The sequence below is a fragment of the Vigna angularis genome, chromosome 3 (assembly GCF_016808095.1).
Source record: "Vigna angularis cultivar LongXiaoDou No.4 chromosome 3, ASM1680809v1, whole genome shotgun sequence".
In the NCBI taxonomy this organism is placed as follows: Eukaryota; Viridiplantae; Streptophyta; class Magnoliopsida; order Fabales; family Fabaceae; genus Vigna; species Vigna angularis.
The window spans coordinates 33,442,143-33,514,231 of NC_068972.1; the positions used below are offsets into that span (position 1 = coordinate 33,442,143).

General features: G+C 35.4%; 5 protein-coding genes across 5 annotated transcripts; 3 read left to right on the top strand and 2 right to left on the bottom strand.

The window, feature by feature from the left end:
* Positions 1 to 9,966: 9,966 nt before the first annotated feature.
* On the top strand, positions 9,967 to 10,926 carry LOC128195870 (uncharacterized). Its single transcript, XM_052874569.1, has one exon. It carries the CDS (start codon positions 9,967 to 9,969, stop codon positions 10,924 to 10,926), a length of 960 nt encoding a protein of 319 aa, XP_052730529.1.
* A 6,991-nt stretch (positions 10,927 to 17,917) lies between these two features.
* LOC108325112 (60S acidic ribosomal protein P2-1) lies at positions 17,918 to 19,549 on the top strand. The gene is made up of 4 exons (XM_017558124.2): positions 17,918 to 18,069; positions 18,140 to 18,231; positions 18,585 to 18,814; positions 19,302 to 19,549. Exons 2-4 carry the CDS (start codon positions 18,144 to 18,146, stop codon positions 19,326 to 19,328), a joined length of 345 nt encoding a protein of 114 aa, XP_017413613.1. The 5' UTR covers positions 17,918 to 18,069; positions 18,140 to 18,143; the 3' UTR covers positions 19,329 to 19,549.
* A 10,338-nt stretch (positions 19,550 to 29,887) lies between these two features.
* LOC108326347 (cyanogenic beta-glucosidase) lies at positions 29,888 to 33,677 on the bottom strand. The gene is made up of 13 exons (XM_017559804.2): positions 33,420 to 33,677; positions 33,120 to 33,189; positions 32,823 to 32,881; positions 32,654 to 32,729; positions 32,432 to 32,509; positions 32,246 to 32,333; positions 31,899 to 32,154; positions 31,664 to 31,779; positions 30,984 to 31,201; positions 30,737 to 30,768; positions 30,536 to 30,638; positions 30,291 to 30,399; positions 29,888 to 30,152 (listed from the first exon to the last, which is right to left on the bottom strand). The coding sequence occupies exons 1-13, from the start codon at positions 33,606 to 33,608 to the stop codon at positions 29,966 to 29,968; spliced, it is 1,581 nt and encodes a 526-aa protein (XP_017415293.1). The 5' UTR covers positions 33,609 to 33,677; the 3' UTR covers positions 29,888 to 29,965.
* Positions 33,678 to 46,010: 12,333 nt separating this feature from the next.
* Positions 46,011 to 49,664, top strand: LOC108326346 (putative disease resistance RPP13-like protein 1). The gene has a single exon (XM_017559803.2). It carries the CDS (start codon positions 46,077 to 46,079, stop codon positions 49,518 to 49,520), a length of 3,444 nt encoding a protein of 1,147 aa, XP_017415292.1. The 5' UTR covers positions 46,011 to 46,076; the 3' UTR covers positions 49,521 to 49,664.
* A 465-nt stretch (positions 49,665 to 50,129) lies between these two features.
* Positions 50,130 to 51,299, bottom strand: LOC108326348 (non-cyanogenic beta-glucosidase). The gene is made up of 4 exons (XM_052875200.1): positions 51,101 to 51,299; positions 50,800 to 50,869; positions 50,503 to 50,561; positions 50,130 to 50,176 (listed from the first exon to the last, which is right to left on the bottom strand). The coding sequence occupies exons 1-4, from the start codon at positions 51,287 to 51,289 to the stop codon at positions 50,159 to 50,161; spliced, it is 336 nt and encodes a 111-aa protein (XP_052731160.1). The 5' UTR covers positions 51,290 to 51,299; the 3' UTR covers positions 50,130 to 50,158.
* Positions 51,300 to 72,089: the final 20,790 nt, after the last annotated feature.

Consider the following 72,089-nt stretch of genomic DNA (forward strand, 5'->3'; position numbering starts at 1 on the left):
AATGCTAGAAATATAGATTGCTGTTTAACCAAGAGAAGGGTGAATGGCAGTTTTTAAAACTCTTTCAATTAACAAATTCAAAGAAAAAAAATTCCTAGATTCACTTGAATGGGATATGGGAATCTTGAAACATGAATAAATAGATGTAAAGAAAATATCAAAAGAGAGGATTACACAAAGATTTTTATACTGCTTTGAATTAACCTAACTCTTCATCCAATTACAATCCACTCAACGTTAGAGAGACTTCTTTCACTATCTTGCTATGTTTAAATTACAAGCACATTTCACATGCAACACATGTGATCACACTAAAGATAATGAACCTTTCTTTCTCTTAAGAAACTTTTAAGATAAAAACTATAAGATGCAAAAGTTTGTAACACAAGGCTTTCAAAAACATATTACAATATAATGAAAGAAATACCCCCTAAAGTGATGAATCATATCAATGTAGAGCAATGAATTGATATGCAAAACATTTTACCATACAATTTTTCATATTTATCTTCTACCTAGAAAGTGTTTTGAAAAAGGATAATTTATTATTGAAAAGATTCTTGAATGTTAGAAAGAGAGAGCATTTTCTTTAAAAAGAATGATATTGTCCAATATTTCTCTTATAAGCTTATTTATAAATAAATCAAAGTCATTCTATCAATTGACACATACCATATAACAACCTATAAGCTTCTCACCTCACAAAAAAGGATGCCTCATCATTACAACCTCTTCATCGTCGTGCTTCTTAAGGCTTGAGGACTATATACCTATAAGGCTACATAGCCAAAAAAAATGCAAATTTTCTTTACAAAATAAGACAAGAATCGAGTACTGACGTCGTGATTGGCAAGCCAAGGATAAAAGATCAACTACTAATACTTAACACCACAATTCTTTTTGCAAGTCTTCAACATGTATCGTGTTAAAGCCTAAGGAACTAATGTACTCTGTATGACCAATTTACTTTCAGACTCGGCAAAAGCTGTCTTTGACTGAGTACATGTCGGCCTACTAAGTTAACATGTATCTGATGCCTACCTATTTGACTAGAATGACATTGCGCTAATTGTATTATCCACAATCAACTATGATAATTCGAGATTAACAAGTAATAGGGCCATGTGACTTAGCCTAAACCCAATTAGATAATAATCTATGAACAATAGTATAAATAGCACATTCTACGAGATACTTTAATTACGTTTATTAATCACCAGATATATTGTTAACTAACAAATTTTGATGTCAGAATTTTTTTAAAATATTTGAAGTGTTCGAAATACTTTTGAAATGTTTTAAAGATATATTTAACATATTATAACATGTCTTTAAAATTTTGGATTCCTAATAATGATCTTATAAGCGTTTCATTGCTTTCAATTGCTCACAACATGAGTCAAAGCTTTACACAGTTGACACGTAAAATTTTACCTGCCACTTTTCTTCGTTTTTATTATTGTTACCAAGAAGATCCTTTTATCTAAACAAATATATAAACCCTAACCATGTTACACTTTTATCTACATAGTTATCTGTAACTTTTTTTAATTAATGGTAAGCAGTTTTCCTTTAATTTTGTTTAATTGCAATTTTATTAATTTAAACTATTATTTCAAAATATTTTTACTGAATCTTGCATGGGAATTTGAACATTTAATTAAGTTTAAAATTTTTCATAAATTTGGATATGAATACTTAATTTCTATTAATTTTTTTATTGAGTGGTTATAACTTTTTCAATTGACTTTGTCAATTAATTTTTCTATTAACTAAATTAGATATTTGTTATCTTATATATGTATCTGTAACATCCCAAAATATATAGTATAAACTATATTAAAGAGAAGCCATATGCATGATAAAATAATATAGTTATCCATCTAAAGCATAAAGTGATATCTTTACAGTCATCCAAAAACAAGTATAATTTTGAACTTTATACATACATGCTATAGGAGACTCAAAACTATACACAAAGTCCCTACTAACTAAGCCAACTACTCAGTAGCATCACCTCTATCCAATGCTTGCTCCAGAGAGACCTCTTCTTCCGTTGCTCACATCTAAAGGATGATCATTGCAGAAGAAGAACATCAGAACATACAAAATACAAGAACACAACATGGTAAGCTATTTTAAACAAAGATTAATCATACATCAATTTATTTAACTTCATACAATCATACTATTCAGTCACATTACATAAACTCTTCACATATAACACCACACTGACTTTGACTATCCGGACTTAGAATGACTGCCGAGCTATAGCGGGTCGTGCACTCGTGGTGGCTTCTACTGCTTTGCAAAGCCGTTTCCAATGGGTTTCACCCTACCACACTCACGAGGTTAGTCCGTTATCACTCACCTTGGCCCATACTGGAAGCACCCAAGACTAGGACCTCCTGCTACTCCTCACGACATGGATCAATCCTCTCTACTTGAGAATGAAAGACCATTGGAGTTTCAGGATAACCCCCAAGACTAAGCTCCTGCATCCATTCTAAACTTTCTTGAATCTCAACTAGAGATTTAACTTTGAATCACAACATAGGACACCACCATGTCTCCTCTCCTTGAGGATCATGGAGTTACGTCCATTAATCATACTTGAACTTTACCCTTTTAAATACAATATACATCAATAACCACTGATATTACATGATACAACTTCAACTTACTTCATACCACTCAATGTTTCATTTAAAACAACTTAAGATCACAAGAGAAATTGAAATAGAATTGAACCACTCGCACAACGCACACCTTCGCATAGCGAAACCATAAGCTTCTCGCACAACGACCTAACTCGCCTTGCGAAAATACTTAGACAGAGACCAACTCCTCATAACCACTCGCATAGCGACTAAACTCGTTATGCGAATAAACTGTCAAATGTATCAAACCCCAACCCCTCACATAGCGTCCCAACTTGCTATGTGAGAACCTCAGATAGAGACTTAGACTTCCTGAACACTCGTAGAGCGAGACCCACTCGCTGCTCGAATAAAAAGAATAATGGTTCCAAACCCCAACCAGTCGCATAACGATTTGATTCACTATGCAGATGGACAAACAGAGTGCAACCGTCTCAATCCACTCGCACAGTGCACCCATCGCTATGCGAATGCCTTGGCAGAAAGCACCTCGCCAAGGTGACTCGCTATGCGAATCCATTCGCATAGCGAGTCTGCATAATCTGCAAAATTATGCAACTCAACCACTCCTTACCAATTCCACTCAACTCTCCCAACTTCTAACACTTCTAATTCGTTATATATGCTTAATTAGACTTGACTAATTGATTCTAGACCTTCCTAACATCAATCTAAAGTGTTTATGCATCAAATCCTACTCTAAAACCTCAATTTCATCAACTTAGAGACCCAAATCCTAATTTACCAATTTGAACCTGATTTTAACCAATTTGATGACTCAAACAAGTCACAAATGACCTGTCTAAACTACCCCAACAGCCTCTAACAGCACTTGACCTCTAATACTCAAATTCACTACCTCACTTCCTCCTAGTTAACTTAAAACAAGCACAATTTACTTCACTTCATAACTCATCACTACCACAACAGATTACTCACATCAACTACCTCCAACATACACAATTACAACATTTAGAATTCATCCAAAATAGTTCATCAACAACACATTACAGTTTCATACATTCCAAATTCTAGTACATACTATTCAATTTACTCAGGATACAAACAGTGTCACAAAACAACATACTAATTCAGAATTTATCATACACACATATCATATAACCAATTGAGATAAAGTTTCTAGCTCCCCTTACCTCAAAAACAGATAATTCAGCTCACAGATACACCAACCGTACCTTGCACTGCAAGGGAACTCAACAGAAACCTACAACTCACCAATTGGTGATAGAGAACAACACTTAGAACCTAAATTGAGCTAGAAAATGGAAGGAAGAACTGTTAACCACATGCAAGACAGAATCGTTGCATGCTCACAATCTAGTGAAGAACGGATAACAGTGGAAACCACTTACCAACTGAAGAACACAAAATTGATCGATCAATATCGAAGTCCTCAACGCCAGGATCGCCTAGGCACCTCCTGATCGTCGAACAGAAAACTCAGCAGAGAAAGATTGTAGAGAGAAGTCAGAGAACTCTGAGGAATAGAGTTCTAGAGAGATAAAGTGTTCTTAAAATAATGAGAAGTGTTTATAAAATTCTATTTATATTAACAGATTATTTTAAAGTAAAATAATCTGTCTCATTATTTTAACACACCTATATGCTCTATAACACTCTATTTTCCAGGTCTTGCTCTATAACACTCTATTTTCCAGGTCTTTATAGTATCTATATGTTTAATATTTTAATTAATATAAAATAATAGTGATTTTTATTGTTTTTATAGAAAATGTCATTAATCAAAATACCATTTTGATATTAACAATAAAACTTCATATTATATTATGTAAGGACAAATAAGAAAAATAACAATCATATACCTTATATAAAACAAATATTAATTGACGAAAAAGTTTGAAAAAATATAAAAGCTTTAATACTCAACATAAAATAAATAATAAAAATTGAATTAAAAATACTTGTTACTTAAAACTTAATTAAGCTAAATTTAAAATAAAGTTAATATTTTACCTATTAAAAAGAAAAGCCGTTTTTGAAAATTTTTTAAATGTAACTTTTAGACAATTCACTTTCTATAATTGTTTTAGAGATTTCTTTTTTTAATTGTCACGCAAATTACGATTTGAAATTGTCTATCCTTTTATTAATTCTTCTATATTTTATAGACCTAAAATTGTAAGGATAAAGTTATTCTATTATGCAACATCTCTAAGTCAACGTAATATCCTTAGACATAATAAGACTTGGAAATATATATGAAAATTGAGATTTTTAATATCATATTCATATCACAAAAGTAATGTCACTATTTTCACTACTTCGAAAAGTATCTTCGGAGAGTGTTTTGAAAGAAACTTTTGGTATAAACTCAGAGAATATATATATATATATATATATATATATATATATATATATATATATATATATATATATATATATATATATATATATATATATATATAGGTATATAGATATAGATATATAGATATATATCATCATTGTTTGAAAAACTTTTTGTGGAAAAAATCTCATTAAAGTTTTTTGAAACTATGCTACAAATTACTTTCCATTTTCGTATCTTGTATTTGTTTTTCACAGACTTAAAATTAATAAGGATAACTCATTATCTTTGCGACATCTCTAACCCAATTCGATATAAAATCATTAAAAGAATAAAACGAAGAAATATTAACTAAAATTAAAATTTGATACTCATAACAATAAGAAAAATTAATTTATAAGTTATGAACCCTTTTTTAATTTGTAATATACACTATATATTCAAAAAAATTATTTATTGCCTCATCTTTTGAAATATTCACCACATAAAATATCTTACTAACATTGTCTTTCATGTTCATCTACACAAAAAACCTATTACAAAAGCATATAATAAAACTTAAAGCGGTAGAAAGTTATCTTTTACATATAATTCTAAAAATTACTTTCTGAAAAGTTTCAAAAGTAATTATTGGGACAATTTTGAAAAGTAATTTTTAGGAAAACTCCAAAAAAAAAACCTTTCGGACACAAATGAGGAAGTAATTTCTAGAATTAATGGGAATTTTACTTATTAAAATTATTTCGAAATTTAATTTTTGGAACTTTTCCAAAATATATTTTCTGGAATATAAAAAAGTGATATATATATATATATATATAGATATAGATATTTCAATTCTCTGTTTAAAATTTTTATATAAATAAATGTAATAACCTTTAAAAAAAAAAAAACTTAAAAACAGTTTCTGAAGACATTTTCAGAAACTTACATTTCATTTTCTCTCCTTTAAACATCTCTCTAACATTGTCCTCTCCAAAACCCATTCTTCTCTCTAGATTTCCCCTCCATTGAGTCACTGGATTCCCATTCCGCAGACGTCTAGGCGATCTTTGCATCAAGGGCTCCAATTTTCACCGATTGCATTTGCGATTTCGTAGGGTAAGTAACTTTTCCCTTTTTGAACTGTGATCATGTAGCAAATTTTGTTGCATGTAGTTCACTTGTGATTTTTCCCCCAAAATCTTAACCCTAAGCTTATTTTAGAGACTAATTTCTATCACCATTTGGTGAAATATAGGTGCTGTCAATTTTTCTAGAGTGCCTTTGGATTTCCTCTTGAGTTTAGCTGCTGGAAATTCAAGGTAAGGGGAGCTGAGTTTTTCTTTTTATTTATGCCTTGTGAAATCCTTGTATGCATGAGATGGGTTTTCTAGAAATTGTGAAAGAATGCCTATGTTTAATTATTTCTTTCTTTCACATTATTTTAATTATTGTTTCTGCACAAGAAAACCTTGATGTTTGGATGTTGTATTGCACCTAAATCATTTTTGATTGCTGTCAAAAGGCATGTTGTTAGCTGTTATAAATTCTGCAAATTTCTTGCTATGTTAAATTAAAATTCTGCAGAAAAAAAAAATGCTACTGTTTTTAAAAATTCTGCACCAGAAAATGTTGTTGTTTCTGTCATAAAAAAAATGCTATTGTTTTAAAATTTTTGCACCAGAAAATGTTGCTGTTTCTGTCATAAAAAAAATGCTGCTGTTTTAAAATTTTTGCACCAGAAAATGTTGTTGAATCTTACTAAAAAGCAATTAGTTTAAGCTTGAATATTCTGATTGCAGCAGTCTTGGTACTGTATTTTCACTTTTGAAGATGTTGTTTCTCTTTAAAAATAAATGTTGGTTGAACCTGGATGTAATAAGTAATGTGTGGTTTTCATATAATTTATTTGCCTATAGAAGATGTATTGACTAAGAGATTTATTTCGGAATTTTTGATAGTTGCATAAGCATGAATATGGTTTCTTACTTTTAGAAAAGGCAGAGATAGAGATAAAGTTAAGTGGTATAGAATTTAGAGTAAAATAGTGAGGATGTAGTTAGATGCTACAGGAAATTTTCACTAGGTACGGAAATAAGAAGCTAGTGGTAGACAACCTTACATTTTTTGTTTATAAATGATTGGAAATGAGATCTCTGTAGCATTCTCGTAAGTATAAATTGGTGGTTTTAAAGAATTGGATAAGTTATAAAAAGAAGAGTATGGGAGGGTCGTGAGGGTATTTGTTTTTAATAATAATTTGTTAAATATCAAATTTAGTTACTTTAATACGTTAGTCTTCTTTGTTGGAAATTGTTTACGTAAACTTAAATCATAAAAGTTTAATTAACATATTTTATTTAAGCCATGATGGTTTAAGAAAATATATTTTTGGTGTATTAGAAATTACATTCCAGAGGCCTTTTAATTTTATTGACGTATGACTTTAAATATTTTAGTGTGAGCATGTAGATAGTTTCACTTTTTGTTAATTTTATTAACTTTAAATATTGAAAGGAAGAAGCTATTAGACATATGATTGTACTAGGGTCATCCTTGCTGATTAATGATAGAAGTATAAATGGTTGTAATGTAGTCTTAGGCATTCATAGAGAAATGATGAACTACTATTTATTTTGGGATTGTAGAACTATATTACTTGGTGGCAACTTTAGCTTGTATACTTTGGTTTGATTTTGGTTCAAAGGAATTATGAAATGATCAAAAGTCTTGATTGGTGTGAAACTTTGAGAGGAATTATTGATTCAAGAGGTATATCCTATGATTTAAAGTGGTCGGATTGAATAGGAAAGTAAGATCTCTAGGTGAGATCATTTAGTGTATTGAATGAATGTAAGAGGCTTTCATATGGGGGTTATCCCTAACACTCTAACGATCTCTCATTCTCACTTAGAGAGGATTGACGCGTGTGGTGAGAGTAGTGGGAGGTCTTAGGGTAGACGCTATCACTAGAGGTCTATTCCGCGGTAACGGACTAGCCTTGTGTGTGGTCGGGTGAAACCCCTCGGCAATGGCTTTGCAAAGCAGTAGGGGCCACCACAAGTGCACAACCCGCCTCAGCTCTACATTCATTCCAAGTCCGGACGTGTCTAGAGTCTTTGTTAGCAAAATGATGAAGATGAAGTTTTGATGATGTCCAAATCAAGTCAAGACCAATCAAGAATCAAGATGTTATGAAGACTTGTATTGATATGGAAAGCTTTTGTAATACTCTTAGAAATATGTATAGGACTTAGATTAGAAAAAGAAAGTGTTTTGTAAAATTACTGTAGCAAAATACTGTAGCACAATACTGTAGCAAAATACTGTAGCGCATTACTGTAGCAAAATACTGTAGCGCATTACTGTAGCAGTGCTAATCGATTAGCAGAGGCTGCTAATCGATTATTCCAGAGAAAAATGGAAAAATACAGCAGTGCAGTGCTAATCGATTAGCAAGGGGTGTTAATCGATTAGCGCTAATCGATTAGCAGAGGGTGTTAATCGATTAGCAAGGTGACCGTTTGAAAAACTAGCCGTTTTCGAGCCGTTCGACTATCCGTTATTTTGTCTTTTAGTGACTAATCGATTAGCAACTTAAGATAATTGATTAACACAGTAAGAAAGGCTGAAAACGAAAAATGGAAGAGCTTTTGGATGAGTCTATAAATAGACTCTCATTTCCTCTCAACAACAACTTGAGAAACTCTTCCCTTGTGCTCAAATACTCAGAAACTCTTGAGAATTGTGTGCTCTTGCTCAGCTAAGGAAACTCTATCTGTAGAGTTGGTGAAATACTGCTACGGTGATAGAGGAATAGCTGGTTCATCCTTGGTGTGTCTAAGGAGGTGTCTGGAAGAGGAAGTTCATCCTTCGTGAAGTATTCGGAGGAGGTGTTCATCCTTCGTGAAGTATTCGGAGGAAGTGTTTCATCCTTTGTGAAGATTCAAAGGAGGTGTTGTTTCATCTATTGTGGTATCAAGAGAGGTGGTTTCTAAACTCTTACAAATTGTATCTTTGTGATTGTAGTTTGTAATTGTTTTATGTTAGTGAAACTGTTTATCTTGTTTTGAGATAAGCGACTGGACGTAGGATTGGTAAGATCCGAACCAGGATAAAATCATCTGTGCAAATTTCTCTCAACCTTACTCTCTTTATTTGTCAATATTAATTGCTAAGTAAGTTTAATTGAGTAGAAATTAAAAGGCACACGTTTGAATTAAAAACCCTCTTGGTTTGTTATTCCACGCTAACCATTCCGCTGCAGCCGCTCTGACAGTCTTAACATGATAGGATGCTTGTCTTGATGAGTTTTATGAAATAAATGCTTATGTTTATGATGACTAAGGTGTTTATGTGTGTATGGATATTCTGGGAAATGCTAGATTGATTGAAAATGAATTGTATGATTGTTTGAGACCTAGCTCACCCTTGCATTTGTATGTGTTGCATGTGTTTGCTTTCCCCCTTGCGATGATCATCCAATCCTTTGGATGTGAGCAGTAGGTGATGATGTACCTTTAGAGCAAGCTTTGGAAGTTGAGGAAGACCCAACCCCTAGTGCTTAGGATTTCTACTAGCTCTTAATTTAAATAGCTCTTTATTTTGAAAGACTTCTAGCCTTCATTTTATCATGATCTGTATTTTGGAAACACTCTTTAGGTCCCATTGAACCTTTATTCAATCATGTATTTTGGAGAATTATGAACTTGTACTTAAGTTTTAAAACTTCCCAACCAGACTTGGATAACTGTACTCCTTAATCCTATCTATTGTGTACTCTTAACTACTTTCTATTATTATAATCGATGCATTCTACATATATACATTGCTATATATTTTGGGATGTCAAATTTATGGTATCAGAGCAGTTTTTATCCTTAGAGAACCTGTAGGTTATGTACATCCCTTACTTGTGCTTGTGTGCCTTAAATGTACGGAAGCCTTCTAAATTCTTGAGTAAGACTAATTGTTTTACTCTCTGATCTTAAACAGGATATGGCGCCTAGACCTCCTCCTCCTCCACCTCCCCAACCCGATCAGACTGAGATGATGCAGATGATGGAGTCACTCATGAACTCCATGCAACAACAAAATCATGCACTAGTCCAACAAAATACCATGGCACTCCAAAACTTAGAAGCCGCTAGAGTGGCCTCGGAAAATGCTAGGGTATCAGCTGAGACCACCCAAAGACAGTTCTTGGAGGTGATGACTAGTGGCAGGATTCCCACCGGTCCTTCTTCTTCTTCGACTGCTCCAACTCAAGAATGGAGTTTGGAAAATTTCTTGCAGCATCATCCCGCTAAGTTTGATGGCAAATGCTCCCCAGATGAAGCCGATCAGTGGCTTCGTGATATGGAGAGAGTCTACAATGCCAAGAGGTGCCCTGATGAAAACAGGTTGTCCTATACTGAGTATCTATTGACTGGAGAGGCAAGCCACTGGTGGAGCAGTGCACGAATGATCTTGGAGGGAACTAGAACCCCTATCACATGGGACCTATTCAAGAAGAAGTTCTATAGGGAATACTTCCCTGACACTCTTAGATATGCTAAAGAAGTGGAGTTTTTGGAGATAGTGCAGGGAAACATGTCAGTATCTGAGTATACTGACCGCTTCAAACATCTTCTTAGATTTAACACCATGACAGTGGATGAAGAGTGGCAGTGTCACAAGTTTGAAAACGGGTTGCGTGGTGACATCAAGCTCTTGGTGAAAGGTCACCGTCTGAGGGAGTTTCCAGCTCTTGTAGAGATGGCTAGGGATATGGAGAAGACAAAGAGAGAAGCTGAGGGATACCCGAGCCGTCAGGCCCAGCCATTGAGGGTTGGGGACCAACCATGTCTAGAGGCGGGTCTAGTTCTAGGAAGGTATCATACTTCAGATCTTCTTCTTCTCGTAGTTCTGGAGGATCTTCTCACCCTTCCGTTCAGCCGAGCCAGTCCTCATCTTTGAGTTGCGTGAGATGCTATGGATGTGGCAGTTCGCACTACTTATCTTCATGTCCCCAGAGGACTAATTTTCGGAGGTGCAACCGATGACACAAGGAGGGCCACTATGAGCGTGATTGCCCTATGGGTAGGAGAGCTACTTCCCAGCCGCAGCATGCAGGAAGATCTCAGCACGGAGGTGGCATCAGACCTCAGGCCACTGGACGTGTTTATGCACTGACGGGGACAGAAGCAGCTAGCTTAGGTGATTTGATTTTCGGTACATGTGTATTGGGTGGTAGACCTTGCATGGTTTTGTTTGACTCTGGAGCGACACACTCATTTATGTCTGAGACTTGTGCTAGAGAGTTGGGGTTACCAGTGAGAGAGCTACAATATGACTTGATTGTATCTACTCCTACTTCTGGGATAGTGAAGACATCTACAGTCTATGTTAGATGTTCAGTAGTGGTTGAGAGACGTCAGTACAAGGTAAACTTGATATGTTTGCCTTTGTAGGGTTTGGATGTCATCCTAGGGATGGATTGGCTGTCTGTCAATCGTATTCTCATTGATTGTGGAGAGAAGAAGCTAGTATTTCCGAATGAGGAGGATTACACACCTCTAACTCTTGGTGTGTTGAGACAAGACCTAATAGAAGGTGCATGTTGTTTCCTGATACTATCACACATGGAAGTAAAGCAAGGAGATTCTGACGTAGACCTCTCGGTAGTCAGTGAATTTTTAGATGTGTTTCCTGAGGAGATTCCTGGCTTACCTCCTCCAAGAGAGGTAGAGTTTTCTATAGACCTTGTATCTGGAGCAAGGCCTATCTCTATAGCCCCATATCGCATGACGCCAACCGAATTGGCCGAATTGAAAAAGCAGATTGAAGAGTTGTTGGAGAAACAGTTCATCCGACCCAGTGTTTCTCCTTGGGGTGCGCCTGTATTACTTGTAAAGAAGAAGGATGACAGTTCAAGATTGTGTGTGGATTACAAGCAACTTAACAAATTAACCATCAAGAATAAGTACCCTTTGCCTAGAATTGATGATTTGATGGACCAGCTATATGGGGCAGTTGTGTTTTCCAAGATTGATCTACGGTCCGGCTATCACCAAATATTAGTTAAGGCTGATGATGTTCAGAAGACAGCTTTTAGATCCAGATATGGCCATTACGAGTATGTGGTCATGCCCTTTGGTGTGACTAACGCCCCTGCCATATTCATGGATTACATGAATAGGATTTTCCGACCTTTCTTAGATAAATTCGTTGTCGTCTTCATAGATGACATTCTAATTTATTCTAAGAGTGAAGAAGAACACGCCGACCATCTTAGAACGGTGTTGAGGATATTGAGAGAAAGAAAGTTGTATGCCAAGCTCTCAAAATGTGAGTTCTGGATGAGAGAAGTGCAGTTCCTTGGTCATATTATATCGACTGATGGGATTTCTGTAGATCCGGCCAAGGTTCAAGCTGTGTTACAATGGGAAAGACCAAAGTCAGTCATTGAGGTCAGAAGCTTCGTTGGGTTAGCAGGCTACTATCGTCGCTTCATTGAAGATTTCTCTAAGATTGTAGCCCCTTTGACGCAACTGACGAGAAAATACACTTCATTTTCTTGGACCAATCGTTGTGAGACTAGCTTTCAAGAGTTGAAGCAAAGATTGACTAGTGCTCCAGTATTGGCCATTCTTGACACATGTAAATCTTTTGAGGTTTTCTGTGATGCTTCCTATCAGGGACTAGGATGTGTCATGATGCAAGAAAGAAGAGTTGTTGCATATGCCTCAAGACAACTAAAGATTCATGAGAGAAACTACCCTACACATGATCTGGAATTAGCTGCAGTGGTGTTTGCTCTCAAGATATGGAGACATTATTTGTATGGAGCTCAATTTCAGGTGTTCAGTGATCACAAGAGCCTGAAGTATCTATTTGATCAAAAGGAGCTTAATATGAGACAAAGAAGGTGGATGTAGTTCTTGAAAGACTATGACTTTGATCTTCTCTACCATCCAGGGAAGGCCAATGTGGTTGCTGATGCTTTGAGCAGGAAGACCGTGCATATCTCAGCTTTGATGGTGAGAGAACTAGAGTTAGTAGAGAGCTTCAGTGATTTGAAGTTGAATGTGGAGTTTGAACCTGATGGTATAAGATGCTGCAAATTGGTGATATCTAATGGGCTCTTTTAGCGAATCAGAGCAGGGCAACTCTTAGACCCCGAGCTTCAGAAGTCAAGGGCTTTGATAGGCACTGAGCAAGGAAAAGACTTTAACACGGGTACAGACGGTCTTCTACGGTTCAGAGGCAGAACTTGTGTGCCAAATGATGGAGAATTAAAAAGATTGATTTTAGAAGAAGGTCATCGCAGTCGTTTTAGCATGCATCCCAGCATGACTAAAATGTACCAAGACCTCAAGAAGTCATTTTGGTGGTCAGGAATGAAAGGAGACGTGACCAGATTTGTCTCATCTTGCCTTACATGTCAATGTCAGAAGGCAAAGATTGAACACCAGAGACCCGGTGGTATGTTGCAGCAACTTGAGGTTCCCGAGTGGAAATGAGACAGTTTTGCTATGGATTTTGTCACTCATCTACCGCATACTGTCAGAAATCATGATGCCATCTGGGTAATAGTTGATAGATTGACCAAGAGTACTCACTTCTTGGCAATTAGTTTGAAGATGTCGATGCAAAAGCTAGCTTAGTTGTACATCAAGGAGATAGTCAGATTACATGGCGTGCCTTCCAGTATTATATCAGACAGAGACACACGCTTCACCTCTAGCTTTTGGCAAACTTTACAAAGTGAGATGGGCAGTAGACTTCAGATGAGCTCCGCTTACCATCCTCAAACTGATGGGCAGTCAGAGCGGACTATACAATCATTAGAGGATATGCTTAGGACGTGTGTGTTGGATCATCTGGGAGTTTGGGATGAAGTGTTGCCATTGGTGGAGTTTACATATAATAACAGTTATCAAGCCAGCATTGGTATGGCACCATTCGAAGCTCTTTATGGGAGGCGCTACAAGACACCTTTATGCTGGTTCCAGGATGGAGAGTTTGTATTGACTGGGCCAGAGATAGTGCAGCAAACGACTGAGAAGGTGAGAGTGATTTAAGAGAGGATAAGAGCCTCACAGAGTAGGCAGAAATCATATGCTGATAGGAGACGCAGGCCTTTGGAGTTTGAGGTCGGTGACCATGTGTTTCTTCGTGTGACGCCTACTACTGAAGTAGGAAAGGCTATTCGAGCTAAGAAGCTTTCTCCCAGATACCTCGGACCCTACTAGATTTCTAGACGCATCAGACCAGTAGCATATGAGATAGCTATGCCTCCTCAGCTAGCTAATCTCCACCCAGTTTTTCATGTTTCTCAGCTTCGAAAGTATGTTCCCGACCCTTCTCATGTGCTGGAAGCTGACACTGTACAAGTCAAGGAAGATCTCTCTATAGAGGTGCAGCCAGTCAAAGTAGATGCAAGGCTAGCCAAACGACCAGACGGGAAAGCTACTAGGCTGATCAAAGTCATATGGGACAACAGAACCGACGATTCTACCTGGGAGAAAGAGGAAGAGATGAATAAGTCATATCCCCACTTGTTTTCTGGTAAGTCTTAATTTTCGAGGACGAAAATTTTTGTTGTTGGGGAGAATGTAATAACCTTTAAAAAAAATAAAAAAATAAAACTTAAAAACAATTTCTGAAGACATTTTCAGAAACTTACATTTCATTTTCTCTCCTTCAAACATCTCTCTAACATTGTCCTCTCCAAAACGCATTCTTCTCTCTAGATTTCCCCTCCATTGAGTCACTGGATTCCCATTCCGCAGATGTCTAGGCGATCTTTGCATCAAGGGCTCCAATTTTCACCGATTGCATTTGCGATTTCGTAGGGTAAGTAACTTTCCCCTTTTTGAACTGTGATCATGTAGCAAATTTTGCTGCATGTAGTTCACTTGTGATTTTTCCCCAAAATCTTAACCCTAAGCTTATTTTAGAGACTAATTTCTATCACCATTTGGTGAAATATAGGTGCTGTCAATTTTTCTAGAGTGCCTTTGGATTTCCTCTTGAGTTTAGCTGCTGGATATTTAAGGTAAGGGGAGCTGAGTTTTTCTTTTTATTTATGCCTTGTGAAATCCTTGTATGCATGAGATGGGTTTTCTAGAAATTGTGAAAGAATGCCTATGTTTAATTATTTCTTTCTTTCACATTATTTTAATTATTGTTTCTGCACAAGAAAACCTTGCTGTTTGGATGTTGTATTGCACCTAAATAATTTCTGATTGCTGTCAAAAAGGCATGTTGTTAGCTGTTATAAATTCTGCAAATTTCTTGCTGTGTTAAATTAAAATTCTGCAGAAAAAAAAATGCTGCTGTTTTTAAAAATTCTGCACCAGAAAATGTTGTTGTTTCTGTCATAAAAAAAATGATGCTGTTTTAAAATTTCTGCACCAGAAAATGTTGTTGAATCTTACTAAAAAGCAATTAGTTTAAGCTTGAATATTCTGATTGCAGCAGTCTTGGTACTGTATTTTCACTTTTGAAGATGTTGTTTCTCTTTAAAAATAAATGTTGGTTGAACCTGGATGTAATAAGTAATGTGTGGTTTTCATCTAGTTTATTTGCTTATAGAAGATGTATTGACTAAGAGATTTATTTCGGAATTTTTGATAGTTGCATAAGCATGAATATGGTTTCTTACTTTTAGAAAAGGCAGAGATAGAGATAAAGTTAAGTGGTATAGAATTTAGAGTAAAATAGTGAGGATGTAGTTAGATGCTACAAGAAATTTTCACTAGGTACGGAAATAAGAAGCTAGTGGTAGACAACCTTATATTTTTTGTTTATAAATGATTGGAAATGAGATCTCTGTAGCATTCTCGTAAGTATAAATTGGTGGTTTTAAAGAATTGGATAAGTTATAAAAAGAAGGGTACGGGAGGGTCGTGAGGGTATTTGTTTTTAATAATAATTTGTTAAATATCAAATTTAGTTACTTTAATACGTTAGTCTTCTTTGTTGGAAATTGTTTACGTAAACTTAAATCATAAAAGTTTAATTAACATATTTTATTTAAGCCATGATGGTTTAAGAAAATATATTTTTGGTGTATTAGAAATTACATTCCAGAGGCCTTTAAATTTTATTGACGTATGACTTTAAATATTTTAGTGTGAGCATGTAGATAGTTTCACTTTTTGTTAATTTTATTAACTTTAAATATTGAAAGGAAGAAGCTATTAGACATATGATTGTACTAGGGTCATCCTTGCTGATTAATGATAGAAGTATAAATGGTTGTAATGTAGTCTTAGGCATTCATAGAGAAATGATGAACTACTATTTATTTTGGGATTGTAGAACTATATTACTTGGTGGCAACTTTAGCGTGTATATTTTGGTTTGATTTTGGTTCAAAGGAATTATGAAATGATCAAAAGTCTTGATTGGTGTGAAACTTTGAGAGGAATTATTGATTCAAGAGGTATATCCTATGATTTAAAGTGGTCGGATTGAATAGGAAAGTAAGATCTCTAGGTGAGATCATTTAATGTATTGAATGAATGTAAGAGGCTTTCATATGGGGGTTATCCCTAACACTCTAACGATCTCTCATTCTCACTTAGAGAGGATTGACGCGTGTGGTGAGAGTAGTGGGAGGTCTTAGGGTAGACGCTATCACTGGAGGTCTATTCCGCGATAACGGACTAGCCTTGTGTGTGGTCGGGTGAAACCCCTCGGCAATGGCTTTGCAAAGCAGTAGGGGCCACCACAAGTGCACAACCCGCCTCAACTCTACATTCATTCCAAGTCCGGACGTGTCTAGAGTCTTAACATGATAGGATGCTTGTCTTGATGAGTTTTATGAAATAAATGCTTATGTTTATGATGACTAAGGTGTTTATGTGTGTATGGATATTCTGGGAAATGCTAGATTGATTGAAAATGAATTGTATGATTGTTTGAGACCTAGCTCACCCTTGCATTTGTATGTGTTGCATGTGTTTGCTTTCCCCCTTGCGATGATCATCCAATCCTTTGGATGTGAGCAGTAGGTGATGATGTACCTTTGGAGCAAGCTTTGGAAGTTGAGGAAGACCCAACCCCTAGTGCTTAGGATTTCTACTAGCTCTTAATTTAAATAGCTCTTTATTTTGAAAGACTTCTAGCCTTCATTTTATCATGATTTGTATTTTGGAAACACTCTTTAGGTCCCATTGAACCTTTATTCAATCATGTATTTTGGAGAATTATGAACTTGTACTTAAGTTTTAAAACTTCACAGCCAGACTTGGATAACTGTACTCCTTAATCCTATCTATTGTGTACTCTTAACTGCTTTCTATTATTATAATCGATGCATTCTACATATATACATTGCTATATATTTGGGGATGTCACAATAAATAAATTTAATAAATTTCAATGAAATTAATTTAAAATAAAATTTTCATACTTTTCATAGAAAAAAATACAAAAAAATTAAAATAAAATTGTGGAACATATACAACTAAAGTGAAGGGTAGAGATGAAGGTATAAACATTCTTTTAATTAAAAGGTTATGTAAATATAAATTTGGGACTGTATAAATAGTAAAGGCCTAAAGTAACATATAAAAGCTTAGTCTACACGCTGTGAAGGCTATTGCGTTTTACATCTCCATAATTACTAACTGCACTCCCATAATAATAATAGAAAAAAATCAAACACAATTGCACTACATTATCACTGTTGATGCCACTACCGTCACATTCTATCATCACTATTGTTACAAAGGAAAAATAAGAGATATAAAGAACACTAAAGAAGTATTTTATGTGTTTGGAGAATTTTATTTTAAAAATCTTCTTTCAAAAATTTTATCTCGGAAATTTCAGAAAAAACTTGTCATTCTTTGAACATTTTGAAAATTTGAGTAGCGTGCTCAAAGAAAAATTGGGGTTCAGAAAGTAAAAGACTTGCTGAAAATGAGCCCAATACGGGTGTGTGTAACAAAGCCCAGGAAGCGGTTAGTTTGTTTCTGAAAAACCAAACCCTAGCAATATCACAGTTTCTACTTCAAATACTGTGACATAACTTAACACAAGCCTTCGAACTCGCCGTTTACGCTCTGCGCCTTCGCATCCTCACTTGCTCCAAGTCTCTCTCAGGTTTTCTTCTTTTCTCACTCTGAATGGTTACGGTTCTTGCTATGTTTACTTACAGAGTTTAATTTTCCAGAAAGATGAAGGTGGTCGCAGCGTATTTACTCGCCGTTCTCGGAGGCAACCAGAGCCCCTCCGCCGCTGTTATCAAGGAAATTCTCGGCTCCGGTGGGTTGCATTATTCTCGTAATCTCTTATTTATTCCAATTTGTTAATCGGTCAAATGAAATAAACTGTGTAAAGTAATTAGGTTTAGTTATGAATTGCAAAGCTATTATGTTCTTAGTTTGGTTTAGGTTGAGATTTGTGCTCCGTTTGTTATTTTTATCATTAGCGCAAAAATTGGTCAAAGGGGTTTCTTTTACTGAGTTGAGATTCGTTGCCCCAATTGAATTTCTTTTTCAGTACAAAAGATAGGCGAAAGGGTTTTTGCTTTGGGAGTGTATTACTTGGTTATTGTGGAAAGGTTCTTGAAACTGAGGATTGGAACATTTTTGTTTGTTTGTTTGTTTTACTTGCAGTTGGTGCCGAGGCAGATAGTGATAGGATAGAACTATTTTTATCTGAAATTAAGGGAAAGGATATAGTTGAGGTTATTGCTGCCGGTAGGGAAAAGCTTGCTTCAGTGCCCTCTGGTGGTGGTGGTGCTGTTGCTGTTGCTGCTGCGCCTGGGGGAGGTGGTGCTGCTGCTGCCCCTGCCGCTGAGGCAAAGAAAGAGGAAAAAGTCGAGGAGAAAGAGGAATCCGATGATGTAAGTGTTCTTATACCATTTCTGCTTCATTCATCTTTAGGTATTGTAGTTGCGATGCTCTGTATGGTTTTAAATTTTTTATTGTTTGGTGAGTCTATTATAATTGAGTAACATTCTGCAGTAGCAATCCTCTAAAGTTTCTGAATATCTTAATGGCTTGACTTGTAGATTATAGCATAGCAAAGGACAGCTTAGATTCATGTGTTTTATGTACTTTTAGTTTTATTCTTTAATCAGAATTGGAGTTTCTGTCTCTTTAATTTATGGAAGCATTTAGAGAAAACCTTTATTAGGTGAATTGAGAAGCACTACTATAAAGCACTTATGTTGTAGTTTTGTCCCAACATAATAATGTCAAGATAACTTTCATATTGCGAATTTGATCTTTTGAAGTAACTTATACAATATCATTTTTCTATATGGTTAATTGGCTTTGTATTCTGATTTTTCTAATTGTTTATCCTTCGATTTTATTTTGTCATTGCAGGATATGGGTTTCAGTCTTTTCGATTAATTGGTGTAGTCTATCCAGCTTTGTCCAGAACATATTCTCAATTGACACTAAAGATTCTGAGTTTGTCAAATTTTGTTCTAAAGAGTAATGTAGTGTGTTTTTTTTATATTATATCTCAATGACCAACCAAGTTGGATGACTTTAATTTGATACTTAGTTTCTTGATGTTATGGAATTTTATTTTGGGTATCATAGAATAGTTCATCTCTTGTTATACTTTTTTACTATGGCTATCATAAGTTAGAAGTGCATTATTTAATGAATCATGCCTTGACTTCGCTCGATGAGATCACTTTTAGTGTTCTGATTACATCTCTTGATAAATACTTATTGACAAATGAGATGATGAATTGATTTTAATGGATTGGAGAAGCTAGGTTCACTTGATCTAAATGAAATGTTTTGATATATACCAGAGAAATATTGATATAGCTACTTAAAAAAAAATGTTTACTAATGTTTGGTCGCACCACGTGTAGATGGATTTGATGGAGTCCTGAACTTTAGCATGTTTCGAATATTTTGGTAGCTGTCCTATATGCATCATTGTTTTGAAGCACACTAGCGAGTAACTGTTAATATCGTTTGCCAAATACTGTATGCCGAGGCCCTTTTTCTACCTAAAATATTTGGATAGATTCATATCCCCTCGTGTTTAGTCTTACCTACTCTTCATGTTAGATATTTTTTTTCTTTCCTATAGTGAACAATTTTGTCTTTTCAAAACTATAATTCCGGTATAAAGTAAGTTTGGACGATGTTGAAAGGTATTAATAAAATGAATTTATAGGATCGCTCATTAGTAAAATTGAATTAGATATAAACTTATTTGTTAAGATGATATGTAGTCATTTAAAAGTCAATTTCATTGAGGTTGTCGTGTCATGCTGTTATAAGACAACTCACAAGGCTACTAACAAATATTTTACACTTGAAATGTCCATTTCTTGGAAGGAGAGTATGTTAAAGGTGACTGAGTTTGATTAAATCATAATATACAAGTGATTGTGTAAATTTCAAAAATCATAATATACAGTGATTGTGTAAATTTCAAAGTTATTGGACTAGACATAAATTCCAAAGAAAGTCAAGCATACGAAAAGGAATATAAGGTCAAATTAAGGTTCCCTATCATCTCAAGCACCCTATGCCCAACCATAGTCCATGCGGTACCTTGGACGGGTTGGGAAACGCGTTCCATTAGTAGAGAATGGTCCTGGCTGGTACGTCCGGAGCGTCCAGCTTCAAAAAAGGATTAGTTCTACTACTAATAGAGCTGAGGCTAAGAAAAAAAGCAAAGCAAAGCTAAGACAAAAGTGAATATCTCTACTACCAATAAAGAGCTGATATCCACTCTTCGGCGCGTGAGTTGTTGGTCAGATTGTGGAACTCCCCCATTATCAATTACCTTTATCCTGGGAGGATGTTAGGTAAAGAGTTACAACAGTTATACAAGCACACACATGAGCACTGGTCGACGCCTTTGGTTTATAAGGCGGAAAGGTCCTTGTTTTGTTTGGTTCTTAAATGGTTGGTCAATCAGTCTACTCACTCATGAGATGGATGCTTCTTTCATAGTATCATGTGAGTCTTTAATTCATAGTTAACCGAAGTGCGACTTTCAAAAGCATTCTTAAAACGAACTAGCCGTGTAGAAAAAGAAAAGAAAGGGTTGCTGGTCTTAGAAGCACTGGATTACCTATTTTAAGGCTTTCGTTAATTACTTTGGAGAAGGTGTTGATGGCTAAACGTAAATAGAAACACTGGATGACCTATTCTAAGGTTAATGAATTGAGAATAAGCTGGATTGGATGGAAGCAATCAATATGAAAGATTTTCGAAGCAGCCGAATTAAGCAGCTAGGAGGTTTGTTTGCGGTAAACGCAGTTAAAAATCTAATCTGATGAATAGTCGAGATTCAATTGGTGTGAAGTTTTCAAATGATAAGTATCCTAGATCTAATGATGAAGGACTTTCATTTTACTATTATGGTGGTCTTTTCTTTTTCTCTTTATGTGTCTTTCTACCTTAGCGTCATGCTTCTGTATTGTCTTTATTGTGAATCTAGTGCTTACTTTACTGGGAATATTAGGATTTTAATCTTGCATTTTTTCCCGTAAAATTGGATGAAAACCAAAATCCTTCTTGGATAAGTCAATTCAAATCTTGCCACTGTTCTTTTTCCTAGGATTTTTTGCATCAACCCAGGCAACCAAGGTACTACGTGCTCCACCCCCCTTACCTCAAGGGTAGTCTTAGTTTTTGTTGCAAACGACTCTGCAGCGATTTCATCCGCATACGGCTTGCCCTGCTTCAGTCTGGTTCAAATGCTTTCTGTGGTTAAGCTTGTCAATAAATGAGGGCTTAGAATAATCTTCTTTTGTGTTGTGCCAACCTTATGCTAGAAGGAAAGAGTCGTAGTCTTAGGCGCTTTTAAGCCCTAGCCTTCTAGTCATATTAAACCATTTATGGAAAGATAGTTAGGTTAGGGGAATCAACACCTAGTTCTTTACAGACGACCTAGATAGCACAAGATGAGACTTTACAGACACCTTATGCTCTTTAAGGTCCCAGTTTCAAATCGGATCTCAAAAGTCTGTTAAATTAATATAAAAATAAAAGTATTGACTAACTCTTATTTTCTTTAAAAAGGAATCCACACACACTTGACAAAAGATCTCAGAGTGAGCTGCTCGATGAGGAATTTTGCTATGCCACCCGACTATAAGTATTGATGTAGCAAAACCAACGAGAAGATCAATCGTAGGGTTCGAATAGACTCTTAGTAATATAAGGAGCAGAGTTTACAAAACGATAGGGTTAGAGTGTTTGAGTAGGGATGGTAAAACATCCATGACACATAATTGCTAGGAAGTAGCTCCTTCTATAAGAGAAGGTCGAGATTGTTAGCCTATTAGTAACATTGAAATCACTTTGGATAAGAATATATGATTGACTAGTCTTACTATCGCCTTGTCTACATCATGTTCAAGCCTCAAGGAAAAACGTAGCGTAATGAAGTGCTTATTGTAGTACAACCTATTTTCTTATATGATATTAAATTTGTTGAGTTTTTATCCTACTTGAAGTTGAAGGAGTGTTGAAAGGATTAGGCTTATGTCACTCGGATGGGAAGGCGTAAAGTAAAGTATAAAAGTGGTGGGTTGGCTTAGACAACAAGCAAGGGAGGAGATTCACCAAGCTGGTGTGATAGTATGAGTACGGTAGATTAATGGCAAAGTCTAGCTACGTATTTGATAAAAGGGTGAGTCATTTGTATAAAAAGAAAAAAAAACCACCGACTTTTAGAATCTTACCTCTTCAATTATACACGATTTAATGGGGTTGTCTTCCTTTCTTGGGATTTAAAAAATGAGTTGGGTAAGCTTCCTAAGGGTATGGCTTCTCTAGAATGACTAAGGACACACCTAATCAAACGATCGGTAAAATGAGCCTATTTTGGTACAATATCCTCGACCGAGTATATGTTGGGTATATTGAAGAAGGGGTTCACCAGAGAAACACAAACACCAATGAGATCTGAGCCCAACCATATAAGAGATTGACACCACTATCTTCCCAAAGCCTTAAGGCAATGGGTTAATGGGTCTTTCATCTTTATATAGTGTTCTACTTTCTCATTTTTATCCAATGTGGGACTTAGACTCACACTTGGATTCCCAACAATCTCTCCCTCAAGGGTGAGTCTCTTCCACATAGGTACACTCCTCCCCCCTCCTCCAGCAGAAGCATTCTCAACCAACCACAACCACGAGTAACCATTTCCAATCGTCGTTCATCTTAACGACTTTCGATATAGGGACCATTATACTCATCTGAGCCAGTCACCAAGACAAACCATTGGCTCAGATACTATTGTTAAGAAAATCTCACGATACACACACTCTGATATTTTCCTAAAATTGAGTCTATTATTCATTGATAATTGAAGGATTTTAAATAGTCGTGACACTTACAATATTATGGGAATAAAAATAAAATCGGAAAATAAATTATCAACTATCTTAAAAATAAAATCTCCTTAATCTATCATAAAATAATATTGTACCTAGATAAACATAAAATCATAACTATGTATCCCTATTTTATCTCTATCAAAATCAAACTAAATATTACTAGACTCAAAAACTAATAAAGTAATATTTAAACAAAATTATTAACAAAACCCTAAAATTTAAGTTTATCCCAGCAAACTCCCCCATAAACTTAAATTCTTCCTTCCTTCATTTGGCTTTCCATGTGCATCATCCCACACCGAGTTTGCTTCTTTCAATTAGATTTGACTTCTTAGTTTTCCTTATGGCCCTCCTATTTTTTACTTTGGTTGACCTCTTTAATCCTCTGACTGACTTTGTTATGCCCGACTTCTCAATAACCTTGACCAACTCGTTTTCGATCTTAGGCGATTTTTCAACAATCTTGCCTGACTTCTTCACTAGGTTCTTCTCAATATCTTCATCATCCTCTTCATCTGGTTCAAGAACAATATATGCTTTCTCTTCCTTTTCAAGAGTCACCTTCTTCTACTCCTCAAGCTCAACCCTTTGTTTATTCATAATTTCATTAGCTTCATCTAGAAGTCTCTTTATCCGCTAAATCTTTTCATCTTTTTGTTTGAGTTCTTTCTCCAAGTTTTTCTTCTCCACAATTGTTGCATCCTTTACCGAGATCACTTCATCCATTGTTGGGATTGGGCTCTCCATGTCCACTGCATCCGAGCTCTTTGCCATCAACAGAATTCCACACTCTTCTTCCGCATCTTCAGTAAGGAGATTCGTCTCCCCCTTTGTCTCGGTCTTGCAATACTAATATGGCCTGCCTTACCACAATTGTAGCACTTTCTTGATCTACACTCGTTTGCATAGTGGCCATACTTGCCACACTTAAAACACTCCACTCCTGACCGATCTCCTCGGCCTTTTCCTTGTCCTCGGTCACGCCAATTCTGCTGACCGGTTTGCTCTTCATTATCATTCTCAAAATTGCCTCGGCCACGTCCACCTCATCCTCGGCTTCTTCGCCATCTGCCGCCAGGACCTCGGCTCTAAGTAATCCGAGTTTTATTCGAGTCAAACTGTACTTGTAGTGCTTGATCGTCGGGTTTCCTCCTTTTCTTTTTCTTCCTCAATTCGTGCGCTTTTAATAACCTAACTAACTCCTCCACAGTGAGAGTTGACAAATCCTTTGTCTCTTCAATAGTGACCACAATACTTTCAAAATCATTCGTCAGATTTCTCAAGATGTTTTCCGCAACCCGGTTAGGAGGAACCTCTTCTCCGTTCATTTTGAGTTGGTTGACCATCTTCTGCACTCGAGCTATAAACTCGACAACTCCCTCATTTTCATTCATCTCCATATGTTCAAACTCTCTTCTGAAAGCTTGTACTCGGACTTGCGTCACGCGGGTATCTCCTTTGTATGCCACCTTCATAATTTCCCATGCTTCTTTTGCTGACTTTGCATGAGCTATTTTCTCGAATCTAGATTCATCCTCAGAGCATAGAGCTCTGATACCTTTTGTAGGGAGGTTTAACACACACATAGATCTCCACACTGGTAAGATATTATCCTCTTTGGGCCAAATCCTCACGAATTTTCTTTTTGGTACCACTCCAAAAGGCCTCTTACTAATGGAGGTATCTTATGTGTATATAAACCCATGTCCATCTCTTGTTTTATCTGATGTGGGACTTTGTTTTCACCCAACATCCTCCCCTCAAACAAAGGACTATGGTTCTCCACCTCCCCTACAACGAAAGTCCTTTCTTATCCTCGAGTATACCATGGTCAACACCGAGCATCTCTTTCGCCCTCTTTCATGATCCATGGTCACGCAACACTAAGCATCTTTTGCTCTCACCCTTTCATAATTCATCTGGCTATTTGCCACCAGCCACTTGTCAAGGCTTCACCTTATCATGGAGGGACGTACTTGTCTGAGCCCGGTCACCAAACCTGAACCATGGGCTCTGATACCATTTGTAGGGAGGTTCAATACACACACACATACGCATAGATCTCCACACTGGTAAGATATTGTCTGCTTTAGGCCAAGCCCTCACAAATTTGCTTTTGGTACCACTCCAAAAAGCCTCTTATAAATGGAGGTATCTTATGTGTATATAAACCCATATCCATCTCTTGTTTTATCTGATGTGAGACTTTGTTTGTACCTAACAATATATCATGTACGCTTGTTTTAAAAAAGAAGTGCAATCACATTCTATGAATGAATTCCTTCATAACCCTCAAAAATAAAGTAGAGAGAAATGGGAGAAAGCAGAGCCACGTTCTAACTCTTTGTTGTCTAACTATCATAAAGTCATTTTTGAAATACTTGGGAAACACTAGAATAGGAGGGGGAGGAGAGTTGAATAGTGTTGGGGAAAATTTTTTGCCAGAAGATAGTTTAACAAATTTGTTAAAGATTAAATGGTTTATGTGCAAGTTGTCAAATGCTTGAGTTATAAAGTTTTGTTTAAACTGCAAGCTCAAAAATAAAACGTTTTTCAATCGTTTATGCAAATCTACTATAGTGTTTGAGAAAGACAACCCTTAATAAAGATAAGGTTTGGTGACAAAAGCTTTTATAAACAGTTGATTTAATAAGCAACTACAAAGTTTGTAAGTAAAACATTTTGCAAGGCTAAAGTAATAAACACACAATTATTTTATACTGGTTCACTCCACTAAGCTACGTCCATTTATCCTCTAAGACCTCTTAGAGAGTTATGCTATAATCTTCAACAAGATTACAACTGAGTATTTGCACCACTTTTGGTTCCACCTAGTCAATCCTAGTAACCCCTGTTACTCTTACTAGAACCATGTATCACCCACTCCTGCTTGTACAATATTCTTCACACTCTTGGTTGTACATTATTATTCACCACTCCTGATATCCTTAGACAATCCCGATATCTTCCTGATACGCTGTCTAGTTGAGTTTCACCTCTCCTGGTTTCCACTAGACAAATCATGTACCAACATTCAAAATATTTAATCATGTATGATCAAGTGCTTTGATGCTTGTATACCTTGTTCTTGATATTTGTGAAGATCACAAAAGTAGGAAGACTTGATCAAAATCACTACACCCAAGAAAAAGACGTTAAGAAATATGAAGAATATTCTGGGAATGCTTCTCTTAAAGAATTTTACTCTAACACATCATGCAAGCTATATTTTGATAAAGTCTTGTACCTCTACAAAGTAGACTGAGTTTGACTTCTCACCTAAAAAGGTTACCAACTGTACATGAAGTTAACCTCTCTGTCTAATGGTCATTTCTCAAGAAAATATATAAATAGATCGAAGCTTGAAGAGAAGACAAGAAGGATAATATAAAGATCATTTGAATGCTAAAACAATCTTGTTGTTACTCTACTCATATATCGTTTGAAACTATTTTCTAGAGAAAAACCTTAGCAAAATCTCATATTTTATTGTACTGTCTTTATCCTCTCTTTGAGAGTTATCCATTTGTATTTTCTCATAACACTGATTGTGTTGTATAATTCTGAAAAAAAATTAAAACACTTGGTATTTAGCTCAGTTGAGTTAAAAATTCTAGACAATTGTCTAGGGTTGAGACAATAAGTGGTTAGAATACTTGTATACCGGGAATGGTTAAATTCAGAATACTTGTGTTGACTAGGTGAACCAAGAGTGGTGAGAATACTCATTGTAAACCTGGAGAGGTAAAACTTGTGTAATTTTCGTAAAGATTAGTAGAATCCCTTAAGAGTTCTTAAGGAGAATTGTATGTACCTCAGGATTGAGTGAACCAGTATAAAATCTATGCTTTATCGATTTGTTCTTTGTAACATTTTTCATGTACGCCATTTATAAAAACCTTCGTCTAAACTTATTCGAATCATAAATCTCTTACAAACCCATTAGACACTGCTTTGAGAAAGAGTTTTAAAACACTATTCACAATCCCACTATAGTGTTTTCCTGTGTTTCCAAAATAAGACAACGCAAAGACTCTAGAAAAAGACTGAATATAATTCAATAGATTAACAATCATAAGCAATAAACTCTACAATTTTTTTTAACTCTTGGATCACTACTTTCTCTTTTTATTTTTTTTCAATATATATATATATTTTTTTTACTTGGATTTACCATTCTTTTTTTCTTTTTTTTTTTAATTTTGCAATTCAACACAAACAAAAAAACTAAACAGATTTTCCTTCAAACACCAAACTCATGCTAGAAAAAAATAAATAGTTAATTGAGACTATAGTTAAAAGAATAATACAAAAATAAATCATTTCCATAAATTAAATGTGAAAGTACACCATTTTAACAAAAACTATAAAAAACACCAAAAATAAAAAACTGAACGAAATTGAATAAAATATTTTGAACTTTCCTGTTTATAAATTTATAATAACATCAATTGGTTTTTATTTATGGAAAAGTTTATGCAAATACGCTTCTTGTTTGTTTTGTCAAGACAAATCTGAAATAGTCAACCGTATATTTTCCTTAAACATGAATCAAAGATATGCTTTAATAATGCTAGATTTTATCGCAGCATGAACTCTAAGGTTCACTTGGGGGAGTGTGAGTGGATAGATTTGAGGGTGAATTAACTGTTGTTTGTTTGAGTGGATTTGGAGGTAAATGAGAGTGAATTTGGAAGTAAAGTTTATGAAAATTAGTGTAGGATTTGATTGATGTGAAGGATAAAAAAAATTTGTTTAATTGATAGAAATTAAAGATTACCAAAATGCCCTTTGTTATTAATGTAATATAAAATGAAAATTGTTAATGTTATATTTAATTGTAAAAAAGTTTATAAAGAGTAAAATATTAACATTAATTATTTAAATTAATTTTAATATTGTAAAAAAATTATTTTAGTAAAATGAATTTATTTTTAATTATAATATTTTTATAATATTATTTATTACCAAGGTGAAATTAAATATTTTTAAAAACAAAAGAAATTAATCACACAACCACCAGTACCCAAAGGCAGCCTTTCTAACTTCTCTCTTCATCCAAATCCAAAACCTTTCTTTCTCCCTCTCTCTCTCCCTTCTCACTTATCTCTCTTCACCTCCACCAAACCATCTTTCCCGCTTTCAAACTCTCGTCTTCCCACTATTCCTCCTCCCCTCTCACCATCAGCTTCCTCACCGACGACGTCCTTCGCCGCTGTTGGAAGTCCCACATCGACTAGAGATAAGGCCAATTTATAATATATAAGTGAGGTGCAAACCTCACTTTACAAGCCGACTTTGTGGGGTTAAGTTAGACTTAAAAACCCACTTTCTAATATGGTATCAGAGCCATGGTTAGAGCTTGCTCATTCCCGCTGCTTATGTCAACCTCCTCGCTTTCCTCATCAACCAGTACTTACTCCAACACTTGACGCTCCTGCCCAACACCGCCACTTTTGCTAAAGTAGACGGGAAAGAACCATTACAAGAAGACAATGAAGCGCCCTTGGCTGGAACTGTCGAGATTTGTGTCAACAGAAGAGGCACCCCGGAACCGAATCCAAGAAACGAATGCCTAGAACTCAATACAATAAGCTCTTTTGTAAAAGTGTATTTCACGTTGATAACACATGTTTTGAAATGTTTTTTCTGAAAATATGTTAAATTCTTTTTCTAGTACTTTTTCTCGAAGGGGTAAAATCTCAGTGCGCATACGTAATGATGTTTAAAAATGTTGAAAAACAATTTTTGTCCTTTGATATGTTTTAGAGTACATGATAATCGTACGTATGTAGGAAAAATGTCAAAGGTCTTGACAAAGGAAAACAAAAGTTACTGTGCAGCATTTGACTACCATTTAATAACTTTTATAAAGATAAAATAATTTTAACAAAAATTAATTTTTATTTAAAAAAAATAGAGAACTGAGGATAGCAAAAAGTAATGTCAAATAAGTGTAAAAGAAATTTTAGTATCAACGAACCATTGTACGATAACAAATGATAATTTAAGTTGAATTTTTTAAACTGTTCGTCTCTTAACCTTTAAAATACATTCATTTACATTTATTTTAATGTTTTAAAATATATTAAAAATTTCTTTAATATTCTAAATCAATATATTTTGTAGATTCAGCACAAATGAAACTAAAAAATATAACAAAATCCAAATTCAAGATTTTGTTATTACTTATAACAGATATATGATAATAATTCTCCGTTCTTTATTTTTTAAAAATAAATAAATTTGAGGTAACAAAATAAGAATATGATTTAAAAAAACAATGTATTAAAAAAACGCAACAGACATAATTGAGTTTTAAAACTCTGAAAAATACTGAAAGCTGATTTTTGACATAACGGAGATTTTAAACAGCTGGAAATTCATGAAGTTTCATAACCCCAAGAAGAAAATAGGGTTCTATAAATCCCACATAAGTAAGTGGGGTTTCAAACAACGTTGACTCTCTCAGGGGTTTAACAAACCGCGGCTAACGTCTTTAACAAGGGTTAAAACCTCAAAATCGTCATAAATAACTCTAATTAAAAGAAATTATTTTTGTAGTGATTTCATTCATACATATACATTGTAATTATATATAATATATATAAAAGTGCAGAAATTACAAATGGTTATTGAAATTAATTTTCTTAGCACCAATTAATTGTCATATGTATCTGTTTTGCCTTGTAGGAAATCTGTAAACCAAATGGCAGACAACTTTGGATATCTTTTGAGGCTATGGTAATCTACAAAGATTGTTCCAAACCTCGAAATGTAGCCTAAAGTCCATTCGAAGCTGTCTGTTAAAGACCATGCAAAATATCCTTTCACATTCACGCCATCCCTAATAAAATGAAAAAAAAAATATAAAGTTAAATTATCATATAATTAGTAAGATTTTTTTCTGGCTTTATCAAATATTTTAAATTTATATTTAATCATATAAAAAAAAGACATTTTGAACATGGTGCAAAGCACTTACTTGACTGCACTTTGAAGATAATAGAGATGATCATGAAAGTAATCAATTCTTGAAGTATCGTTTAAGGCTTCTTCAAGTGATAGAGTTGGATCACTGAATTCATCTATACCTATATATAAATATGAATAAACTATTTCTTTAATATATCAGTATGAGAAGGAAAAACACATTATATCAATTCTCTCTCTAACTCAAATGATTTCATAAATGAACATTTTCATGATTAAACTAAACTGGTACATTACCATTTTCAGTGATGAAGATCAAAGGGTTGTCATACTTTGTTTTGACATAAAGCAACAGTTCATGAATTCCTTTCGGACAGACATACAGCCATTTTGAAGTAGTCTGCAGTAAACAACTTTCCTTTTCTTCATTCAAAAACTAATTGAACTGAAGCATTCATATGAAGTTGCAGTTTCAACAAAATATAATTACAAACTTACCTTTTCACCAATAGGTGTTCCATTACGTTCACCTGTCAAGATTCTAAATCATGCTCTACTGATAACATAAATTAACAAAATAAATACTTGATTTTGATGCATCAACTGCAACTTGAAGTCAACTTTATATCTCCAAAAGATGGATTAGAATAAGAACGATAAATTGGATAGTATCATATGATTTCATTATTCTTTCATATGTTAAACTCTATGTTCGATAAAAATGAGATAGATATTAAGCACTTACTTGTAAGAATAACAAGAGAATCTGTGAGGTAGCTAGGCCTTGCTTCACTTAATTCAGGTGCATCAGTAGCATAATAAGAAGTATAGTAGTTTAATCCAATAAAATCAAAGGACCCTCTTAAAAGTTTGATTTCATTAGCAGAGAACTTTGGTAATCGACTCCCTACCAAAGATTGCATGGATTTAGGATATTCTCCAATTGTCAATGGCTCCATAAACCTACATTACAATATTTCAATTAGTTTTTTGGACAAATATATTGGATTATTTACGTGTAAACTAACATAAATTAGTTATAGAGATTATTAGTTTAATCATAGCATTATAGTTGAGTAGATAATCAGTCTTTATTATTGAATTTTTTATCTGATAATCTGTCATGGATTGGACTGCTCTTTTGGTGTTCTATATGAGAAGTTGTGTTCTTATCTGACCACTATATCAATTAGACTTTTTATGTCTATGACTAATCATAAAATGAAAGTAATTTTCTCTACACACATCTATTACATTCCAGAGTTTAATTATGAGGAAAACATATTATATCATGATGCATCATTGTGTGACAAGATTTGAATCTTTTCTCCTACAATATATTGACTTAAACTGAAAAAATAAGTTATAATCACTATCATAGTAAAGTTGAGTTCCACATTAGAACTTAGCTCTTAAAGTAGTTACCATCCAAACATAAAATCAAGGGCTCTTTGTGCAGCAAACTGATCCAACTCTGTATCATAGAGTGGTACTATCCAATGACATGCCAATGATATCCCTATCATACCCTTTTGAGAAACCTACATATATATGAAGGAAATTTGAAGTTTAGGACTATTTTATTATGACTCTTTGATTAAATAAGGAAACCAATACACTTTTCTGATTGCATTTCAAAATACAAAATATGTAATCAAACCTGATACTTTGTATTATAGACATTGACAGCAGCTGCATGAGCTAGTAATTGATTGTGAGTAACAATGTAGGGTTCAATGGCTGAATCACCATCAGTACAGGATAAGTTTTGCCAGGTTGAACATCTTCCAGGTGGTGAAATACCATCAGCATACCCATATTTACTAAAGGTCCATGGTTCATTTAATGTAATCCAATGTTTTACTCTGTCTCCAAATTCTTTAAAACAAAGTTCTGCATAATCTTGAAAATCATTCCTAGATAGTGATAAACAAAGTAGATAGATATCAGTTAAAATATGTTCACACAAGTATATTTTGATTATTTGATGTAAGTAATGTGAGTTACACTATATCAGGACTTAAAAAACCATCATATGCATCTTCTAAGGCTTGAGGAAGGTCCCAATGAAATATGGTCACAAAGGGTTCAAGCCCTGCATTACGGATGTCAACAAATTGAATTACTTGTTTCAATTTCAAAACTAAATTATAAAAAATGAAGTTAACAAAAAATTATCAACTACATATTAACCTTTAGCTAATAGTTCATTGATGAGGTTGTTGTAATAGTTGACTCCTTCCTTGTTCACACCTCTGCTAACCTTTCCTTCTGAAATTAGCCAAAGAATCTAATATTTAAATAGATAGCCATCAATTTATACAATACTATACTTCTATTATTGCAATGATTAAGGAGTGCTAATGTACAAAATTATAAGAAAGTGAAGTTTTTATATAGTTCCCAGTTTCTTACTTGGAAGTATTCTGGACCAAGAGATTGAGAATCTGTAGGCATCCATGTTCATTTCCTTAATTATTTCAATATCTTCCTGTGTTATTAGATATGAAAACAATTTCAATTATGCTTTATTTTTATTGCTTCACTAGACATTAATGTATCAAAGGGTCTTTATTATCGTTACCTTATAATGATGGTATTGATCAATGCTAACATCTCCATTACTTCTGTCCAATATTTTATCTGTCATGTTTCACACAAAATATGCTACAATTTGTAACAATAGACATGTCTCTATCACATCAAGTACATAATAATAGTTTTAGAAAAATAAACTAAGAAAACTCTATCAAAACTATACTACATTTCAATACAATATCACGAACTCAATAACTTACCATACATAACAAGCTATAATTGAACACACTATAAAATAATTTAGTGAACATGGATTGTACTATAGGCAAAGAAACAAAAGAACCTGGGTAATTATGAGTGTATGTGTCCCATATGCTTGGTCCTCTGCCACCAACATTAGCTGCACCTTCACACTGGTTTATATGCTAATTAAACATCTTTCAAGATTATTGCAAAAACAAAAATTCTTTGAAAATAAAAGGATTATTGCAAAATTTTGTCCATTTGTGAAACTTTCCCTGCATGCATAATTTTTATAAAAATTTACAAGAAATAAATTTGCTATAAAATTTTATTCAGAATTTACAATGTCTCACTAAATAATATAAACAAAATATAAAAAGTTATCACAGTTTTGGAGTACCTGATAAGCAGATGATGCTGTCCCAAATATAAAATTTTCGGGAAAACTGCTTCTGTTAAGAGATGTACTCCTAAAATCATCAGTGAAAAAAGTTGAAATTGCAGCTTCAGTACCGATTGGTGCTGATCTCATAATCTGCAAAAAAACATAGAGAAGATGTAAACTCAATGACAAAGCTGCAATCTTCATAGTTGTTTCACTTTCATTGCAGATGTATGCACTATTATTACACAAGACTATATAACTAAGGAACTCTATTATTGCAAAGCAAAGATAATGTATATTAAAATTAAATTCTATTTTATAAAGAAATCACCTTGATGTGAAGTGTGTTTTCCTTATTAGTTTGAGGAAAATATATTGTGGTATATTAACTAAATAGTGGAGAAATCTGATTTACAAACCAAGAGTAAAAGAAATATAAACATAATGATACAGTAACAACATGATTTGTTTGAATAGAAGAAGTTAAAGGAACCATCAACTTATTGGACTATTTATTTAAGCCGTTTCTTAGAAAAAAAAAAATCAATAAAATACTCATTATAGTTTATAACATACTCATGTGAAGTTATTTAAAAAGTATGTAAAAAATGGTCAGAAGAGTTTTTTCTTAACCACAAACGAAGTATATTAATTTATAATTATGTAAGAACTATTTAAAAACAATCTTTTTTAATGAATAATTGATTTTTGTCATAATCAGATCCATTATATGATTGCATGTTTGACTTTTTTAATATTATAATAAACACCACGAGAAGCACTTTACTAAAGAATATTAAAAAAGAAAACTAAACAAGCTCACATGATGTCATCATCCATGCAGTATATTAATTGCATCCTATCATCAATGTGTCCCAAGCTTTATTATCCCTTTAAAACTTATTGATAGATAATAACATCTTCATTATTTTATCTTTTATGTTTTAGTTAAAATAATATAGTGATGATTAGATGGGTATATAGTTACTTAAATAATATTTTATTTTATAAAAAAGTAATTTAGAATAATTTAAAAAGGATAATATGTATCTAAAATGATATTTGTATTGTTACTATTATTAGTAATAATATTTTAATAATTTACGATAAATTGTGTAATAGCCTATAAAATTGTGTATTAAAAGTGATAATATGTTTTAAATAATGAGACTTACTTATATTAATACTAAAAGTTCAAATTTATAAATAAAATTTTAGTTAACGAGTTTCATTGTATAAGAATATACTATTTTTCTAAAACACATTCTTTAAGAATATTTTATCATCTTTCTTTGTTTGAAAATCATAGAATGTCTAAATGATTATTGAGACGAGATTTTCAAATCTGTCCGATCTAGTTATGTAGAAGAATAAGTTAGTTTATGCTCTTTTCTTTAGTTTGTGCGTTTCTCCATGTATGTGGTTGTTCTCGTTTTGCATGTGTTATCTGAATTATTTATAGGATTCTTTACTAATCAGTAATACTAACTTTATATCATGATCATGTTTTGGTGGCTTCTAGAAACAAATAAAATGCTTTGAATCGTTGGAACTTATCTTAGCACTCTTAGAATAGTTTGATCCTTTAAAAAGTAAAGGAAGTTAAATACCTTTGTTTTTTTTAAGTTTTAATGTTATGGGAATTGTGCATGCATGTTGGTTGTTTGTGATTGATGGAACGAAAACCACCTCTTCCCCTTCTTCCAAATTAATTTTCGAAAACCACCTCTTCGTCTTCTCTTCTCTATCGTTCGTCTTTCCCCCTTTCTCTTTCGTCTTATCTCCTTTCTCTCTAAAGTTTCGTTTCTCTCCCTCTTAACCTCCAATGTAATAACCTTCATTGTCACCTCTCGGTTGCTCCACCATCTTCGATATATCTTTGGTTTCCTCCACCAATGCGTTAACCTTCACCTACGTGCCGCTATGTTGAGGTGCATAAGTCTTGGGTTTTGCTTTCTCTTATAAGCTAATTTGTTGTTGATTGTTGGATTTCTTGAGAACTTTATGATGGTTGGGCTCTTATTTTGATCTATTTTTGTTGCTTTGTAAAGGTTGTTGCTTGTCATTGATGTTGTGGGAAACATTATTCTATTACTTAACAAAATATCACGTATCATTAACAAAATATACAAGCTACAAAAATGTGACAAAAGAAAATATTCATATTCTTCCAATAGAAATTGATATATCATATTGACATCTACTTTGTCATCATCAAAGTAATTCCTACATTGACTACGTACATCAATCCCATTTAAATCAATTTGTTCTTCAACCATTTTTAACTTTCTCTCCAAAACAAAACCCATCCTCCCGTCAACTCATCTACCACATAACTCATTTAATAAACTCCTACTAGTCTTAACATTTTCTTGCAACTCTAAAAACCAACTAAACAGGATGCTTTGAATAAAACATCTTTTGTTCTGAGTCAACCTTAGATTCAAATCACCAACTTATTTCGTTTTGAACGAATGTCAAAACACTTGCATACAAAATTACTTTTATAAATGAGAGATAAAAGGAAAAAAAAATAGAGAGATTTTCTAACAATGGACACATACTTCCATGATCACATTCACCGTATTTCTCTATTTCACAATATAAAATACAAAAAGAGAAAAGGAAAATGGGCTATCGAAACAACAAATCACCAAAACTGTGACATCCCAAAATATATAGCAATGTATATATGTAGAATGCATCTATTATAATAATAAAAAGCAGTTAAGAGTACACAGTAGATAGGATTAAGGAGTACAGTTATCCAAGTCTGGCTGGGAAGTTTTAAAACTTAAGTACAAGTCCATAATTCTCCAAAATACATTATTGAATAAAGGTTAAATGGGACCTAAAGATTGTTTCCAAAATACAGATCATGATAAAATGAAGGCTAGAAGTCTTTCAAAATAAAGAGCTATTTAAATTAAGAGCTAGTAGAAATCCTAAGCACTAGGGGCTGGGTCTTCCTCAACTTCCAGAGCTTGCTCCAAAGGTACATCATCACCTACTGCTCACATCCAAAGGATTGGATGATCATCGCAAGGGGGAAAGCAAACACATGCAACACATACAAATGCAAGGGTGAGCTAGGTCTCAAACAATCATACAATTCATTTTCAATCAATCTAGCATTTCCCAGAATATCCATACACACATAAACACCTTAGTCATCACAAACATAAGCATTTATTTCATAAAACTCATCAAGACAAGCATCCTATCATGTTAAGACTCCTAGACACGTCCGGACATAGAATGTATGTAGAGCTGGGGCGGGTTGTGCACTTGTGATGGCCCCTACTGCTTTGCAAAGCCATTGCCGAGGGATTCCACCCGACCATACACAAGGCTAGTCCGTTACCGCGGAATAGACCTTCAGTGATAGCGCCTACCCTAGGACCTCCCACTACTCCCACCACACGCGTCAATCCTCTCTAAGTGAGAATGAAAGACCGTTGGAGTGTTAGGGATAACCCCCCATATGGAAGCCTCTCACATTCATTCAATACACTAACTGATCCCACCGAGAGATCTTAATTTCATATTCAATCCGACCACTTTAAATCACATGATATTCCTCTTGAATCAATAATGTACCTCATAAACCACTTTGATTCATCAAACATAAACTTTCATAGTCATTCAAGTGCATTCTTACTATATTGTCTCATACCAAATCCATACACCATCATACAACATCAACCATGTCATAAAACCCACTCATACATTACATACTTTCACAAAATCATCACTTATTAACACAAATTTCTTTAGGACTTTTAATTTTCAATACTTAAGTAATTCAAACAGCTTGGAGACCCTCACCAATGGCTCCGAAAGGGTCAAAACCCCCCAGAACGACCTAAAGAACGTCCAAAACAGACATTCGAAACCCCGAAAACCACCCAAAACTGTCCTGAATGATTTTCCGACGACAATAATCGATTATCATATGTGATAATCGATTATTTGCGAGAGCATTGAAGAGAATACAACTCTCTGACTAAAATAATTGATTATCAAGTGAGATAATCGATTATTCTTATCAGTTTTTTACAGCAACGTGATTTTTCTGGTTTTGGTGCATCTTAGACACTTTAATGAGTTTCTAACACTCCAAACTTGATCTATATGACGAAATAAACTTGTATAACTGATTCTAATACTTCCTAATCTTATTATCTAGTGATTTAATGTTGATTTAAACTCTAAACCCTCAATTTCATCAACCTAGGTACTCAATTCTGAATCTACCACTTATAAATTATTTTTAACACTTTTAACACTCCTAATGAGTCACAATTAACTTACCCAAGTTATCTAAACTGATCCTAACAACTTGAAATACAAAATTCAGATTTTGACTACCTTAGTTCTCTTCATAGGTTATAAACTTCAATGATTCACATGGTTATTTCCTAATAAATTATTTAACCGAATTCATTTCTTCTAAGCATTCAAAATTATCACAGCATTGTATCAATACCAGTTCCTAATCATCCAATTCACAGTTCATACCAACATTAGTACAACATGATCACACAATTTCTTCATTTTCAACCAACACAATTTAAACATGTTCATCACCAAAACAACATAACAGTAAAAAGCAAAATAAATCCGAAAAGCATATCATACATCATCTAAAATTGTAACTAGCTCCCCTTACCTGGAAGTTGAGCAGTACAACTTGCTAGAATACTTTAAACAGGACCCCACACAGCGGAGAACCAAACAGGACCTACAGATCACCACATTGGTGACAGCCAACAACTCTTAGAGCTAGAATAGGGCAAGGAATGAAAGGAAGAATACACAAGGCACATGCAAGAGCAAAATCGCATGCCCTAATTTCAAGAACAGTGGAAGAAAAGGGCAAAACCACTTACCCGCTATAGAACGCGAAACCGATCGGTTCAAGTCGAAGCTCTCGACTCCGGGAACGCAGAATCACCACATAAATGACAATGCAATGGCTGGTGTAATGTGGAGATTAGAGAGAAGGTAGAGGAAGAAGAAGAAGCTTTCTAGAGAGAGGAACACTTTTAAGAAAATGAGTTCAGCTTCTTTTTTCTAAAAGTTTAGCAGAAACTATAAAATTGTTTTTTTTAATAAAAAGCCCCTCCCCTTTTTCTTAATAATGTTTTCACCCCCATCCTCTTTTAATATATACATATATATTTTTAGGTTCTTACATTCTCCCCAACAACAAAAATTTTCGTCCTCGAAAATTCACTTATCAGATAGAAGGAACACCCTACTCTCATCACATTCTCTAATACAACCACGTATTTTGACTAAGATACTACTCCCCAACGATCTGTCTAAATCGAAAAGCCATGCCTCTGTGTTAAATGCTCTAGTGTTCAATAGTGTAGATTGGTTTAGCCATTATTCTCAAAACAAATCTAAACCTATACGCCTCAACTTTTAAGTACCTTTCTTTCATATAACCAATCCTATGGTGTCTGCCACACTGCTAACCACTTATCAATCTTCTGCTACTTCTTGTAAATCTCTTTTAAGACTTCCACTAATCTAGTCTTCAATTTAACCCTTGACTCATACTCATTTACCTCCTCTTGCTTCTTCTAAGAACCACCATACCACTGACTTGATCACTACCGCTTCTGATTTAACTACCATGTTTTATGCTCTTGATCACCCTTAACCACATCCATTATGAGGACTTCACATTACTTTACTGATCTCCACTCTTGAGTAGTATAGGTTCCAGCTATACTATCCCATTACCAAATTAAATTTTTACTCCGTTGCAGCGACAAAACCAATTTGAGCACTCTATCTTCACTTCGTTATCTCCCTAACTTGAACCATATGTAGTTCTTGATCCACTAGCCTACACTCATACTTAGATCTGTAACCTCTTCAACTTGAGATCACTAGCTTGATCAGTATCAAGCCAACTCATGATACATCTTAAACTAGGATTGTCCAAACTGCGCTTTCTCAACCATTTTGAGAAACCCACTAGTTATAGTATTTCAACTATACTAACGAAATCACTTTACAGCTTCACTAGAGACCCCAATCTTCATATTCTTCAACCAACTCTTACTCAATCCTTATCAAACCAAGAACCTGAATCTTCTCTTTGTTCAAACCATCTGTTAACATAACCTTACCTCTAGATTGCCACTATAACTCAAAACCACAGCTCAAATAGTCTCCTTCGTCCATTGACCCACTTTTCCCATTCCAAAGCCATTAATACTTTCTCACTTTAAAGTTGACCCTATAGCTTGCAACCGAAGGCTCACTTATCTTCCCTGCCTGATACATGTTTCTTTCACAGCTAAACTCACTTCTGACTCTTGAAGATTACCAAACACTCCCAACTCATGCTCATATAACAACACCAATACTGTTTCAAAGAACTCGTCCCTCATAAACCACCAATCCACAATTTTGAAAGCTCTTCATGCATACCTATTATTGACAATAACATGCTCAACATCATCTGCTGCGCTACTCTGATCATTATACTTCCTTACTCACCAATTTACTGAAAAGAACACTTCCTTCATGACAACTGAAACCAGAAAATGATCACCCTCGAAGAACCTTTCTCAGAACTTCTATGACCTTACAAAACCCTGAAAACTATTCCCTTGCATAATAGCCTTGTCATTCCATTTCTTCAACACTGTTTTCTACTCCACAAAACGACCATGCCCGAAATCACTCTTGATTGTTAAGACTTATACTAGACTATGCCAACCTGTCCTCTATTTCTCTTCTGCGATTCTTCAACCTTGTAGTTCTCCCTATGATTATAATGAGTCCAAATATTATTGCTCTAACTCAGCCTCCATCTTCCTCTTGCACTACACAACTTAAACAGGAACCACCCAAAAAATTTTGACACTGGTGTTGCCTAAGACCCCACTCCAAAGTGAATTCCACTTCTCCAAGTTATAAAATCCCATACGTGTTGCAGAACACCAACCAAAACCCTTACACCATAAAGATTTATCTTCTCTTTTTCACATATCCATGCTAACCTCTTTTGATTCTCACACCCCTTTTTCTTCACTTTCTAATTTGATCCAAAATTGATATATAACCGTTGACTTTTCTTCTTGAAATACGAAGCTTCTATTGAAGACTATAAAGCACTAGAGAACTAGTTTGAAATAACAAACCTCCCTTGAATCACACCTCAAACTTACGATAGAGCAACATCATCTCTTCTTCATTTGCAATTGACAAACATCTTGAATTCTCATAACACTTGCTTCCATCTTTCGCTCAACTATACTTGATGCACCACCTTCGTTCTCCTTCCTTGCCAAGAAACCACTCCATATAAACTTCAAACTTGAGCCCTTATATTAACTCCACAAACGCCACATCACTCATAATTCTTCTTGCACTCATCCCGGCTAGATTAACTTAAAACCTTCTTTTTCAAGAATTGCCTTCTTCAACTTGGAATCGTCAAAATACAAACCCTATCTTTAATCCTCTAAACCTCAAGATACCCTTAACCAACAATACCAATCCTCTGACCTTATCTGAACTTACCAACTCACTGCCTTCTGCAATCCATCATTCAACATCCACTTCTCTCTTGATCAAACTCAGCCGAACACTAGACATCACCATAAAATCACACCCAAAGAAAATTAACTTTATCAGAACATGCAACTTCATAACTCTGAACATCTCAACCAACCCAAACTTCTCTGATCATTCTCGATACCCTCTTCAGCAACTTATACTACAACCATCCTTTATCATCTGTTCTAAAACATTTCTTCTCCTTTCTTCATCCACTGTGCTCTTAATTCTCTGACCTTATACTTTCTTACCAAACTGACATTCTGATGTACTCCTTCCTTCAACATTTGAAATCTCTCATCTCACCCAATGATCAAACCTTTATTCTATACGAACCACTAATCTTGAAACATTCTTCTAAACTTGACTATGCATTATGTAATTGCGATTAATGCTTAACCACTCCATTTGGTTATTCAACTCACAGCCCTACAATACTTCAATTCTCCTCACACACTTCATGTTTCCTCAACTTGGAGATCCGGCTTCTATTACACCCTCCTTAAATCCGTTCTATGTTTTACACACTGCTCCTCAAACCCTTCTTCTTCTACTTCCTATCAAAATAACGATTTCCCGTGGTCCACTTATTTCTTTCTTAACTTAAGCTTCAAACCATCTATCACTTCTCTTATTCAGATTCCAATCACCGCCGATACATTGGTCCATGTTACAAATCTCACCCAATGCTACCCCGTCGCTCACCAACACTTCCCTTTCTTCTAACCTCTGACGTTATTGATACACTAAACTAAACTGATCTCTCAAACTTTGTCACACCCATGCTTACCCAAAGCTCCTCTTATTCTAACCTTCAAACCCAACTCTTCTTGTGGAATACACGGTATCTAACCTTCTGACTCTATTCTTGAAAACTTCTTTACCCCAAAAACATTACTTATAAACTCCAACATCTTCACCCATCCTTTGAAACCTAAACTCTGGTCTTCTATCTCCTTATCTTCGAGGCAAGAATTTGCCTTAAAGGCTCTAACCAATTCTAATGAAGGTATACATATCAAGTTGTCCTTGAATCTGCATCCCTCCACCACTATAGAGCACAGTACACTACCACAAAGGCAAGAACAAGACAAAGATTTCTAAAGACAATCACACTGGAACCACAACTCTATCTTTCCCCAAACCTTCAGAATTAAGAAAGGAAAATCATCTCTGGTAAAAGTCATGAGTGTGCACCCTCATCACTCCTATCAAGACGTTTTCTGTTCTCAAAACCTCTAGTTAGAAACAATAATCTACTATCTAGACTTGGAGGAAATGGTAAATTATACCATTTAGACTCAATTCTTCATAGAGAAGACACGACAAACCCACAACTCACAGGTCATCCTAAGGACAAACTGCTCTGATACCATAAATGTGACATCCCAAAATATATAGCAATGTATATATGTAGAATGCATCTATTATAATAATAAAAAGCAGTTAAGAGTACACAGTAGATAGGATTAAGGAGTACAGTTATCCAAGTCTGGCTGGGAAGTTTTAAAACTTAAGTACAAGTCCATAATTCTCCAAAATACATTATTGAATAAAGGTTAAATGGGACCTAAAGATTGTTTCCAAAATACAGATCATGATAAAATGAAGGCTAAAAGTCTTTCAAAATAAAGAGCTATTTAAATTAAGAGCTAGTAGAAATCCTAAGCACTAGGGGCTGGGTCTTCCTCAACTTCCAGAGCTTGCTCCAAAGGTACATCATCACCTACTGCTCACATCCAAAGGATTGGATGATCATCGCAAGGGGGAAAGCAAACACATGCAACACATACAAATGCAAGGGTGAGCTAGGTCTCAAACAATCATACAATTCATTTTCAATCAATCTAGCATTTCCCAGAATATCCATACACACATAAACACCTTAGTCATCACAAACATAAGCATTTATTTCATAAAACTCATCAAGACAAGCATCCTATCATGTTAAGACTCCTAGACACGTCCGGACATAGAATGTATGTAGAGCTGGGGCGGGTTGTGCACTTGTGATGGCCCCTACTGCTTTGCAAAGCCATTGCCGAGGGGTTCCACCCGACCATACACAAGGCTAGTCTGTTACCGCGGAATAGACCTTCAGTGATAGCGCCTACCCTAGGACCTCCCACTACTCCCACCACACGCGTCAATCCTCTCTAAGTGAGAATGAAAGACCGTTGGAGTGTTAGGGATAACCCCCCATATGGAAGCCTCTCACATTCATTCAATACACTAACTGATCCCACCGAGAGATCTTAATTACATATTCAATCCGACCACTTTAAATCACATGATATTCCTCTTGAATCAATAATGTACCTCATAAACCACTTTGATTCATCAAACATAAACTTTCATAATCATTCAAGTGCATTCTTACTATATTGTCTCATACCAAATCCATACACCATCATACAACATCAACCATGTCATAAAAACCACTCATACATTACATACTTTCACAAAATCATCACTTATTAACACAAATTTCTTTAGGACTTTTAATTTTCAATACTTAAGTAATTCAAACAGCTTGGAGACCCTCACCAATGGCTCCGAAAGGGTCAAAACCCCCCAGAACGACCTAAAGAACGTCCAAAACAGACATTCGGAACCCCGAAAACCACCCAAAACTGTCCTGAATGATTTTCCGACGACAATAATCGATTATCATATGTGATAATCGATTATTTGCGAGAGCATTGAAGAGAATACAACTCTCTGACTAAAATAATTGATTATCAAGTGAGATAATCGATTATTCTTATCAGTTTTTGACAGCAACGTGATTTTTCTGGTTTTGGTGCATCTTAGACACTTTAATGAGTTTCTAACACTCCAAACTTGATCTATATGACGAAATAAACTTGTATAACTGATTCTAATACTTCCTAATCTTATTATCTAGTGATTTAATGTTGATTTAAACTCTAAACCCTCAATTTCATCAACCTAGGTACTCAATTCTGAATCTACCACTTATAAATTATTTTTAACACTTTTAACACTCCTAATGAGTCACAATTAACTTACCCAAATTATCTAAACTGATCCTAACAACTTGAAATACAAAATTCAGATTTTGACTACCTTAGTTCTCTTCATAGGTTATAAACTTCAATGTTCACATGGTTATTTCCTAATAAATTATTTAACCGAATTCATTTCTTCTAAGCATTCAAAATTATCACAGCATTATATCAATACCAGTTCCTAATCATCCAATTCACAGTTCATACCAACATTAGTACAACATGATCACACAATTTCTTCATTTTCAACCAACACAATTTAAACATGTTCATCACCAAAACAACATAACAGTAAAAAGCAAAATAAATCCGAAAAGCATATCATACATCATCTAAAATTGTAACTAGCTCCCCTTACCTGGAAGTTGAGCAGTACAACTTGCTAGAATACTTTAAACAGGACCCCACACAGCGGAGAACCAAACAGGACCTACATATCACCGCATTGGTGACAGCCAACAACTCTTAGAGCTAGAATAGGGCAAGGAATGAAAGGAAGAATACACAAGGCACATGCAAGAGCAAAATCGCATGCCCTAATTTCAAGAACAGTGGAGGAAAAGGGCAAAACCACTTACCCGCTATAGAACGCGAAACCGATCGGTTCAAGTCGAAGCTCTCGACTCCGGGAACGCAGAATCACCACCTAAATGACAATGCAATGGCTGGTGTAATGTGGAGATTAGAGAGAAGGTAGAAGAAGAAGAAGAAGCTTTCTAGAGAGAGGAACACTTTTAAGAAAATGAGTTCAGCTTCTTTTTTCTAAAAGTTTAGCAGAAACTATAAAACTGTTTCTTTTAATAAAAAGCCCCTCCCCTTTTTCTTAATAATGTTTTCACCCCATCCTCTTTTAATATATACATATGTATTTTTAGGTTCTTAAAAAAACAATAGAGGGGAACGTGCCCATGCCAAAAATAGTGGAAAAAAGGGAAAAGCGTTCACAGGTGGTGGACGTTTCATCGAAAAACAGAGAGAAAGGTGAAAACTCAGATAAAACAAGGGAAGAGTCCAAACACTTTCGAAAAATTGAGATGGAGATGGGAGAAAGCTTTTCGAAACCTAATTTTCCCGTCCATGTCACTATTTTTGTTTTTTCTTTAAATTAAATGGACCAATGATTGTCCGAAACGTGTGGTTGTCATGTTATTGTCAAAATTTATTTAAAGTATCATGGTCGTTGATTTGTCTGTGAATGATTATTATGTAATAGTTATATAAAAATAACTATAAGTCAATTTATACATAAACTAATTTTAACTAAAAAAATTATTTAATTTATTTTTTTCTTCAAGAGTACTTTCTGATAACTATATCTAAACAAACTGTACTATTTTCATGGCTGTAGTAATTTCACCAACAACTAAATAAACCATGCTAAAATTCGGCGCCCTTTGTAAGAGTACTTTTTAGAAATTTGTAATAAATTAAGTTAATATTTGCTTAATTAAATAGAATGTGTTTAAATAGTTTATATTTGCTTAATAAAAAAATTCACAGAAGTTTAACAAAAATAAGAAATAAAAAACGGGGTTTTAATATGCCTGAACTTTTTTATCCCATTTTTATTTCTTTACTTTTCCTCATTAAATCCTTATCACAAGATATATTACTTTTTTTCTTTCTCTCTTTCTTTTATTTTTTAATCTGATTATATCATTACATATATCACTAGCTTGTTATCTTTCATTAATTTACAATTATTTTCTCTTATTTTATCTTATTTATCTCATTTATTAGCTTTCTTTATTATTAATATTATTATTATTATAATAATTAACTATGCTTAGAAAATATAGAAAAAGTAGTTAACTTTCACTCTATCACAACCACTCATTCGTTAATGGTGATGGATTACGTCGTGTGAATAACTGTTGGAAGACTCAATACTCTATTGGTTGTTGACCGAGCCATCAAGGGAAAAAACGTTCACCAACCTTAATTCAAAAATTACGTAATTAATATTATTTCCATGCACTGCACCGAATCACATCCATAAGCTTCACTTTAAATCTCACAGTTTCATTCATCCTTTCTCTTCCCTATTCTTATCATGGCAGCAGAAATGGTTACAGGTGTTCTTGTTTCTACTTTCCTCGAGAAGACTATCGACACTTTGGCTTCTCGTCTTGTCCACATATTACGTCAAAGAAAGCACAAGAAGGAACTCAACAACTTGAAGATGAAGTTCCTTGCCATTGATGTTGTGGCTCTTGATGCAGAACAAAAGCAGTTCAAAGATCCACGCGTCAGAGATTGGCTTCTCAGGGCCAAAGATGTTGTGTTTGATGTAGAGGATCTCTTGGATGAGATAGATTATGAACTCTCCAAAAGTCATGTGGAAGCTGAGTCTCAGAGTGCTACTAACAAGGTGTGGAATTCCCTCAATTCTTCTTTTGTCAGTTTCTTTGAAATAGAAATTGAATCCAGGATGGAAGAAGTCATTGAGGACCTAGAAGATCTTGCAAACGAAAGCTATATTCTAGGTTTGGAAAAGGGTGGTGGTGTTGGGATTGGATCAGGATCGGGTAGTAAATTAACATATACGTCTTTGCCAAATGAAAGTGTTATTTATGGCAGAGATGATGACAAAGAATTTGTCTTTAACTGGCTCACATCGGACACTCCCAACAACCTATCTATACTTTCTATTGTGGGCATGGGTGGGATGGGTAAAACCTCTCTTGCCCAACATGTATTCAATGACCCAAGACTTGAAGGTAAATTTGATACTAATGTTTGGGTCAGTGTTCCACATGAATTTGATGTTCTCAAAGTATCAAGAGCAATTCTTGACACAATAACTGCTTCAACTGATCATAGTATACAGCAGGAAGTAATTCAGAGAAGATTGAAAGAAGAACTTATGGGGAAGAAATTTCTTCTCGTTTTGGATGATGTTTGGAACGAAAGACCATCTAAATGGGAAGATGTGCAGAAGCCCCTAGTTTTCGGAGGCCAAGGCAGTAGAATTCTTGTCACTACACGGAGTGAGAAGGTTGCTGTTACCATGCGATCAGAAAAGCACCTCTTGCAAGCATTAAAAGAAGATCATTGTTGGGACTTGTTCGCAAAGCATGCATTTGAAAATGCTGATCCACAACCAGACCCAGACTTCATAGAGATTGGTAAGAAGATAGTGCAAAAATGTAATGGGCTTCCTTTAGCCTTAAAAACTATGGGAAGTCTATTACGCAATAAATCATCCCTTTGGGAATGGGAAAGTGTTATGAAAAGTGAGATATGGCATTTTTCAGAAAATGAGAGTGATATACTCCCTGCTTTAAGACTGAGCTATTTCCATCTTCCTTCTCATCTGAAGAAATGCTTTGCTTTTTGTGCCTTATTTCCCAGAGGTTATCGGTTTGACAAGGAGTGTTTAATTCAATTGTGGATGGCTCAAAATTTTCTAGCAAACCCTCTACAGAAAAAGAGTCCTAAAGAAGTTGGTGAAGAATATTTCAATGATCTATTATCTTGGTCCTTCTTTCAACAAGCAAGCAACGAAGAGGAAAAGCGTTTTATCATGCATGACCTTCTAAATGATTTGGCAAAATACGTCTGTGAGGACATATGCATCAGGTTAGGAGTTGATGAACCAAAAGGTATACCCAAAACAACCCGTCATTGTTCATTTTCATCCTCTAAATTATGCTTTGATGGGTTTGGGAGTTCGATTGATACTCAAAAGTTGCATACATTTACGCCAACAGATCGGGGTTGGGTTTGGGTTTGCAAGATGTCGATAAATGACTTGTTCTCCAGATTTAAGTTGATACGTGTTTTGTCTCTGTGTCATTGTCGTAGCATTGTGGAGGTGCCTAAATCTGTAGGAAATCTTAAGCATCTTCTTTCATTAGATATATCCTATACTCAAATAGAAAAACTACCTGAATCAATAAGTTTACTTTTCAAATTGCAAATACTGAAGCTAAACAATTGTCGAAAATTAAAGGAGCTTCCGTCATGTTTACATCAACTCGACAGTTTGCGTTGTCTTGAATTAGTAGGTATTGGAGTGAAAAATGTGGTAGAACATTTGGGAAAGCTGAAGAATCCTCAAGTATCGATGAGTTCATTTCATGTTGAGAAAAGTAAGAAAATCAATATTCAGCAATTAGGAAAACTCAATCTTCTTGGAAGTCTAACAATTGATGATCTGCAAAATATTGAGAATCCCTCTTATGCATTAGAAGTAGATTTGAAGAACAAACCACATCTTGTGGAGCTACGGTTAAAATGGAATTTCATTGGCAGCTCTTCTGTTGATTCAGAAAAAGCTGAGGATGTAATTGAGAATCTACGACCTTCAAAATACTTGAAGAAGTTGTCAGTAAGTAACTATATTGGTAAGCAATTTCCAAATTGGTTACTCCATAATTCATTACCGAATCTGGTGTCCTTAGTGTTGGAGGAATGTGAATCTTGCCAACGTTTACCTCCGCTTGGACTTTTGCCATTTCTCAAGTACCTGGAGATTTCAGGGTTTGATGAGATAGTGAGTATTGATGCTGATTTTCATGGGAACAACTCTTCTTCATTTAAATCCCTTCAAAAATTATATTTCTCAAATATGAGGCAATGGGAAAAGTGGGACTGCCAAGCTGTGACAGGTGCTTTTCCACGTCTAGAATTTTTTTCCATAGGAAATTGTCCTAAGCTGAAAGGACACCTGCCAAAGTTTGTTGCTTTAAAATCCCTGTATGTCTTTCACTGCGAACAACTTGAAGCTTTGATGGTCAGTGCGCTAGAATTACGTCTACAAGATTGTGGAAAGCTGCAGATGGAGCGATCTACAATGAAAAAGCTCACAATGGATGGGCACCACATGGCAGCATCATTGGTGGCAATGGTTGGACGTATGCTATTCGAAACTTCTCTTGAAAACCTTTCCATTTGTTCACTTCTGGAGTCAATAAGTTATGATTGTGTCTCTATAAGGATCTTTCCACTGGATTTTTTCCCAACACTCAGGACCCTTGAACTCAGTGGATTTCCTAATCTACATCTGATTTCACAGGATCAAGTTCACAATCATCTCCAGCATCTGACAATCAAAGACTGTCCAAGACTTGAGTTGTACGGAGGTTTGTCATTAAATCTAAAACACATTACAATCAATAATTGCTTTAGATTTGTTGGCTCACTGAAAAGAGCTTTCAGATACAGTCCTTCCTTGGAAAGCTTAAGGATTGAAAAGGTAGAGGTGGAATGTTTTCCTGATGAAGGTTTGCTTCCACTCTTTCTTTCCTCTCTAGTAATATCTGATTGCCAAAATCTAAAAAAACTGAACTACAAGAGTCTCTTAGAACTCTCATCTCTTGGAACACTGCGTCTTTGGAACTGTCCCAACCTCCAAAGCTTACCAGAGGAGGGTCTTCCCAAATCAATTTCATTTCTTGAAATACGCGAGTGTCCTTTGCTGGAACAGCGTTGCCATAAAGGAGGCGAAGACAGGGAAAAGATTGCTCACATTCAAAACCTATTTATATGGTAGTGATGTTGTTTCTTTTGTTTAACTGTAGTGCATTTGCTTGGATTCTTTAATAGTGGTGTATCAACTACTTTTCCTCTTTGGGTAGTCCTGTCATGTAACAAATACACCTCCATGAAATTTTTTTAACACTAACTATTAAGCTCATTCTCTTTATTCATGATTAGATTGAGAATAAACTTATAGTCTGCCTGTCAGTTTTATTTTAAGCACTCAATTAAATGCAATAATGCTAAAGCTTAAATAAATTTTAATTTCTAATTGCATTTCAAAATACAAAAATATGTAATTAAACCTGATACTTTGTCTTATAGACATTGACAGCAGCTGCATGAGCAAGTAATTGATTGATAGTCGCTATATAGGGTTCAATGGCTGAAACACATACCCATATTTATTAAAAGTCCATGGTTCATTTAATATAATCCAATGCTTTACTCTGTCCCCAAACAAAGTTCTGCATAATCTTGTAAATCATTCCTAGATAATGATAAACAAAGTATATAGATATCAGTTAAAATATGTTCACACAAGTATATTTTGATTATTTGATGTAAGTAATTTGAGTTACACTATATCAGGACTTAAAAAACCATCATATTCATCTTCTAAGGCTTGAGGAAGGTCCCAATGAAATATGGTCACAAAGGCTTCAAGACCTGCATTATGGAGGTCAACAAGTTGAGTTACTTGTTTCAATTTCAAAACTAAATTATAGAAAATGAATTTTAAAAAAATTATCAACTACCTATTAAGAAGTGCTAATGTACAAAATTATAAGAAAGTGAAGTTTTTATATAGTTCCCAGTTTCTTACTCGGAAGTATTCTGGACCAAGGGATTGAGAATCTATAGGCATCCATGTTCAACTCCTTAATTATTTCAATATCTTCCTGTATTATTAGATATGAAAACAATTTCAATTATGCTTTATTTTTATTGCTTCACTAGACATTAATGTATCAAAGGGTCTTTATTATCGTTACCTTATAATGATGGTATTGATCAATGCTAACATCTCCATTACTTCTGTCCAATATTTTATCTGTCATGTTTCAGACAAAATATGCTACAATTTGTAACAATAGACATGTCTGTAGCATATCAAGAACATAATAATTGTTTTAGAAAAATAAACTAAGAAAACTCTATCAAAACTATACTACATTTTAATACAATATCATGAACTCAATAACTTACCATACATAACAAGCTATAATTGAACACACTATAAAATAATTTAGTGAACATGGATTGTACTGTAGGCAAAGAAATAAAAAAACCTGGGTAATTATGAGTGTATGTATCCCATATGCTTGGTCCTCTGCCACCAACATTAGCTGCACCTTCACACTGGTTTATATGCCAATTAAACATCTTTCAAGATTATTGCAAAAACAAAAATTCTTTGAAAATAAAAGGATTATTGCAAAAAAATTTCCATTTGCGAAACTTTCCCTGCACTGCATAATTTTTATAAAAATTTACAAGAAATAAATTTACTACAAAATTTTATTCAGAATTTACAATATCTCACTAAATATTATAAACAAAATATAAAAAGTTATCACAGTTTTGGAGTACCTGATAAGCAGATGATGCTGTCCCAAATATAAAATTTTCGGGAAAACTGCTTCTGTTAAGAGATGTACTCCTAAAATCATCAGTGAAAAAAGTTGAAATTGCAGCTTCAGTACCGATTGGTGCTGATCTCATAATCTGCAAAAAAACATAGAGAAGATGTAAACTCAATGACAAAGCTGCAATCTTCATAGTTGTTTCACTTTCATTGCAGATGTGTGCACTATTATATTACACAAGACTATATAACTAAGGAACTCTATTATTGCAAAGCAAAGATAATGTATATTAAAATTAAATTCTATTTTATAAAGAAATCACCTTGATGTGAAGTGTGTTTTCCTTATTAGTTTGAGGAAAATATATTGTGGTATATTAACTAAATAGTGGAGAAATCTGATTTACAAACCAAGAGTAAAATAAATATAAACATAATGATACAGTAACAACATGATTTGTTTGAATAGAAGAAGTTAAAGGAACCATCAACTTATTGGACTATTTATTTAAACCGTTTCTTAGAAAAAAAAATCAATAAAATACTCATTATAGTTTATAACATACTTATGTGAAGTTATTTAAAAAGTATGTAAAAAATGGTCAGAAGAGTTTTTTCTTAACCACAAACGAAGTATATTAATTTATAATTATGTAAGAACTATTTAAAAACAATCTTTTTTTAATGAATAATTGATTTTTGTCATAATCAGATCCATTATATGATTGCATGTTTGAAAATGAGAGTGTCTAAGTGATCATGAGATATTCAAATATGTTCAATCTAGTTTTACAACACTTTAGTTTGTGTGTTTCTCCATGCATTTGAGTTGTTCTCGTTTTGCATGTGCAATCTGAGTTATTTATACGACTCTCTATTTATCAATATAGTACCATTAGGTCATGATCATTTTTTTTGTGAAATGTAGGACTAAATACAATTCTTTAAGTTGTTGGAACTATCTTAACATTCATAGAGCAGTTTGATCCTTTAAAAGGTAAAGGAAGCTAAATACCTTTGTTTTCAAGTTTAAAGGTTAAGAGAATTAAGTGTGTATACTGATTGTGTGTGATTGATTGGAGTTATTGTTTTAGTTTATTGAATTGCTGATGAAACCTGTTTATGGTAATAACATTGTGTGTTGTTTGAATTGTTTGATTTGAATGAAATTGGTGTTGAGTTGATGGAATGAGTATCTAGTTAATTGAGCAAATTGGTTTTCATTTTGACACTAAAGCATATTTTTGGACTAAGCATTGAGTCAGGAATATCAACTTGGTCATCCGGGTAGGTGTCTAGCTCATCATATCATAGTTCCAAAGTTGTAGGTTTATGGTATGACACTCGGCGCTAGTTGCCACTGTTGAACGGCGAATATGTGAATGGTATGGCATTGAGAGGTGACAAGGTACTGCTAAGCATCAGTTACCACTGCAAATCTAAAATCAATTTCACTCTTTTTCATTGAGCGATAGATTGGTCTCATTGAGCAAGCCAATTTGCGATAACTTTGGTGTGTAGCACCAGAATTAGCACTGAGTACTCTCTTTTGCGAGAGCTTTTTGTGCTGAGAGTCAGTATGAGCGTTAGTGTAGTTTTCTCTGATTTTCTTATCCTTGCTTAATTGATGTTGTTTCTTCGGGATTCTACGTGTTTTTAGTGTGAATTTGTGATGCCTCATGGGTTATATTATGGTTCTATGTATGCATAAATTATGTTGTGAAAGAAATTTCAAGGAGAATTTCCTTGTAATGGTTGTTAGGTTGTGTTGTATTGATGTAAGGATTTCGTATTGGGAGTTGTCCTAACACTCTAATAACCATTCAATTTCAAGAAGAAAAGGGTGGTATATGTGGTGAGAGAAGTATAAGGGTTCTAATCCAGGGGCTTTACCTTAGCCTAAGGCATTAATAAACTAACTTTGTATGTGGTAGGATGAAATCCATTGGCAATGACTCTGCAGAGCATAGAAGTGCATAACCTACTAGAGTTTGACATCAATACAAGTATTTGGATGGTCAAGTCTAGAGTGAATAATTGTATATTTTAGGATTATTTGATACACTTGTGTTTATAAGCTAAAATCTATAATTCAGTTGTATAAATGTCCTATTGGTAAATCAGTTTACCCTTTTGTCTTTATTGTCTGTTTTTTTTTTCTTGTTTGCTATGATTACCTTAATGGTATGAATAAATAAGGATATATCTTTTAGTATTCAGATCCTTTATAGATTTTGTTCTTGGTTAAACCACTTCCGCAGTTCTCATTTCTGTTGGGTTTTCTCAAATAGGTCCTTTTCTTTTTTTTTTCCCAATTGAGTCCCTAAAAGTGAAAAAAAAATGAAGCAATTGGCTCCCTGTGTAACACCCCAAATATTTTAAGGGTATTACTAGTAGTAAAAACTAAATTAATTTGATATCTGATCTAAACAACCAAACTTTATTTCGGTTCAACCAAAATATGATTCCAAACTTACAAACTTTAAACAATATAGTCTTCACCACTTAACATAAGTTCAAAATTAAACTTACAAATCTTACACAAAATATTTTTCTAATACAAATTTATTCTTTTTACAAAAACCCTTGAAAGTTTTTTCCAACATGTTCTCATCATCCCTAAGCTTTTTCAACTGCATCTGCAACATTATCTGCTCACGTATAACATGAGTTATACGATCATAGCACAAAAAAATAAGAGTAACCTAACCACAACATACAATCATTAAACTTACTCATAATATATAATTCAATCATGTATTATTAACATTTATAAATGTAATTATCCCGAGGCACTTAATTCATTTTTCCTTGACTTCTTTCAAAATCATCCTTCTCGTTTTCATAAACCTTAAAAGTATACTATGCTTACTCACGAAGCCTTATGGTCAGACCACTCTCTGTCTGCTTCCTTAAGCCTTACAAGTATATTATGTTTTACTTTCTGAAGCCTCATGGTCAGATTACTCTATGCCTCCTTCTGTAAGACTTATGAGTAATTTGCTTATGTCAAAGCCTTATGGTCAGACCACTCTTTGCCTACTTTCATAAGTCTCATGAGTCACTCTGCTTATATCAAGGTCTTATGGTATAAACTAATTATACTACTCCCGGTAGTAAACATCATTTCATAATTAATGATTCCTTATATCCACCCCCAACATTTCATAAAATCAAAAAAATCATATCATCTCATCCACCTAACTCAATCATAATCATTCTTCAATCATAATTTTGTAATATCACATACCTATTGTTAGATACCATACTCTTCTTATAATATTATTTTGCCCATAACGGGTACAATCTCAATATAATTTTACCAATCGAAAGTTATAGATCAACCATTTAAATTGTTGTGACGATACATAATAGTTTGTTCCTAATACATGTTCCACATCATAATTTACCTAGAATTTAAGGTAAAAATTTCAATTCGATCTAACGGTTAATAAAGTGAAAATTTGAAATTTCGCATCAGTAATTCAGAAACATAAAATTATGTTATTTTGAGATCCCTTAAATCCGACCTAATTTAAAAAATTTATGAATGGTCAAGACTAATCAACATGCCTTAGGAACTACATATCCAAATTTTAGGTTAATTTAACGGTTAACTAGGTATAAATTGAGATTTTACTTAGACAACTCGAAAATAGTATTCAAGTGGGTTTCAACTGTATCAAAAATGCGTAATTAATTCCTCTAAGTACATACATCCAGTTACGAATCCGGGTGGTCAAAATATATTAATATATTTCAGAAATCATTTATCAAATTTTCTACTTAATCTAATGGTTAATGAAGTGGGAATTTAGATTTTTTTTTTTCGAGATAAGTTAGAGATAGAAATAAAGTGATGGTCATTCTATCGAAAATTACAATATTACTTCCTCTAATGTACAATCCTCAAATTAAAATTCCTGACGGACAAAGTTAATTACTATGTCTTATGATCCATAAATTGTTAGAATGATAAAAAAGTCACAGATTTATAAACAATGCGTCAATTTATAGTTTTTATCAATTCAGACGCAAAACAATCGATTACGTTATTTATGTAATCGGTTACATTAAACCAGATGTAACAGTATTACAACAAACTCAGCTCTTAATTGAATGCTCAATTAATGTAATGATTTGCAATTAATATTGGTCAAACATATTTAAAAATATGACCGTTAAAGCAGTTATGACTAGCATGAAATCAGTTTTAAAAACTTAACAGACTTAATTGAATACACGACACATGTAATCGATTAAGCTTAACACTTAAACATATTTTGAAAACTTTTTTTCTCAAAAACTCATCACAGCACACTTGAAAAACATATATGCAAACACACGAGTTTTAATCAATTTAACAACTAATGTAATCGATTCAAACTAGCTGCTTTGCCACAATTCAAAACATAAGTTGTCTGATGACCTTAATTGAATACTACAACATTGTAATCGATTATGTCATGCAGATATACTTTTGTGTATGTGGTTTTCACTACACAGAAACATACAGTGTGCATACATAGATATAATCACAATAGTATGCATAACCAACACAGTATGTCGAACATACGCATTTATCACAGTATGTGCATATTACATAGTAAGTAGAGTTGTCAAAACGGGTAACCTGGACTGACCCGACCCGACCCGACCCACCACGGGTTGACCACTTAGTGAGCCAACCCAACTCGGCTCATTTATTAGCGAGCCGAAAAAATTCGAACCCGACCCGACCCACCACGAGTTGGTGGGTTAAACGGGTTGCCTCATTGGCTCACTTAATTAACTTTTTTTTCACCTTCTTTTGAGATTCTTATAACATGTTACTTTGATCGATCAAATTGAAACAGTAATAATTGGACCAATTGATATAAAAGAAAATGAAACAAAAGAAATATATTGTTATATATATTCTAAGTTATCAAGCATAAAATTTTGTCAATTTAGTTTAATGAGACATACACAACCGCTTGACCAAGAAACTACATATAGCCGTTAACAAAAATATATAGCACAAGATAAAACTGTCATGCTTGTAGATAGGTTTAAAAACAAGATAAAATAAATTATATATTCTTGAATTATCCAATCTATAATGTTATCCATCTATTAAATTGGAGTCTTAAATGGATAAATCCACAGTATTATGTTATCTTGAAGCGTCTTCTTCTTTATCTCCATCTATAATATTATCCAATCTATAATCTTAGGGTTTTATTTGCAGAGGGGAACTTTTGGAAAGATAACAACACGAAAGACTTTATTGCTAAATAAAGGTTGTGCGTTTTAAAAAATTAATTTAATTAAGTTTATTTCAATAAAAAAAATAGGCACTAGTAAAAAATTGATTTATTACCGCGCACATTATGCATCGGTTCACTAGAAACCGCATCATAATATTGCGCGGTGGCATTTTGGAAATTATATCGACAGTATAGGTCGCGGTTTTGAGGGGAACCGCGGCCTATTCTCCCTGCAAAATTCTGACATACCAGCCAAGTCATTTCTGAAATAAATTTGCAGGGGAATAGGTCGCGGTTCCCCCAAGAACCGCGACCTATTCTCCCTGCAAATTTCTGACATTCTCGCCAAGTCAGTCTTGAAATAAATTTGCAGGGCAATAGACCGCGGTTCTGAGGGGAACCGCGGCCTATTCTCCCTGCAAATTTCTGACATTCCCGTCAAGTCAGTCTTGAAATAAATTTGCAGGGGAATAGACCGCGGTTCTAAGGGAAACCGCGGCCTATTCCCCTGCAAATTTCTGACATTCACGTCAAGTCAGTCTTGAAATAAATTTGCAGGGGAATAGACCGCGGTTCAGAGGGGAACCGCGGCCTATTCCCCTGTAAATTTCTGACATTCCCATCAAGTCAGTCCTGAAATAAATTTGGAGCAAGGGAATAGGCTGCGGTTCTGAGGGGAACCGCGGCCTATTGTCCCTACAGGAGTCAGACCGTCAAGGAATAGGCCTCGGTTTTTTGGGAAACCGCGGTCTATTCCCTGATCTGAATAAATTTTAAATATTTAAGAGAATAGGTCTCGGTTGGGCAGGGAACCGCGGCATAAAGTGTGCAAAAAATTTCAAAATTGTCATTTCAGATCAATTTAAATTTTTTTACCGCGGTTTTCTAGTGAACCGTGGTAGTAGCTGTAACATCCCGATTATATAATAACCAATATTATATAATAAAGACGTTAACATCCAAATATAGAGAACAATCGGAGTATGACGTGTAATTAAATGTGAAATTACAGTCATCCAGAAATAAAAGAAACTGAAAATGTAAACTTAAACAGTTGAAAGGATTAAACACTACAAGTGTTCAATCAGGAAATTCTAAGAAGACTACTCCGCAACATCAGCAACTTCTAGCTCTTGCTCCAAGGGAAACTCCGCGACAACATCTGCTCCCATCCAAGTGGATGATCATCGCCAAAGAAACATACCCAAACAGCACATAACAAAAACAATGCAAGGGTGAGCTAGATATAAAAGCATGTTATACATATAGCATGGATAATTCATATAATCATACTTAGTTTCGTATAAAAGAACAATTAGAGCATACTCATTAAACCACAATTCACCTACTTACACGACATGCAAAAGTCATTCAAACATGGTAGACTAACATTACAATACTTGTTACTTTATACCCTGACTTGTTACTTTATAGACCGACTCGTCCGGACTAGAATGTATGTAGAGCTGGGGCGGGTTGTGCACTTGTGATGGACCCTACTGCTTTGCAAAGCCATTGCCGAGGGGTTTCACCCGACCATACACAAGGTTAGTCCGTTACCGCGGAATAGACCTCCAGTGATAGCGCCTACCCTGGGACCTCCCTCTACTCCCACCACACGCGTCAATCCTCTCTAAGTGAGAATGAAAGACCGTTGGAGTGTAGGGATAACCCCTCATATGGAAGCCTCTTACATTCATTCTATACACTAACCGATCCCACCGAGAGATCTTAATTTCCGATTCAATCCCACCATTTTAAATCTCATGATATTTCTTTTGGAACCATTTACATCATAAACCATTTTTATAACCATACCCTTTCAACCAATCTGGATTACATGAAACATGCATTCATAAATTGCAACCGAAATATTTAAATAACATAACTTACTTGTTACTTTGAACCTTAACCCCAATTATGAAAAATCAGATACCACCATATTATCCCAACAATTCCAACATATTTCATACATTCACATAATTCATGTCATAGATAATATTCCAAACATTGGTACACATAATTCAATCCAAAAGCAAAGGAACTTAAAATTCAACATATTTGTAAAATACTATTTGGACGAGCACTATTCACTGGACACTATTGGACGAACGCTCACTCAAACTGAAGGGCGAACGCTACAGTGAAACTGAAGGACGAACGCTACATTTATATGGAAGGACGAACGCTACACTCTCCAGGACGAACGCTGGACGAACGCTCAACAATTTGGACGAACGCTCAACTATTTGGACGAACGCCCAACTATTCGGACGAACGCTCAACTATTCGGACGAACGCTCAACTATTCGGACGAACGCTTAACATGTAACTTAAGGACGAACGCTCACTGGACGAACGCTCGCTGGGAAGGACGAACGCTCAATGGACGAACGCTCACTGGGACGGACGCTCGACAAACACTGTTTGGACGAGCGTCCCATACTAAGACGAACGAACGCGGACGTTCGTTCAGAACCGAACGCTTTAGGCCGACCACTATTTGGTCGAGCACTGTTGGGACGAACGTCCAATTTTGTGAATTGGACGTACGCGCATTCTGCAGAATTCTGCAGAATCGCGTAGATTCCAGAGAACCCAGAAAACCCCATTTTTCAACCCCAAAATTTCCAGATTTCTTTCCAACCCAAAGCATACAAGGTTTCATACATAAATCATTTTCCATTGATCAATTATAACAATTTAAACTCATCCAAGTCAATTCCAAACAGCACAACGCAATTTCAAAACAACCAACCATGCATAATTCAATCCATACACCTAACACATAAAACATCTGAAGAAGGTAATCCAGCTCCCCTTACCTCTTTGAAGACTTCCTTTGTGAGATTTGTGATCCATCTCCTCTAGTCATACAACTCCAGATCTCTTAGCAAATTCAGTACTTCTCCCCTTTCTCTCCAGATCTGGCTGCAAGAACTTCCCTCTCACCAGATGCCCAACCCAGCTCCTCCTCTCTGCCCTTCAGAGTTTGTACAGCTTCCCATGGTTGCCCTTTGGACGGCTGGAAACGGGAGAAGAGCTCCCTCCCTCTGCTGCTTTCCCTCTCTCCCTCTCACATGCCAATAATCCCCCCTTCTTTTTGCCAAGCCTCCCTCGTAAAATGCCTCCTCTCCTTTTCTCCCCTCCCCTCATAATTGCACTTCAATAATTGCATTAAGTGGGTGTCCCTACCACTTAAAAAAAATGAGGTCCTTACATTCTCCCCAACAACAAAAAATTTTCGTCCTCTAAAATTAAGCTTACTGGGACAAGTCGAGGGAATTTTCTCTCATCTCCTCTTCTAACTCCCAGGTAGAGTTGCTGATAACAGTTGAAAAACTGTTATTTTCATGCTTAAAATTGATATTAAAAGCAACCTTTAGACTTAGAAACTAGCTTGAAATCAATGCTTTTATCTATATTTTCAGAAATAAGAGAGCTGGACAGGTTTATGCTTGATTTGAGTGTTTTTGTGCAGGTTTTGAGGTGAATTTAGTGAAAGAAGTAAAGAAGGAGAGAAGTGGAATTATAAAAGGAAGCAAAGAGTGCAAAAAGAGAAGTCGAAGGCACCGCTCAGCGGCATGTTACCGCTGAGCGGCACTCAGGAGGTTGCGGGAGTCACGCTGAGGGGCAAAATGGCCGCTGAGGGGAAGAAACGAGTCACGCAACCACCGCTGAGCGGTAAATAGCGCTGAGCGGCACTTTTTGGGCTTGGGCTTTTGTAATCTTTTGTAACTCTAGAATAGTATATAAGGACTTGCACGTCCTAGGGTTAGACATCTTTGGCAGAAACGAGGCAAACACTCTCTCTTCCACCCCTTTGAAGGAGGATCTTGGATGTTCAGGCTACCTCTTCACCTTTTTAGGGTTTGTTCTTTCATTCTTTCATTGTTCATCTAGGTTCACCATGAATATGGTGAACTAAACCTTGTATGTTTGTTGGGGAATCAATGTAATCTCTTGAAGCTCTCATATATGGAATTTATGCTTGCATCTTAATCTAAGACTTATGCTTTCTTTCATCATTAGTTAGGGTTTTTCCTCTTTGCTTAATGCTTGCATTGTTTAACTCATTCTATTGCATGATTATTGGTTTTGTCGATACGGACACGTACGGGGAAGTCTAGATCCGGGGAATTTCTCCCAATATTATACTGACAATATTATATTGGTTGTCGTTAAGCTCCTGCACTCATGAACTAATCATTAGGAATGCTAGGAATTGTATGAACTATTTGATTAGGGAGAAGCCATCTGGAATGGTACTTTAGAGAGTGGCATTAACAATGATGATTTGAATGTTGAATTCCTAAAATGTATGAGAGTGGATGAGATGAAATTGACCCCCAACAACATATTCATTCATATAATCCATTGAAAGTGTTTATCTTTTGTCTTTGCCATTGATCAATTCATGCATACATGTTTAGTTTTCGTTTTGCATAGTATAATCTAATTATTTCGTTTGTAAGTCTTAGCTAATCAACAAACCACACAACTAAACTAGGCCGTGAGTCCTTTGGGAAGAACGATACTTGGTCTTACAAAGTTTATTACTTGAACGATTCGGTCATACTTGCCGAATGTGAAACAAGTTTGTGACATCATATTTTGGTGCTTACAAATTTGTTCATCAAGTTTTTGGCGCCGTTGCCGGGGACTCGTGGTTTAACTGGTCAATTTGTGTGATTATTGATTATCTTTGACTTTTTGAATTTCTGTTTTTATTTTTTCTGTTTTTATTTTTTCTGTTTTTATTTTATTTTGTTTTATCTTTTTAGATTAGATTTTATTTTATTAGGTTAGATTTTATTTTTTTTAGATTAGGTTTTATTTTATTCTATCTTATTTGTTTCTATCTTCTAAATCTTTTTATCTTCTGAATTTATATCTTCTTCTATATCTTTTTGTGCTAACAAATCTTTTCTAGGGTTTTGTTTTCTTGTGTATGCAGGAAGCAATTCGAACTAGGAGTAAGAAAACAACATAACCACTTTTTGAAGGTCTAGAAGAGAGTAGAAGGAGGAGAAGAATCAGAACGTCCAGAGAAATTTTCCCTTCTCCAGAAACTCTCCTCCAATCATCACCACAAGGTTCTGTTCACAGCACAAGAAGTATGGAGAATAACAATGCTAGAAGAACTCTTGCAGATTACACTAATATTGTTGGACCTCAACACTTTAACAGCATAGCTAGACCTAGAGTCAATGCAGCCAACATGGAGGTCAAGCCAGCATTAATTCAACTGGTGAAGAGTAATCAATTTAATGGGTTATCTCACGAAAGCCCATATGAGCACCTTACAACTTTCAATGAGATCTGCAACACGGTCAAGATTAATGGGGTGCCAGACGAAGCTATCAAACTTAGCTTGTTTCCCTTCTCATTGGGGGGCAATGCTAAGATTTGGTTAAACTCTTTTCCAGAAGAAAGTTTCACAGAGTGGGAAGCAGTGGTCACAAAATTTCTAAACAAGTACTTTCCACAATCTAAGGTGACCAAAGGCAAGCAAGAGATTTCGTCTTTCAAGCAGGGCATGGAGGAGTCACTTGGGCATGCATGGGACAGGTATAAAAGCTTGTTACGCAAAACTCCCACGCATGGTTTTGAAGATCAAGAAGTAGTCTTAACTTTCCTTGGAGGGCTTGGTTCACAAACCAAGATGATGCTGGATGCTTCAGCAGGAGGCAATATTAAATGGAAGACTCCAGAGGAAGCAACTGAAATTATAGAAAACATGGCTACTAGTGACAATGAGCTACACAGTGAGAGAGGAGCTCCTATACAACAAAAAGGAGTGCTTCAATTACAAACACATGATGCCTTGCTAGCTCAGAACAAAATTCTAACTCAACAGCTGGAGACTCTGACTAAAACTTTGGCTCAATTACCTAAAGAGTTGAAATCTGCTGCACAGGTACAAACCCAGTTGTGCGAATTATGTGGAGGTGATCATGTCAATGATCAGTGTGCTTTTCCAGTGGAAGCCGTGGAGGATGTTAATTTCATGGCTAATCAATTTCCATACCGTCAAGGGAATTATAATCAAGGGTGGAAACCACATCCAAGCATTGGCCAAGGACAAACTGGGCAAGCTAATCAATATAACAAGCAGCAGCAGCAACCAACCTTGTGGCAACAGTTATCTATGCTTAATGAAAGGCAAACAAGGTTGGAAGAAACTCTTAATCAATTCATACAGAAAACAGAATCTTCTCAAAAGAGCACTGAAGCTGCTATAAAGAATTGGGAGATTCAAATGGGTCAGATTACCAAGCGATTGGAAGAAAGACCAGATAGAAATTTTGGGGCTAATACTGAGGTTAACCCCAGAGAAGAGTGCAAAGTGGTAAAGAGTGTTAATGAAGAGATAATTGAGTTAGAAGAAGAAGAAATAGAAGAAAGAAGAGAAGTAGAAAGGAAGAACACTTTTCTTTTTCCAACAAATCAAGAGAAACAAATGGACTTCACAGAGTTATTCAGAATGGTGGATAATGACGCACCTTGGGAACAAATTCTACAGAAAATTGCAGTTTACACAAAATCAGATGAAGGAACGTCTACAAAGAAGAGACGTAGAGATGTTGAGGAAGAAAAGTGTATAACTGTTAAGCAAGAGTCATTCCCTCCTAAAGCACCAGATCCAGGTAGTTTTTCTATCCCTTGTACTATAGGGAAGAAAAAGGTAAAGAAAGCTCTCCTTGATTTAGGTTCAAGTGTTAACTTGATACCTTATTCTTTACTGGAGCAAATTGGCAATGTTAAAGTGAAACCTGTAAAGGTTAATCTAGTAATGGCCGATGGATCTTCAAAGGAGCCATGTGGGATTGTTGAGGACATTATAGTTTGTGTTGGCAAACTTCAGTTTTTAGCAGACTTTGTGGTGATGAAAATGGAGACTGAGAAGATACCTATTATACTTGGAAGACCGTTTATGAAAACGGCCAGGGCCATCATTGATGTACATGAAGGTATAGTAGTGCTTCAGGACAGAGAGGAGAGAGTGGTGGTGGATGTCTTCAAGGATGAAACGCAAGCAAAGGAGGAAGAGGCTAGTTATAAAGCTGCATTTCGAGATGCACCCATGACTAGAAGTCAAGATGAAAATCTTGAGGTTTCAGGTAACCACTGTTTGTTGTTTCAGGTACCCAAGGATGAAGAAGAAACTGGAAAAGGAGAAGAGATTCCTAGGGACTGGAAGAAAAGAAAACCCCAACTTGGCACACCTGTGAGACTCAAGAACAAGTTGTGGGTTGTGAAGGGCTTCAAAGAAAAGGAGATGATAGAGATAGAGTCTCCATATTCTAGAAGAACCAAAACAGTCCAAAGGAAGCAGTTGAGAAGTTGGTGGAAAGACTACATCAACTATACAGAAGATGGAACGTGAACTTTATTGGGTCAAGCTAATGACGTTAAAAGAGCGCTTGCTGGGAGGCAACCCAGTGATTTAAGAACTTTTAAGTTTTGATTTGGTTTAATTTGTGAATATTATTTTGTAAATATTTTGTTGAATTTAGCATCTACTGAAGGATGCTAGGTGGTTAAGTATCTACTGAAGGATACTAGGTTTGTAACACCTACTGATGGGTGTTGGTAAGAAATTTTGCACCTACTGATGGGTGCTAGTAAGTTTGAAACACCTACTGATGGGTGTTGGTGGATTTTGGGTCAGGCTCGTGACGTTAAACAAGCGCTACCTGGGAGGCAACCCAGTTGATTGATTGTTTTTGTTTGTTTATTTTTAGTTAGGATTTGCATAAGCATTTTCAACATTGAATTGCAGGGAACCTATGAGGGACATGTAGGGAAGGCACGTAGGTCAAGAAAAGAAGGAGGGGAGCACTTCACGAAAGTGCCGCTGAGCGGCAATTACCGCTGAGCGGTACTATCGCAGAGGGGCTTAAGTTCCCCTTAGCGGGACCCGAGCCCATTAGGGTATTTTTAATACCCCAAGCTGCGTTTTAGGGTTTATTTTCTGGCTTCTCTCTGCACAAACACTTCCACACATCTTCTCCTAGGTTTTCCACATCTTTTCACTCTTACCTCTTAAGAAAAAAAATCTCTTCCACTCACTTGCTCACTAGTTTTCCATCTAAGTTTGGGGTTGGGAGAGAGCATCATTGAAGGGGCTGATTTCTTCATTGAGGTTTACTAATGCTTAACAATGTATCTTTTGGTTTTGTGAATTATGTTTGATGCAGGGATGGCCTCCTCATTGGGCAAAAAGAATCAAGACTAGAAGATCCAAGAAGAGGAAGATACAGAGGACAGCTGAGATAGCATTTACTGATGAATGCTATCAAATGATTATGCTTTTGTGGTTTAAGTTTTCTGAACTCATTTGTTTTTGTTTTTAGATTAGGGTTTGATGTACTCTATTGAACACCTGGTTTGTTATGATGGTTTGCTATTAACTGTGATTGTGTGATAAGTACTACTTGATGATGCTTAGTGATTGATTGATGTTGAGATAGATGTGCACATTAAAATGCTTATACAGGTGATTCACAAGCTTTGTGAACAAATGCATGAAATTATGATTGTGGTTGTGAGATTAAGCAGGATGTGTATGTCAAATGTGAATGAGCTTATATGTGAGGTTTTGAGCTCCAGAGTTTTTGGTATAATTGAATGCTACTACTTTGAAAGCATGAATGATTTTGCCCAGGTTTTCTATGATTGAATCAATTGCTTGTTTTGCATCATGTGATCAAGGCCATTTGTTGGAACCCTTTTTATTGGCCAAATTCATAAAGTTAGCCTACTAAAAGAGAACACGTTGTGTTCTATCCTTTGAACCCTTAGCCTTGAACATACACTTGAAACCTTTGATTGAAAATCTTTACCTTGAGTTAAGTAGAAGATCTTGTATGGTATGGTTAAATGTTCAAGTTTGGGGTTGTTGGGAAAACATGAAAAGAAAAGCATTGAGCTAAGAGCTAAAAAGTAAGAATATGCAAAGAAAAAAAAAAGAAAAGAAAAAGAAGTAAAGCTCAATGCAAATGCAAATGTAAAAGAAAGTTGGGAATGAATAAGATGATTGTGTTGTTATGATTCTCTTAACTCAAGGATTTTGTGATCCAGAAAAACCAATTTTCTTGTTAGCCCAGCCACATTATAAGCCATTGAAAAGTCCTTGTGATGATGCATGCTTGTGAATGTTTTTGATTGTGGTAAAACGATAGGCAAAGTTGATTCATGTGACATTGTGATAGTAGAGTGAATGAGTGATTACCTCTTATACACTTGTGTGTGAGTGAAACACTTTACCTGGTGAGGAAATATTCCATAAGCACATGAACATCCATGCTTAATTGATTGATCATTCATGAAAAATAGCATTTGTTGGAATCTAAATGACTTTGTGATCACTAAAAGCATGTGCACATCTTGATTGAACTCTTGGTCATAAGTTTGAGTGAAGTTGTTACCTATCTTGAAAAGAGAATTTTTGAATGAGTGAACCATCATATGAATTGGTTGCGGGAGTCACGCTGAGGGGCAAAATGGCTGCTGAGGGGAAGAAACGAGTCACGCAACCACCGCTGAGCGGTAAATAGCGCTGAGCGGCACTTTTTGGGCTTGGGCTTTTGTAATCTTTTGTAACTCTAGAATAGTATATAAGGACTTGCACGTCCTAGGGTTAGACATCTTTGGCAGAAACGAGGCAAACACTCTCTCTTCCACCCCTTTGAAGGAGGATCTTGGATGTTCAGGCTACCTCTTCACCTTTTTAGGGTTTATTCTTTCATTCTTTCATTGTTCATCTAGGTTCACCATGAATATGGTGAACTAAACCTTGTATGTTTGTTGGGGAATCAATGTAATCTCTTGAAGCTCTCATATATGGAATTTATGCTTGCATCTTAATCTAAGACTTATGCTTTCTTTCATCATTAGTTAGGGTTTTTCCTCTTTGCTTAATGCTTGCATTGTTTAACTCATTCTATTGCATGATTATTGGTTTTGTCGATACGGACACGTACGGGGAAGTCTAGATCCGGGGAATTTCTCCCAATATTATACTGACAATATTATATTGGTTGTCGTTAAGCTCCTGCACTCATGAACTAATCATTAGGAATGCTAGGAATTGTATGAACTATTTGATTAGGGAGAAGCCATCTGGAATGGTACTTTAGAGAGTGGCATTAACAATGATGATTTGAATGTTGAATTCCTAAAATGTATGAGAGTGGATGAGATGAAATTGACCCCCAACAACATATTCATTCATATAATCCATTGAAAGTGTTTATCTTTTGTCTTTGCCATTGATCAATTCATGCATACATGTTTAGTTTTCGTTTTGCATAGTATAATCTAATTATTTCGTTTGTAAGTCTTAGCTAATCAACAAACCACACAACTAAACTAGGCCGTGAGTCCTTTGGGAAGAACGATACTTGGTCTTACCAAGTTTATTACTTGAACGATTCGGTCATACTTGCCGAATGTGAAACAAGTTTGTGACATCATATTTTGGTGCTTACAAATTTGTTCATCAGTTGCCCATTCTACTGTCCGAGATAACTTTGACTAGTCTAATAGTCTTCCCTTTATGTTGTTTGGTCTGACTCTCCTCAATCCTTACTTGTTGCACTTCAACTGACAATTCCTTTCTCACTTGCACACTCTCAACCTCAAACACTGACCTTAGGTGATCTTCATGCTCACGTGAAGGAGGTAAACCAGAAACTTCTTCAGGAAAAACATCTTAAGAAGTCATTCACAATCACAAGCTTCACACTCCGATTCTCCTGCGCCGCAAGATCTGAAACTTGAATCGGTTCCATAGGTAATAACACTAAGAAGCACTATCATCTTCCAGGAGGTCTTGCCTCCAGACACTGATCGACAGAGACATACCTTGTCTTCATCATTTGAAACCTTTCATCTTAGCCTATGCTCAAACCTTTCTTCTGCGTGAACTATTAATCTTGAAACATCCAACTAAACTTGACTCTGAATCATCCACTTGTTGATAAAACTTGATCATCTCCTTCGAATTTTCACTTAAGATCCTAACAATACCAATATTCTTTCAAAGAACTCGTCCCTCACAAACCACTAATCCACAATTTTGAAAGCTCTTCATGCATACCTATTACTGACAATAACATGCTCACCATCATCTGTTGCGCTACTCTGATCCTTATACTTCCTTACTCACCAATTTATTTAAAAGAACACTTCCTTCCTGACAACTGTGATCAGCAAATGACCACCCTCGAAGAACCTGTCTCAGAACTTCTATGACCTTACCAAAACTCTGAAAACTCTTCCCTTACATAATAGCCTTGTCATTCCATTTCCTCAACATTGTTTCCTACACCACAAAACGACCATGCCCGAAATCACTCCCGATTGATAAGACTTATACTAGATTATGTCAACATGTCCTCTATTTCTCTTCTGCGATTCTTCAACCTTGTAGTTCTCCCTATGATTATACTGAGTCCAAATATTATTGCTCTAACTCAATCTCCATCTTCCTCCTACACTACACGACTTAAACAGGAACCACCCAAAAATTTCGGACGCTGGTGTTGCCTAAGACCCCACTCCAAAGTGAATTCCACTTCTCCAAGTTATAAAGTCCCAAACTTGTTGCAGAAAACCAACCAAAACCTTTACACCATAAAGATTTATCTTCTCTTTTTTCACATATCCCTGCTAACCTCTTTTGATTCTCACACCCCTTTCTCTTCACTTCTAATTTGATCCACAATTGATATATATATAAACGGTGACTTTTCTTCTTGAAATACGAAGCTTCTATTAAAGACTATAAAGCATTAGAGAACTTGTTTGAAACAACAAACCTCCCTTGAATGACACCTCAAACTTACGAAAGAACAACATCATCTCTTCTTCATTTGCAATTTACAGACATCTTGAATTCTCATAACACTTGCTTCCATCTTTCGCTCAATTATACTTGATGCACCACCTTCGTTTTCCTTCCCTGTCAAGAAACCACTCCAAATAAACTTCAAACTTGAGCCCTTAGATTAACTCCACAAACGCCACATCACTCATAATTCTTCTTGCACTCATCCCGTCCAGATTAACTTAAAACCTGCTTCTTCAAGAATTGCCCTCTTCAACTCGGAATCGTCAAAATACACACCCTATCTTTAATCCTCCAAACCTCAACATACTCTTAACTAACAACACCAATCCTCTGACCTTATCTGAACCTACCAACTCACTGCCTTCTGCAATCCATCATTCAACATCCACTTCTCTCTTGATCAAACTCAGCCGAACACTGAACATCACCATAAAACCATACCCAAAGAAAATTAACTTTATCACAACATGCAACTTCATAACTCTAAACATCTCAACCAACCCAAACTCCTCTGATCATTGTCGATACCCTCTTTAGCAACTTATACTACATCCACCCTTTATCATCTGTTCTAAAACCCTTTTTCTCTTTTCTTCATCCACTGTGCTCTTAATTCTCTGACCTTATACTTTCTTACCAAACTGGCATTCTGGTGTACTCCTTCCTTCAACATTTGAAATCTCTCATCTCAGCCAATGATCAAACCTTTATTCTATATGAACCACTAATCTTGAAACACTCTTCTGAACTTGACTATGCATTCTCCAATAGCAATTAATGCTTAACTACTCCATTTGGTTATTCAACTCACAGTCCTATAATACTCCAATTCTCCTCACACACTTTATGTTCCCTCAACTTGGAGATCCGGCTTCTATTACACCCTCCTTAAATCCGTTCTATGTTTTACACATTGTTCCTCAAACCCTTCTTCTTCTATTTCCTATCAAAATAACGATTTCCCGTGGTCTACTTATTTCTTTCTTAACTTAAGCTTCAAACCATCTATCACTTCTCTTATTCAGATTCCAACCATCACTGATATATTGGTCCATGTTACAAATCTCACCCAATGCTACTCCGTCGCTCACCAACACTTCCCTTTCTTCTAACTTCTGACGTTACTGATACACTGAACTAAATTGATCTCTCAAACTTTGTCACACCCATGCTTACCCAAAGCTCATCTTATTCTAACCTTCAAACCCAACTCTTCTTGTGGAATACACGGTATCTGACCTTCTGACTTTGTTTTCTTGAAATTTTCTTCATCCATAACATTTCTTCTAAACTACAATATCTTACCTCGTCCTCCGAAGCTTAACTTTTAGTCTTCAATCTCCTATCTTCAAGGCAAGAACTTGTCTCAAAGGCTTAACCCAATTCCAAAAAAAATATACAACTCAAGTTGCCCTCGAATATGCATTCCAATACTACTATAGAGCACAAAACACTACCACAAAACAAGAACAAGACAGGAATTACTACAGGAAACAACGCTGAAACTCTAACTCTTTCTTACCTCAAACCTTCAGAATTAAGAAAGGAAAATCATCTACGGTAAAAGTCATGAGTGTGCACCCTCATTACTCTTATCAAGACGTTTTCTGTTCTTAAAACTTCTAGTCAGATACGCACCTCACAATATAGACTTGAAAGAAATGGTAAATCCTACCATCTACACCCAAGTCTTCACAGAGAAGACACGGCAAACCCACAACACAAAGGTCATCCTAAGGACGAACTGCTCTGATACCATTAATGTAACATCCCGATTATATAATAACCAATATTATATAATAAAGACGTTAACATCCAAATATAGAGAACAGTCGGAGTATGACGTGTAATTCAATGTGAAATTACAGTCATCCAGAAATAAAAGAAACTGAAAATGTAAACTTAAACAGTTGAAAGGATTAAACACTACAAGTGTTCAATCAGGAAATTCTAAGAAGACTACTCCGCAACATCAGCAACTTCCAGCTCTTGCTCCAAGGGAAACTCCGCGACAACATCTGCTCCCATCCAAGTGGATGATCATCGCCAAAGAAACATACCCAAACAGCACATAACAAAAACAATGCAAGGGTGAGCTAGATATAAAAGCATGTTATACATATAGCATGGATAATTCATATAATCATACTTAGTTTCGTATAAAAGAACAATTAGAGCATACTCATTAAACCACAATTCACCTACTTACACGACATGCAAAAGTCATTCAAACATGGTAGACTAACATTACAATACTTGTTACTTTATACCCTGACTTGTTACTTTATAGACCGACTCGTCCGGACTAGAATGTATGTAGAGCTGGGGCGGGTTGTGCACTTGTGATGGACCCTACTGCTTTGCAAAGCCATTGCCGAGGGGTTTCACCCGACCATACACAAGGTTAGTCCGTTACCGCGGAATAGACCTCCAGTGATAGCGCCTACCCTGGGACCTCCCTCTACTCCCACCACACGCGTCAATCCTCTCTAAGTGAGAATGAAAGACCGTTGGAGTGTAGGGATAACCCCCCATATGGAAGCCTCTTACATTCATTCTATACACTAACCGATCCCACCGAGAGATCTTAATTTCCGATTCAATCCCACCATTTTAAATCTCATGATATTTCTTTTGAAACCATTTACATCATAAACCATTTTTATAACCATACCCTTTCAACCAATCTGGATTACATGAAACATGCATTCATAAATTGCAACCGAAATATTTAAATAACATAACTTACTTGTTACTTTGAACCTTAACCCCAATTATGAAAAATCAGATACCACCATATTATCCCAACAATTCCAACATATTTCATACATTCACATAATTCATGTCATAGATAATATTCCAAACATTGGTACACATAATTCAATCCAAAAGCAAAGGAACTTAAAATTCAACATATTTGTAAAATACTATTTGGACGAGCACTATTCACTGGACACTATTGGACGAACGCTCACTCAAACTGAAGGGCGAACGCTACAGTGAAACTGAAGGACGAACGCTACATTTATATGGAAGGACGAACGCTACACTCTCCAGGACGAACGCTGGACGAACGCTCAACAATTTGGACGAACGCTCAACTATTTGGACGAACGCCCAACTATTCGGACGAACGCTCAACTATTCGGACGAACGCTCAACTATTCGGACGAACGCTTAACATGTAACTTAAGGACGAACGCTCACTGGACGAACGCTCGCTGGGAAGGACGAACGCTCAATGGACGAACGCTCACTGGGACGGACGCTCGACAAACACTGTTTGGACGAGCGTCCCATACTAAGACGAACGAACGCGGACGTTCGTTCAGAACCGAACGCTTTAGGCCGACCACTATTTGGTCGAGCACTGTTGGGACGAACGTCCAATTTTGTGAATTGGACGTACGCGCATTCTGCAGAATTCTGCAGAATCGCGTAGATTCCAGAGAACCCAAAAAACCCCATTTTTCAACCCCAAAATTTCCAGATTTCTTTCCAACCCAAAGCATACAAGGTTTCATACATAAATCATTTTCCATTGATCAATTATAACAATTTAAACTCATCCAAGTCAATTCCAAACAGCACAACGCAGTTTCAAAACAACCAACCATGCATAATTCAATCCATACACCTAACACATAAAACATCTGAAGAAGGTAATCCAGCTCCCCTTACCTCTTTGAAGACTTCCTTTGTGAGATTTGTGATCCATCTCCTCCAGTCATACAGCTCCAGATCTCTTAGCAAATTCAGTACTTCTCCCCTTTCTCTCCAGATCTGGCTGCAAGAACTTCCCTCTCACCAGATGCCCAACCCAGCTCCTCCTCTCTGCCCTTCAGAGTTTGTACAGCTTCCCATGGTTGCCCTTTGGACGGCTGG

Bases quoted from the DNA above. Each gene is read 5' to 3' on its own strand.
- LOC128195870 (XM_052874569.1), top strand. From the start codon at position 9,967: ATGGCGCCTAGACCTCCTCCTCCTCCACCTCCCCAACCCGATCAGACT.
- LOC108325112 (XM_017558124.2), top strand. From the start codon at position 18,144: ATGAAGGTGGTCGCAGCGTATTTACTCGCCGTTCTCGGAGGCAACCAG. The intron at 18,232-18,584 runs GTGGGTTGCATT...TTTTACTTGCAG, and splicing joins CAAGGAAATTCTCGGCTCCG to TTGGTGCCGAGGCAGATAGT. The intron at 18,815-19,301 runs GTAAGTGTTCTT...TTGTCATTGCAG, and splicing joins AGAAAGAGGAATCCGATGAT to GATATGGGTTTCAGTCTTTT.
- LOC108326346 (XM_017559803.2), top strand. From the start codon at position 46,077: ATGGCAGCAGAAATGGTTACAGGTGTTCTTGTTTCTACTTTCCTCGAG.
- LOC108326348 (XM_052875200.1), bottom strand. From the start codon at position 51,289: ATGAAGATTGCAGCTTTGTCATTGAGTTTACATCTTCTCTATGTTTTT. The intron at 50,870-51,100 runs GTACTCCAAAAC...CATATAAACCAG, and splicing joins CAGCATCATCTGCTTATCAG to TGTGAAGGTGCAGCTAATGT. The intron at 50,562-50,799 runs GTTTTTTTATTT...GAAACATGACAG, and splicing joins ATACACTCATAATTACCCAG to ATAAAATATTGGACAGAAGT.
- LOC108326347 (XM_017559804.2), bottom strand. From the start codon at position 33,608: ATGAAGATTGCAGCTTTGTCATTGAGTTTACATCTTCTCTATGTTTTT. The intron at 32,882-33,119 runs GTTCTTTTGTTT...GAAACATGACAG, and splicing joins ATACACTCATAATTACCCAG to ATAAAATATTGGACAGAAGT. The intron at 32,510-32,653 runs GTAAGAAACTGG...GGCTAATTTCAG, and splicing joins TTGGTCCAGAATACTTCCAA to AAGGAAAGGTTAGCAGAGGT.